A 68,674-nucleotide genomic window follows, 5' to 3' on the forward strand; every position below is an offset into this window, starting at 1 on the left:
ACTCACAACTACTTCCCTTTGAGTTTTGAGCATTTAATATGGTTGTTTTATGCAAATTATATATAAACACAGTTCTAGGCTTTAGCTAAACACCCTTCACTTTGTTTTGGTGTACATTAAGAATTATTATAGCCCGCCTGCCGTTGCATTGTTTGTTACCTGATCAACTTCAACAATTCAATAAAACAACTTCATAATATATAATTTATTTTGTTGATGAACTTAAACACATTTTTTATGTGTTAGCTAACCACCATTCACTAACTTCGTTTTGGTGTACATCAAGAATTATGGCCCCGCCTGTCGTCGGATTGCTTAAGTTAATTTTTTAGCTCAAGATATCGCTAAAAAAACATGACAAATGATAGCCACTTAATTTATATATTTTTCTGTTTTTAATGACGAGAAACGTTTGAAAAGTCTCAAAATCCATGCAAAAAAAAAAAGGTTTGTCTTATCTATCTGCTCTTCTTCTTAGATAAGGCCACATAAAATCCACCCATTAAAAATTTTGTACAACATCTTTAGAAATCACATAATTAGTGGAAAAAATCACAATGATTTAAATTTCAATTAAGACCAAGATCGCGACGTTGCTAATGAAATACCAAAAATACAATATCTCCACCATATAAAACCAAATTCGGAGGCAGACAAGAGTTTTGCCACTGAAGCACAGTCTCTCTGATCCAATAGGAAGATGCTTAAGAATATGCCTCCCACCCCCTCATGATTACCAGGCATCCGTCACGCTCTTTAAGGCCCGGGCCCATGGGCCCAATAATCCTATCCAAAGGTGCCCTTATATAAACACACCCTAATTTGCACTCCGGCTACTCCGAAAGATTCTTGCTTTTCTTATGAAAATGAAATACATACGGATTTCCCTCTCGAAAGCAACATGGCCTCACTGACCACGCCCCCCTCGCTTTTAGATTTTCTTCACGCTTTTCAGATTTCAGAACTCAAAACCGCTATAAGGCTCTGCCCTTAGTGACCCCGTTTTCTCTCGAAAAGAAGAGCCAGAAGAAATGGACTCTCCCTCTGCAGCACTCTCTCTATCAGACCAACAGCAAATGAAGGTGATAGAGAAACTAGAAGTTTTCAAGATCCAGGGCCGAGACAAGCTTGGCCGAAAGGTTCTTCGCATCGTCGGAAAGTCTCTTCCAGGTAACTGATCAATTACCGATTTGTTTGTTACTCTGTCTTCGTTTCTATAAATATTGATAATTGAGTTATAGTTATCTCCATAATCAGCTCGTAGTGTAAGCAAAGAGGCTCTGAATGAGTACTTGAAGGAGAAAATCTTCCCAAAATTAGAGGAAAAGCCGTTTTCAATCGTCTACGTGCACACTGATGTTAATCGCAGCGAAAACTTCCCCGGAATTTCTACCCTCCGATCTATCTACGAGGCTATTCCGGTGAACGTGAAGGATAATCTCGAAGCTGTCTACTTTGTCCACCCGGGCTTGCAGGCCAGACTCTTCCTCGCCACCTTTGGCCGTCTCCTCTTCACCGGAGGGTAAGTAAGAGAGAGTTAATTTTTTTTTAATGCTTGTTTGGCATTTTAATACTGACTACGTAACTGACACATCGTAATTAGTAACGCACGGTAATTAAGGGTTGGTTTGTGGCACACAGGTTGTACAGGAAGGTGAACTATGTGACGAGGCTGGAGTTTCTGTGGGATCACGTGAGGCGGAATGAAATGGAGATACCGGAGTTTGTGTACGATTACGACGAGGAGCTGGAGTACCGTCCGATGATGGACTATGGGATAGAGAGTGACCATCCTAGAGTGTATGGTGCACCACCTGCTATGGACTCGTCCGTATCCATCTACTCCATGCGCTGTATCGGATAGTTTACCAGAACCAAGGTCACTGAGTGGTTTTGGACTTTTGGTTATGCTTATGGTTGCACCTAGCTTGGAGGATAGAGTAGATCGATCAGAGCTTGTTGTTTTAGGACATGTCGTTCATATAATATTGTACAAAGACGGCTTGCTTGTTGGTTAGCTAATTACTAGTTTGAAAAAATGGCAAGGATTCAAACAAATTTCAATGCAAAACGGCAAACAGAAAACGTACTCAAATGAATTCCATTCATCGAATTTATTGAATATTAACAAGAAAAATACTCGCTGCAATAATGCTTTGGCTGAATAAAGATTGAAAACAGCATGATTTCAGAACCACTAGGTGTTCCAATAAAGAAAATATAGATAGACCTTGTGGGTGCACATCAGCTCACCCACAGATTCAGAGCCGCAGAAACCACATAATTAAAGCTGCATCAATATATTCCTATTGATTTTCTCGTGGCAGGTAAAAACATGGAAGAAAAAAGTAGTCAGGACTACAGGAATGGAATGTTGGTAAAAGCATTCCAATTAAAAATTTTGAAACTGTATTAGAAAAGGAAAAACTAGATGAAGCAGAAACCAAGACCTCTTAACATAGTAATCTCACCATGCCCCTTGAAGGTATTAGAACTATTTAAACAGAAACAGAAATGCAAAGTGCAAACTCAGCTTGATGTTAACCAATCGGCTCCTGTTAATTGATGAACTTGAACAGTTAACCTATTCCAACTATTCAAAATCGTGCATGCTATTCATTCCATCCGATAAAAACTCAGTTTGACCCGAGATCTATATCTTGCTGCACTAAATAAAGAGAACTTGGACACCTAATCTTTTTATAAGCATCGAAACTGTTGACTGATTATCAATGGGATAGGACTAAACTCTTATCAGGTAAGAGTAGCATGATTAAGAACTTTGTTCAAACAAACCTCAATGAGGATGTGGCATCAGACTACGAGAATTCTTTTACCAACATGAGCTTGTATAGAACACGATGCAAATTAAGTTCAAGAAACTCAAGGAATCAATCTCAAAGTATCTGGTAGCAAGGTTTGTATAGAACAGAACGTACATGATGCAGTCATTACCATACACCACCATATAACGTTTTTATTTGATCTAGTTAAATGCAGTTTTATTCTACGTCATAAGACATCCCCAAATACAATGGCTTATTGGAGATTTATTTCATGAAACAGCGTGCATTTACAGATTGTCTATGAGCAAGTACATGAAACAGAGAATTTACTGCATACAAAATATTGCATAACACTAGAACCACCAGAAATTATTGAATTCAATTTCAATCAACAATATCATATATCTACACAGCAGCTCCACATATTTTATTATACAGCGGATACAGCATGGACAATTGTGATTACTTACATTCAAGATCCTGAATTAGCATGGATTGGGGATAACCCAAAGCGGTAGAGAGCCGGGAGGCCAATGTACCTGGTAATTTGAATTCCTTGGATAAGGGGGCAATTCCTGAATCGTTCCATCCCATAATCTGAAAATGCCAGAATCATATCCCCCAACTCCACTTTCATAGTTCAACTCGGAGTAATCATCCGTAAAATAGATACAATTCCCCACACATCCTGGAAAATCAGATGCCGACAATGAAAATGACGAGTTTTCCCCAATAAACAGCATCCTATCACCCAAGTTCTCAACCTTCTCCCACCTCGGCCCCATCCAATTCATCCTAAAAACATCGAATCCCACAGTTCTGTAATTCACATTTGCATCATCGTTCACAATATCATGATCAACATCCAAATACCTGCTAAGCAACAACAAATCAGCCCCTGAATTCACCAAATACCTCATATCTGCATCATCCAATCTCGGCGTTTGGATGATCCTAACAACAGGGGACGGACCTTTCACATCGCACTCTGCAACAATGCCATGATTATCAACCGCGTAAAACAAGCCATTGAAAGAAATGGCATCCTCTGAATAACATCTTGCTTCATCTATGAAACTCCAATTCTCGTCCCCCTCCCTACAAAACGCCAAGTCACCGGTCTGATTCACAATCGTCAGGGCAATAAAACCGTTTTCTTCCATTGGACTCAAAGACAGCACCAGCTTCTTCACAAAGGAATCACGCATTTGGATCAAGCTGCGCGTGTAGAGCTCGCCGGACAGGGACCGAAGCACATATTCCCGCCCAATTTGGGAGTAATCGAAACTAACAACATTAGGGAAGGTGGACAGCGGAGGGAGGTGGCGCTTGCCACGTGTCAGGGGGTTTACAAGGAGGACGGAGGGGGTTTCGTCGAGGATCACAAGCCAGCCGTGGGAGGAGCCGCAGCGGCGCTTGCGGTGAGAAGCTTCTGGAAGGTGGAGGAAGTGGACTCTGCTGTTGGAGAGGTTGTAAAAGGCGCGGTGTGATTGGTTGGGTTGGGATTGGGGGAGCATAAGCCATGGGAGCTGAGGAGGTAGGTGGTTTGGAGTTTTGGGAACAGAGGCTTGCCAGCTGTGACAGACGACTCGGAATCGGAGATAGTCTGCATAGATTTTGAGCTTTTTGGAGATTGATTCTACCAGTTCCGGTGGGAGCTGGGTCCAATCAGTGGCCATTTTCGCTGGTAGACCTCCCAACCTCAGGAATGGAGGTTGGATTTTCTGCTTTAAACAACTAAATCGGTTAATTCAACGCCCAATAAAGTTGATTTCAAGAGTAAGCTGAAAGTTGATGACTTTGACTATGGAGCTGAAATTGGGCTTTATATTTTGGGCTCTCACACAATTATTTACAGGCCCATCAGCTCTACTGGTTCAAGGAGTTGCAAATAATTTTAGGGTTTTTGTTCATTTACCCCATTTCTAGATATTTTTTTCCCACTTACCTCATTAAGTTTTTTTAATTCATTCTTACCCAAAACACTCTAAGGAGGTCTTCCCTAATATCCCATTAAGATTTTTTTTTTTTTTTTTTTTTAATACCATTTTACCCTTACCCATTTGTTACTTAGAGAGAAAGAAACCATGTGAGACTTCGTCGGAGCCGGTCACCGGCCTCCGGATTCCTGCCAACTTTCACCGGATTCTGGTCACCTGTCGCCGCCCCCCGGAGGTCCCAAAAGAGGTCGCCGGAAATGTTTATTGCCCCAATAGACGTCTATTGCCCCCCAATGGAGGAGCAATAGAGGTCTATTGCCCCCCAATAGACATTTAATAGACCTCTATTGCCCCAATAGAACTTTTTTTCTTCTTCTTTTTTTTTGTTTCATTTTTCTTTCCTTATGGACTTTCTTCCCCCATTTTACCAAAAAATAAATAAAAAAATCCAAGCACCCAGAAATTTATATGGATAGAGAGATGAAAAGCGAGAAAGTGCTTTTTTAAAAATCAAAAGTAAATAAGCAGTTTGGGAAGAAGAGAGGAGAAAAAGAAAACAGCCCCGAAACCAGTGGCCGGAGCAACAATCCCAGTCGCAATCCAACTCCACCACTCTTCTTCTTCTTCTTCTTCTTCTTCTTCCTCCTGACGCAACAATCCCAGTCACTGCTTCACTCAGTGTTATACACACAACACAAGTCAATCCACACAGCTCCGGTGAGCCACTGGCTCACACAGCCAAGCCAACCACGCAGATTGCGAAATCAAAACGTAGCGTTTCAAGCATCAAATCACTTGGTTCGCAATGACGAACGAACCAGAAAAAAATGAAAGCAGCAAAACAAATCCAACTCGAAGCGTACTCGGCTTTCTGGTCGTCCTTCTCGTCCTTACTCGGATCGGGGCTCCGGCTCCGATCGGACTCTGTATAAAAAACAGAGTGACGTCGCAAAAGAAGGAGTGAGAGAGAGGCTTTCTGATCGTCCATCTAGAGATTCGAGCTGATGATTTTGATTCCGGCAGAAAAGGAACCTTCTCTGTTGGATTCATCTCTCCGCCGTCAACGACCGTGGAAGAAGCACCTGCCGCCGGTTCATCTCGCTCCGGTGTCTTCTTCGATTTCGGAGAAGCCTTAGGGTTCTTCTTCCGCGGCGTCACCATTGAAATTCTCTCTCTGAAATTACAGAGAGGAATTTGAGAGAGAGAGAGAGACAGATCTGCGGAGGGATGAGAGAGATAGAGAGTGGCCTGATGTAATTCTTTAATTGGGTTTAGGGTAAAATGGTCATTTGTTGTTAAATTGTGTATGTAAGAACAAAAATCTGTTGCCGGGGTAAGTGAGATAATTTTTGCTCATTTTGGTGCTTTGGGTCAAGGACCCTTGCAATAAGCTTTGAAATTCTAGTGTGGTACATAAAACATTTTAGGAGAAGAATTACAATGCAGCTCCACAAAAACCACTAAATTGTGAAGGAAAATGGAATACATTTTTTCCTATAAGAGGTGAAAGGTTGGGTATGCTAATAGTCAGGTCACTCAGTTGTAATACTGAAGAAAGATAAAAGCGTACATGGAAGAAATCTGATTGTCTCCGAAAGAAGTTACTGGGCGACATTGGAGATATCAGCCTTGCTGGTGTCTCCATTGTTGTCAGCAGTAGCGATATACGCAGTCTTTCCATTGCTGGTATCCCCATTGTTGTCAGCAGTGGCGATATACGCAGTCTTTCCATTGCTGGTATCCCCATTGTTGTCAGCAGTGGCGATATACGCAGTCTTTCCATTGCTGGTATCCCCATTGTTGTCAGCACTGGAGATATCGGCGGTCTTTCTGTTGCTGGTGTCTCCATTGTTGTCAGCACTGGAGATATTGGCAGTCTTTCCGTTGCTGGTGTCTCCATTGTTGTCAGCACTGGCGATATATGCAGTCTTTCCGTTGCTGGTATCCCCATTGTTGTCAGCACTGGAGATATCAGCAGTCCTTTCGATGCTGGTGTCTCCATTGTTGTCAGCACCTAAATCCGGATAATTGCGGTGGTTAAGAGAGTGCAACCAGAGACCCACAACACCTTCTTTATGCTCAGTGGCTCCAATATGAGTGTAAATATGCTTCATTTTGAAAGCTTCTGCCTCTGCTTCATAGTCTTTCATCGACACTTCTTCATGAGTGTCTCCCCATTTCTGGTTATATGATGAGAAGAAGCACTCATCCAAGTACAAACCAACCTCAGGAGCCGTAGGCACATTGACGTTAACATCCCTACAATTCACATAAATTTCAGTTAGAACTTGCATACTATCATCTCAAACAAAAGTATAAGAGTAATAGCAAATATGGAAGTACTTACTTTTGCAAAGCTCTTTCTAACAACGACTCAGGAGCACAGTTCCTCATGATTGCCACTGCCAGCCCAATTAACTTCCTAATCTGATGAAGCATGAAGCTCTGCCCCACGACCTCACACTTCACAAATTCAATACCCTCAACTGTAACCGTGGTATTTGCAGTGAACGAAATAATGTATCTCGTTGCAGCAGGGTCTTCAGCCTTAGTTCTAGTGGTGAAGTTGTGGAAGTTGTGAGTACCCTGGTAACAACTCAAGATTCTATTAAACCTTTCCTTCTCCTTCTCACCATAACAAAACCCACTTCCCTTCACGACCTGCTTCTCTTCTCCACTGACCTCAGAGTTCATATCCGCATTGGCAACCACCTCAACTTCAACTTCAGAAACCCCAATATCATTGGCAATGTCGTTTTTCATATGAGAATCATCATTTGTGCTAATTCCTCCATTTACAGATTCCGAATTCGAACTATCACCTCTCAATTCATAAGTGCGCTTACCCATCAATCCACCGACTTTCCGCCCCCTATCGGAGCACTCCAAGCACTTCACAAACTCCTCATCAGACCCCAAACTCGCCTTAACACTCTCTCTATCCCTATGGGCACTAGGATCAAGAGCAAACACAGGAATAAGATAAACATACCTTCTCCGATCACAGAACTTCTTCGCATTAAACGACGCCGTCACGCGCTTGTACCCGAAAATCCGAATTTGCGGGCAGAGGTTCGAATTGAGGCAGTCCACGAACCCCGGCGGGTCGACATAGAACCGGCCCGATACGACCTGGCCCACGGCGCTGACGCCCTTGTCGGTACGGGCCGAGCGGGCCCAGTCATAACGCTTAGGGTTGTTGCGGTCCTGCTCGGGGACCGCGCCGGAGAGGTAGAGGGCTTCTTCGAGGTCGCCTTCGATGGTCTTGGCGCCGGGGTTCTTTTGCATTCCTTGGTATCCGACGCCGCAGTAGGCGAAGAAGATTGCGACCTTGCGGCGTTTGATGCGTTGCTTTTGGGCGGTGGTGGTGGTTTCTTCGTCGTCGGTGGTGGTGGTGGACATTTTGAGCTTCTTGGGGTCTGGTTGTTGCGGCGGCGGAGGTGGTGGTGATCTTGTGGCTTTTGTGTTGTCTGGGTTTTCCATTTTCAGTGATCGGGGGAGTTTTGGATGTTGGTTAAGTACTTCATTAGAACTGTTTCTCAGGCTGAATGGCCATTTCGGATTGGCGGTTCGCTTTGTACCTGATAAAACCCTAGAGCGATTATCAGTGTTAATTGAAAATTTGGAAAGCGTTATTTAATTTTTAGAGACGCTTAAAAAAACACTACAAATTAGGATGAATTTCATCTTAAATATGTTTAATTTTTTTTATATTTTTGTATAAGTTACAGATTAGAATTTCTAGTATATTTTGACCCTTATAGGTCGAATAAAGTAGGATTCCTAACTAAACGATGAACGCCAAAATTCACTAATAAGTGTTTTCAAAGAAAAAAAAAAGTCACTAATAAGTCTACTATGACTATGAGAGTGTATGACCAGTGTTTGCAAAGGCATCCGTCGAAAAGTTTACTCTAAATACACGATGAATAGAGCTTCAAAGTAATTGATAATTTGCTTAATGTCTTGAATAATCGTCTTGAGCCTCCAAGGAATGCAATCAATAACAAGTTTGGAACCTCTTTCAACTGTGATCTTCTTAATTTGCTTCTCTTTAGCTCTAACCAATCATTCTCTTTAGGTAAGGGCTTCTGCAATCAGGACACTAGTTTTTCAAACTCCTTTGAAACCTGTAAATATAGGCACTTCATTTTGATCTCTAATAATGAAACCAGTAGCGGAAGAGATTGAATTGATCTATTGTTCATCTGGTTAATAATTGATCAAGAAAATTATGTTTAGTCACCGTTGAAAGTAAACTCATAGTGAAAAATAAAACAACTCAATTTACAAATAATTATTTACACAGTCAGATAATTTTTTAATCACTTACTGATTTTTTTTTTCTAGGGAAATAGAATCAGGTTCCAATATATTACGATGTCACAGCGTCAAGTTAGAGGGTTTCAAGAAATCACTCATAGTACAAGTATAAGCACAATACAGACTGCGCAAAGCAGACACATAACAAACTGCCCAAAGCAGAAGCAAATAAAAAACTTCCCTAACCCTACCCTATCTGAAGATGGAACCACTGTCTTGAGCATCTTGACGCCTAAGACCCAAATGGTGTACGTCGCAACACAACAACACAGAGCACGGTAACATCCAGAAGACAGAAATAAGGATAGAAAAAACTGACTACCTCCACAAAAGCCCAATCCAACCCAACTAAGGCTTAGTTTGGGATTGATGTGCTATGAGGGGAAGCAGTCTAGGGCTGTCAATGGGTCATGTCGGGTTGGGTTCGTGTCGGGTCAAGGTATTTGTCGTGTCGCAAGATATAAACCCAAACCCAACCCATTTAATAATCGTGTCAAAAATTTAAACCCAAACCCAACCTGTTTATTAAACGGGTTACCCGTTTTCAACCCGCTTAACCCATTTAATAAATAAGTCGTGTCTTGTTAGACAAAATGACCCATTTAAGCTTTAACAATTAGACCCATTTAACTTAAAAAATGCATAAATTAATTAAATTCACTAAAAACTCCACAAAACGAATAATATAAATAATTATATATAATTCATAAATAATTAAATCCAATAATTAAAAAGCGAAATATTTCAAATTGTCTAATATTATGATCAAATACTCCGAACGTCCAAAATTTTAAGAAGAAACATAGCACAATCGGGTTAGACGGGTTCACTTCGTGTTGGCAGGTTGACCCGTGGCCGACCCATTTATTAAATGGGTCATGGCGGGTTGACCCACCGCCGACCCGCTTTTTAATCGTGCGGGTTCAACCCGCTTTATTTCGTGCGGGTTTCGAGTCGTGTTATCGGGTTGTGTCAGAATTGACAGCCCTAGGAAGCACTTTTGATTTTGCTGTGAGAGGAAACACTTCTTATTTTGCTGTGAGGGAAAGTAGTTGAGTGTTTGGTAAACCATTTTCAAAAGTGCTGTGAGAATAAAAAGTAAATTTAAATGTTTGGTAAGTTGTAAACAAATAATATTGTGACTTGGTGTAATTACGAAAATGGTCATAAATGTTAAAACATGTAAAAATGTAAAATCAATAATTTTTTTTTTTGCATTTTTTTTTTCAACCATTTCAGTGAATCACTTTAGACCATTGGATCTTGCACCACTCGATCTTACCCGTCAACTTTATCTTTTAACTTGGGGTATAAATAACTTGGTACATATGTCGTCCAACCCAGAAGCTTCCATCACCTTCGCCCGATCTCCAACCTGTTTACCTTCATGAACGACCCGACGGTAACTCTGCCTTCGGATAACCTCTCGACATCGGATTAGAGGCGAAATCCTAGTCTTGACAGCGCGAAGCGGGACTCGGACTTCCTTGAGTTAAACGTTGAACTATGACAACGGTTCGAAGCCGGAAAGCTTCGAGATTCCGGTGGTTTTCTTTATTTTTTCTGTAACCCCAGTCACTGATGATGATGAATAGGTATGAAAAATGATCTTCTTGTTGAAGAATATATACTTTGAATTTTGGTTTCTGTTACAATTTTGAGGAGTTGGGTATTGATTTCCTCTGGTCCATTTCCTATCTTAACGCATGTCTATTAATATACGTTGTGGTTAAATTCCAGATTTTATGAACCTGGAAGAGAATTGAACTATTGGGTCATCTTGGTTGATTAGAGCAAAGAGCTGTCTTGTTACAGCAGCAACACCAAGCTCTGTTCAGAGAAGAATCCAATAGTTTTAGAGGATGGGACATTTGATGTAAATTTTAGAGGACATGAAGGATAGTTTTGGACTTAAGTAAAGTTTCATTTAATCTTCCGCGTCTTCAATTTGGTTTCCGCAGAAGCGGAAATGAGAAGCTGCTCATAGTGGCTTTTGATTTCCTGCTGTTGGCAGCAGCGCTTCTGCCCAAAAGCAGAAATTTTGGAGTTTACCAAACACCCTCCAGTTTGACCAGAAGCGCTTTTGGACTAAAGCAGGTTCCAAAAGCAATGTCAAACTAAGCCTAAGTGAGAAGGAAGAGGAGAATTGGGCCAACAAGGCCCAAGTCACTAGGCTACAACCACAACCCAGTAAGGTAGAGGCCTAAGCCCACTACCAAAATCCAACTTCCTCACACTAGCAGGACCAGACCAGACCAGCCCTCCCGGAAGGCAGCCCCGCCGTTCAACGTTCCGACGGCCTCTGTCTCTCCTCCACCATCATTGGGACGCCTAGAGACCGGCCCAAAAGCCAACGATCAACAGAGCCTGCTGGTACCTTCGCCGCCTGCACCCTCTCTCGAAGCCGCTCGAGCTCGCACCCTTAACTGCCGCTGTCACCGCCGTGATCGGAGCCTCAACAAACTGAACCATTGAGCCCTACACCGGAACACACCACGATCGACTACTCAGATCCTGATTTGCCCCAACCCAGAGACCCTCGATTGGAATAAACCTGGAACCAATCCGCCGCCGCCGAACCAAAGCTTGGAACGAGCCCAGAAGCCGCACGATCCAAACAAAAATCCGCACCGACGCCGCACACCACCAGAGAGCGCGATGCAGCTTTGCCTGGTCCAGGGAGCGAAGCTTCACCGCCGCCAGCAACTTTCGTAAACCGAGGTCGCTCCAAGAAAACCGGAGGCCTCCAATTTGTGTTAAACTTTTAATCCCTTACTGATTAAGTAAACATTATTAATAAGTAATTTAATAAGGTCGGCCGTTGTTGCCCGACCCGAATGCTTAGTTGCTTACTGTCCTCCATTGGGCTGTTGAGATCTTATTGGACAGATAAAAATCCCAAAAAGAAGAAGAAAAGATAAGACCCCTGATCGCATTATCACCGTCCACCACTCCCCATCAGACGTCACTTTGGGACCTACCTACCCGCGCAATTGGCACTTGTCAGTTGCTTAAAAGGCAAGATGTCATTGAATATGAACATTCCCTCCAAATGCAGAGAGGGCAACGATAAGTCTCTCAGATCCCCATTCAGAAACCAACACGTTCCTTTCCATTTCCCATCGCTTCTTTCGAATTTCGAAATTCCCTTCCCTCTTTTCGTTTCATTATCGAATCACAGTGTCACACTTTCTTCTTCTTCATCCAACCAATTTCTCTGGTCGACCTCACCTTTTCTACTTATGTTTTATACGCGTGAACCCATTCCGAATTTTTAACCTTTTCTCTCTGCTGTATCTATATTTATAGCCCAACAACGCTTCAACCTCAAACCCACGCTGCGATCGCAACCTTAGCTTTGGTACTCTATCTATTGTCATATATTCACTTCTTTTTGTGGCAAGGACGAAGAGTTCTGTGATTTATTGCTGGGTTTTGTTACCTTCTATAAATATGATTATTATTTATAGGCTATGTATCAATCATTTGCTATTAAAACGAAGTCGGTCCAGATAGTTTCTCAAAATTTGATTTTTTGACTTGCCTATACATAATCTTGTCTGCTTCCAAGTCTCTATGAATAGCGAGTGTAAAAGTTTTTGGCATGAATTTAATCTGTTTAACTTGATTATTGAAAAAAGAATAGTAGAGAGACGCTAAGGAAACGTTTAGGGGCCATTATCAGCATGAAGTTAATATTTTCTCTCATTTTTTTGTATTAGCAAATGCAAAATATTATAGCCTTTTTTCTCAAGTTTGCTCATCCATGTAGGACAATTGTTGGCGCCTTACCTCTGGAATCTCTGGAATCTGGTGTTGGGAAACTACATTCTGAATGGCAATGGGTAACCTTAGCACTGTATGCACGCCTCACCAATCTCTCTCTCTCTCTCTCTCTCTCTCTCTCTCTCTCTCTCTAATAGGATTGGAATAATTTTAAATTTTTAGTTTTTTTTTTTTTTTTTATTCATATGGGAAGATTCGAAACCATTATGATCTCCTTGGAATTGTAACGGTCAAACTGTATGTTGCATGTTTTTCACTAATCTCCTAATTTGTTGAAATGCAGGATTATCAAGAACAGAATCAGCAGACTGATATTGGTATGTTTCTTTCACCTGACATTAATCTTAGAAACAAATCAAGGATCTAAATGGGCAAGGTTTGTATTAAAGCAGATATTTGTTTGTCTAAACGAATTTGGAATTTCCAAGAACATCCGGACCTTAACTTTACCTGTTTGAGTAGGCATAGATTAGGCTCTGCAGTTGTTCATCTCCTTTCCATATAATTTACATGCTTTCCCGACCTACGGGACACAAGAACTATTTGTGTGTACAATTAGGCAAAAATTGATGCATAATAAGTTCAGCAAATATTTTTATCCAATGTCCAGTTCATAAAAGAAAACTGGAGATACAAGGAGCTATTATTGTTCCATATCTCCTAGTTTCAACGCACCTGATATCACAATGAAAAACATGTTCAAGGGATAGGTCATGCTCTGATATTGGGGCAATTGATGTGGAGGATAATTTTGTTTCTTCCTATTATTGATGCTAAAATATGCTTTTGGATACATATGCAGGTGCTTCAATACGTAATGGAAGAGAAATTCTTTTACAGGTAAATTTGACAATCTCCATAGAACCTAAAAATTGAACCTTGATGCATAAAAAGTTAAAATTTATATGTCTTCAATACAAAATGAGCAAAGTGAATCAATTGTTGTTGAAGTGGTTGGATAAGTGTTTTGTTATTTTTTTTGGGATAAGTTTGGCTGTATGAAACTCTAGCATATCTCGGATTACTGACCATCTTTAGCTAGTGAAGAACATTTAAGCACATTTTTTGACAGAATTCTTCAACAGGCCTTTAACTGGGAATCTCATAAACATGACTGGTGGAAAAATTTAGAAAGTAAAGTTCCAGATATTGCAAAATCTGGATTTACATCAGCATGGTTGCCACCATCAACTCATTCCTTTGCCCCGGAAGGTTGGTGCATGAAATTCATCAACTTGGTTTTTATTCTTTCTGCATATAGATGACCGGATCATTGTGTCCGCTATGCTTTCCTCATATTGTAGGTTACCTCCCTCAGAACATATATTCTCTCAATTCTAAATATGGATCTGAGCACCAATTAAAAGGCTTACTTCAAAAAATGAAGCAATGTAAAATTAGACCAATGGCTGACATAGTTATCAATCATCGTGTTGGGACTACCCAAGGGCATGGTGGAATGTACAATCGTTATGATGGAATTCCTTTGTCATGGGATGAACATGCCGTCACATCTTGTACTGGTGGACTGGTAATGAATTTTGTTTTAGTTTAGTAACTGGAATGACTGTTTGATCCATGATTCAATAGTAACCTCATTTACAAACCAGGGGAATCGAAGCACTGGGGACAATTTCAATGGGGTTCCAAATATTGATCATAGTCAACCTTTTGTTAGAAAGGATATTACTACATGGCTACAGTGGCTTCGCAATACTGTTGGTTTTCAGGATTTTCGATTTGATTTCGCAAGGGGGTAAGAGTTATACTGACTAAAAGTTCATTTGTGTTTTTTCAATTGGTTTATTTCACTTCTTGCTTCATTTCCTTTTGTATATTATATTAAATTGGGTTTATTTACAGCTTACTCTGTTTTGTGTTTCCAAATATTCAATTAGTTATGCAGCTAAATATGTGAAAGAGTATATTGAAGGAGCAAAACCAATTTTTTCCGTTGGGGAGTATTGGGATTCTTGCAACTACAATGGTCATGGTTTGGACCACAACCAAGGTATAATATATTGATGTTCATTGAGCACCAATTCAACTAATCAGATCGACGAACCACAGTTAATTCAGTTATTCTTTAATGAATAAAGTTATATAGTTATAGGCATGAATGAGGCTCTAGTCTGAAGTGTTAATGAAAATACCTCAAGGTTGATAGTATTAGTTAATATAGAAAGGCTAGCTTGGATTTAGCTCTCTCTCTCTCTCTCTCTCTCTCTCAAGTGTACTGTTTTACCTTTATTAGAAGTGCTTATGTTGTTTACATGGACTCCACTTGCAGATAGCCACAGACAGCAGATAATAAGTTGGATTGATGGCACTGGACAGCTATCAACTGCATTTGACTTCACAACCAAGGGAATTCTTCAGGTTTCATCCTTTTCAGTTGGACTGAGATGTTCAACTCCCACCTGATTGCTACACCCATTACATGCACACATAAAAATCTTTCTCTTGAGTGGACATCTGCATTCGTTCTTGTTTTGACCATTGGATATGAGTCCTGGCCATTATAACCATTAGTATCCAGTAATTTATGCCAACTTTCCAAACATTTTTGTTATGAACCTGTTTATTTCTATATAAGAAACTAAAACAGGCAACTATTACATCAAAATATCTTCTCATCTAAGCACATGAGTACCCCAAGTATGCTTGGTCATGTTATATTAGTTCATTTCTGCAAGACTGGCATCTTAATTGAGATTTCATTTTTTTTTTTTAACAGAATTGAGATTTCTTTTTAATATTTTATGTTTGTTTTCCCCCTATTTTGGTGATAATCATGCATGCTTATGTGTAGGAAGCTGTCAATGGACAATTATGGCGATTACGTGATCCCCAAGGGAAGCCACCAGGTTTAATGGGATGGTGGCCTTCAAGATCTGTCACATTCCTAGATAACCATGATACAGGCTCAACACAGGTAGGATATACTTTTCTATCCTGCAGAATGCCTTCTAAGAACTTTTGAAGTTATTTATGCTTCAGATGCACATATTGCATGCGAGTAGAGAATTTGGGATTGTATATTTCTGCTATCACTCTTTTCATGACGTACTTGCATGGGAGTTTCATATCTCAGCGATATCTGAAAAAGAAGAATTTCAGTTTCTTTTCGAAAATTCTATTAGTTCATGCAAATTGAAGGTAGAGTTTAGCCTACCTTTTTTTGGGCTGAGTTAGTCAGGTTTGGCCTGTTGTTGGGGCCCAACACAGCCTGAATTTGTGCATTTGCTTTGCATGAATTGTCACATTTGTGATACTTGGTGCCTATCTTTTCAGATGTTGAGCTTTTGGTCCCAGAATGAAAGTTAATCCACTCACTTCATAATCATTTTATCTGCAGGCTCACTGGCCATTCCCTTCAAATCATATTATGGAGGTAAGAAAATGTTGTTCTGGTTGTTGGCTTGTTGTGGTGATATTATTGTGTTCTTGCCCTGGCTGCTGTTATAATCCACTGGTCTAGTTCTTCATAAAATTGAGTTAAATAAGCCTTGCAACTTCAAGCAATGTGATAGTTATCTAGACATAAATGTACTAAAAGCACTAGCAAATATAACTTCATTCTACGTGCATATTCCCTGCAGGGTTATGCATATATACTCACGCACCCTGGAATACCTTCCGTTTTCTATGACCACTTCTATGATTCGGGTGATTCCATTCATGATCAGATTGTGAAACTGGTACGCAGTACAGCTAGCTAGTTCCTTTATTGACTTGTGTCTAGTAGAAATTATTCCTTCATTAAGCATTTGGACTTGTCTGCAGATCCACATTAGGAAGCAAAAAGACATTCACAGCCGATCATCTGTAAGGATCCTGGAGGCCCAGCCAAACCTCTACTCTGCTATAATTGGGGAGAAAGTGTGCATGAAAATTGGGGATGGTTCATGGTGCCCAGACGTGAGGGAGTGGAAGCTGGCAACCTCTGGCCACAGATATGCGGTTTGGCACAAGTAAATTAGAAGGTTCCATCCTCATTATTGTTCATAAGCAAAATAATATTGCTATTTCTCATTGTTGAGATGCACTGGGGAGATGACAGCCAACTGGCAATTCGATGCTACACATGGCTGATGCTGCTATGTATTATATGAATAATAATTCTCGCTAACTCAGCACTCTTTTTATGTTTCGTTACATTTTACTTTCCTTTTGCCTGAAAATTTAACTCACACCTATTGCCTCCATCCATGCATATATAGAGATTAGGCCAGTTTTTTGTACTGGGAAACATTGTAGAAACTTTTATGACTGGAAGCATTTGAGACTTCACTTTCTATTATCAGGCCATTGCTGTGCCCTACAGAATTGTCATATTGAGTTATCCTTTATGCACAGTTTCTCTGTATGAAGGAGAAGTCTATCCTGTTGCTTTTTCTGTCATGAGTTCATGAAGTGGGCTTGAACATTATTCCCCACAGCGCACTAGTGAGTCTAATTGACAGGTGTGCGTGTGTGTTTGATTCTTTCCAGTTCCAAAGTGGTAAATGTGAATAGCAAATATCCAATTTGGTTTCTTTACATATAATTTGCAATTTAACTCAAAAAGTAGCTGTTATTTTACATTACTGTAATTTCAATAAGCACAACACCTTGCCAACTGAGCAAAGATTGGTATCATAAAAGATTAGCAACTATAATATATATAAAGTATGAGAGAATTTTAGGCCGCGCTACAGCTCAAGTAGCCCTTCAAGAGGATGTAGAAGTAGCAGCAGTAGCCCTTCAACCAAAATACACTGCAAAAAGCCATGGCAATATTAGATCCATGTTAAAATCATTTCAAGCAGCAATAAAAAATTCACAATGGATCCAGCAAACTGGTTAAAAATCTACTCGAACGTACAATATAATCTCTCACTGATCGTACCATTAGTTGATTTAGTTCATTTACCAAACACAATCCATTGAAACAGCAATAACAGATAATTAAGACCATGATGCATGATACAGAAACAAATTCTGCTGATGGAGCAAAGATAGATCAACAAAAAGATCCGGCAAAGATTTTTAACGGAATCAATGTGAAACACCAAGAATACAAGCATAATGCCCCAGCAGTATAAGTAATCGATTTTGACTACAAAAAAGATAAGGCAAGGCAAAAACGAATGTCAGAAAAGATCAAATAGATACTGATATATATATATATCATATATAGTTATATACGTACCCTGTCCACTGAATCATCAGATCTCGATTGAATCAGGACCTGATGAAGCTGAAGGGTTTGGAGTTGTCCCTGCCTAGGTGAGAAAGACTATAAAAAAAAACGTACTAGCCATACACTTAAAAGCTCGTAACTTCATTGTTAATGCATATGCAGCTGGGCAGGTGAGGTGCATAATAAATTGGGTTGTTGGCGATTGATGTCTTAAAGTTAATGCAAGTGATCATTAATTAGCATTTTTGAATTGAGCTAATCTGCAGCTTCCTTCATGCATATGAACTATGAAGCTATAGTTACATACAAACCAAGATTGAAATCAAATTACCTGCGATCAAGTTAACGATCAGTACGTTTTTAATTTATAACATATGGGTAATTTTATTATTTCACGTATTTACTTAATGAAAATTAGTTTTAAGTTTTAACAAATAAAGAAGCTAGAATAACCTTATCATCGGAGGTGAGAAATCCTAGCAATCTGAAGAAAAATGGAATGTTAATTAAGAATGGTTTAACCCTTAACCTAGCCTAATTCTCCACTTCCTCTACAAGGGCTAATCCGGTTTAACAAAAATAATTTAATAAAAAAGTTGATATCCACGCATATTCATATATACTTATAAAAGGTTAGAAATCAATAAAAGAGACCAAGGACGTTCAATCATGCTAGCCTAATCACCCTTAGCTTAATTGCCCTGCCCTGGCCTAGCCTAGCCACACATGAGTACTTACGTCCCATGCATGCATATATATACTAGGAGCTACTTTAATCTCGCCTTCCTGAAATCGTGTACACACATACAGTCAAAGACTAAGAGTTTCTCTGAAAATGGTCCATTTATCGCTTATAATTTTTAGTAATTATTCTGTAATTCCAAAATACAATTTGATTACCTGAGCATCCCAAACGCATACGATATGTCGTCACAGTTCTCATCATTCACTGCGTTGAAAACTGCTCGGACATATCTTTTCGATCCCAGAAATACCTGGCTAGCTAGAGCTCCTTTTTAATCTTCTTCGGAGTTTTTTTTCAACGGTTGCATGATCATTATCACAACCAAAACAAAATACGGCATTGCGCTCTCCATCACGTGACAAACACAATGTCGTATGTGGGATCGATTCTGATCGATAAATACAAAACCCCACCATTTGGAGGGGGCAATCATGAAACGGAGTGGATCCATTTCATTCCATGCATCGAGCTCTGCAACTTATATCTCGGTTTCGCGTTTCCTTTTGGGCCTGCCTTGCTTTCCTTTTTTTTTTTTTTTTTTTCTTTTTATTGGGGCCTGCCTTGCTTTTTTGGCTATATTATTGAACGACTAGTCAACCACATTAATATTTGACCTTTTACCCTATGGCTAGGCCGCTAGGGTTTAAATTTCTAAAAATTTTCTATAGCTTGGACTCGTCGACATTTAAATAATATCAAAAAATATTTTGAGTTTTGTCAATATTTTGATTGATACAAAAATTTTCATTAAATTTTGAAACAAAAATTTTAAGTACCGGAATTAATCTCAAAACAAAAATTTCAAACTTTAATCATACACGTCATACACTGTTGAACATTTTTATTATGTACGAGTAGATAACCTAATTTAAGATAAGACTACGTCTTTGTTATGTTATATACATAAAAGTAAAACGTCTCTAATTTGCCAATAGAGAATGTGAGCCCCCGAAAATTTTGTTTAATTTTTATAAGGTAATTTTTTGCCAATAATTTTTTTTTTCACAAGGTGATTTAAGTGAAGGAAGTAACTTCAGAGATTAATTTGGTGTCAAGACTACCAATTGGGCTATTCGAACTCAATTTGGGCCTAGATTCTTTCATTTGGGCCTAGAAGGTCATAGAAGTTTATTGAGGCAATAGCTTGCATGTTGAAGTTTCGAAAACGATAAATTGAGTTGTAGCAAAGTCTTGGACTTTAGGCTTTTACGAAATCGAGTTTTGGACTTAAGGCAAAGTCGAGAATTTTAAAAAAGGTATTTTCAGCGAAAAACAATCGAAGATTACAAACCCGAAAACCCGAACGAGTTCCGCTAAGAGAAGTTGCGAGCTCAAAACCGAAAGCAATTAGCTAAAGGAGTTTTGTAATTCGTCGCAAGGGCAAAATGGGTATTTCACGGACATAAGTATAAATAGAAAGTTAACAAGGAAAAAAACCCTAGAATCCCATTCTCTTCCTCTCTCCTTTCTCGGCCGCGTCCCACTCTCCCTCTCTCCCCCGACCTCTCTCTCTCTCTTCTTCCCTCTGCCACCACCGGAGACTCCAGCTCCGGCCACCATCTCACCACACCGCCTCCACCAATCGACGCAGCACCAAAACCCGACCAAAGCCCAAGCCTCACCACCGACATGCACCGCCGGCAACCTCCATATGCGACAACCCTGTTTGGCTCCAATTTTGTTGCAGCTGGTCAACAGTCTCTTTTCTGCGCGGGCGTGCCAGCACCGTTCGGGTGCGGTCGTCGGGGGTGTCCCTTGACCTGACTTCTATCAAGCGATTGTAGACGAGGAGAGCACCAACCTCGTCGTGGGATTCTTTATGTCTCGTGGCGAGGACTTTTACTAAGCTTCTTCAAAATAACAATCGATACTCGATGTTGTAGATCGAGCAGAGCGAGAACCACTGGGAAGTAGAGAGAACTTGCTAAAGCGTGACTTTAGCTTGGCTAGTTTGCGAGGGCGTTACCCTTGTTTGGCTGGTTCCGTAACCGTTGTGGTCGTGGTACTACAATCGGCTCTCGAGGAGACTAGGACCGAAGTACGTTGACAGAGTGTTTGGTGGCACTGAAAGTCGGCTTCTGATAAGACTAGGACTAGGAGTGTGATCACCGGTAAGAGAAAGAGAAGGAGAGGAGTTGCTCTTAGAGAGGTTGCTCTAGAGAGAACTTAGATCATCTTAGAGATGTTTGTTGAATTGTGTTGGTTTTGTTGTCTTGTTACTTGTTGTAGCCTCTATATATAGGCTACCAAGCAACACTATTTGGCCTTAAACAAATCATGATGGGTTAGGTTTGAGCACTTAAACACTAATGGAATGTTAGGTTTGAGCACTTAAACACTAATGGAATGTTAGGTTTAAGCACTTACTACTCCAATTTTGCTGCAGCTATATCTCCAACAAGAACTCAAAATGGACCTTCGACTTCTGCATATCAAATGATCCACAATGAGTGTAGATCATTGTGGAAATTTTTCAGAGCTTTCTTCCATGTGGTTGGGCCGGAATGCTGCTGGACCTCTTACAGGTCCAGTTTTCCAGTTTTGCTTATGCAGAAAATTGGACTGATTGTTTGAAGGCCTTCCACTCAAAACTAGCTCTGGAACTCTTCATAAGAAATAATTCTTGGGCTGTCTAGAATGTATCTGCAGAGTTTCAGCTCATTTCGAGTTCATTTGATCAGTCTTCCACCCCTCCTTCCTTGTTTAGCTCGGTTTCTCCTAGCCGAAGTAGGAAAATGTGCTAAAGTTGACTTTTCATTTCCATGCTTCCATCATTTCCTTTTCTTGCAGCTCGCATAATCTTCCATAGTAGGCTTTATTTAGCCTCTAAATAATATATTTCGAACTTGTCGACAATATATAGCTTGAGCCACTGACTTTGGCTCAATTTCTCCAAGACACGCCTTGTCATGCCAAAATGCTCATTTTGGGTCCAAATAAACCCAAGGGTGCGACACCACTGTTCCTCGACCCTCGCCGGTTTCCAGCGATTTCCTCGCCCTTCCGCCACAGTCATTCTACTCAACAAGCAAAGCGGAGCAAAACCTAGAGAGTCCTTTTCGCCACTGATGCCTAACGAAGCCATTCGAGCATCGCCGGAGGTCTCAACTCTTCATGCCTTCGATCTCCGGTTTCCAGCTCAAATTGAGCTCAACGACCTCCCTAATCGGAATTAGAGCCTTGTCAACCACCAAAACCCCATAGTTTCGATCTCTGGTTCGGACCAGAGACGCCGCACGCACCGCTGCTGTTGCGTGGACCGCCATAGCTCCGCCGCTCAAGGTCACTGGATCGTCTCTGTTAGGTCATTTACGTCATCCTAGTCTGGGTTGAAGCCTCCATTCGATTTAGACTGAAAGTCTCTAATTCCTGTTGTTTATTTTGAAATGAGCGAGGTTTATGGAGTCTACGATTTTTGGTGATTTTGAAGGGAGAAGGCACAGGTTCAGTCCGACTAATATAGACGGGTGGTAAGAATCTCGACCTCTGTTTGGATGAAATATTGGTTGAGGGTTGTTCATTGATGGTGTATTGTCTGCTAGGAATTTAGTTGGTTAATGGTTGTGGATTTCTGCATTTTTGGAGTGTTGGAGAAGAGAGAAACTGTTGTTCAACCCCAAATGATTTTGGAAATTGGTAAGGATTCCCGAACTCTATTTTGGTTATGAAGGATTGATTGAGGGATTAATTTTAATCACATTATGCTACTAGGGATTTGAAAGGCCAGTGGTGGTGGAATAGCCGATTTGCAGCAGTAAAAACTAGATTCGACCTTGTTGGAAAAGAAGAATGGTAAGGGTCTGGGTGTTTGGATCTGTTTTGCCGTGTGCTGTTCATACTTAGTGGAATTCTGGTTTTATGGATAATTGGAAAAGATATTGTTATGTGTTGGAAACTTGTCATGGTAGTGAACAAAGATGAAAGTGGTTGAATGGTTGAATGTATGGAGAGAATTGGGTTGTCAATTAAATTGGTTTGTCTGTTGTTAACTCTGGAAAAAAATGGTTTTGCAAGAATGGATAAAGAGAGAGACCAATTTTACGATTTTTGACAAGTTAACTAAAATTATGTATGATGTTAAAGGGAGTGAGTAATTACCGATTTTGGAAGGGAGTTGATAATGAGAATGGTGGATCTTAATCGAGTAGGTTAAATTAAAATTTTAATTAAAGTTTTGAAACAGTTACAAGTGAAGTACTTTAAAGCTACCATATCTCAAAATCATAATCCATCGGGAATGGTAATTGTGATTTATTTTCTTAAAGTAAAAGTGCTAAACAAATGAAGGTGAAAAGGCCAAGTATAATCGCCATATCCCGAGTGATTCAAATGCTGCATCGATCATTTGGATTATTTGGGAATGGATAATAGGTTTTATCTATTAAATAGCATTTGGATTATTTGAGAATGGATAATAGGTTTTATCTATTAAAGGAAGATCTCTACAAACATAAGTTAGAGATCATTGTTTGATTAAAGAATAATTTGATGGGCTTTAAGGGAATTAAGTGAATGCTTTAAGTGCTCGGTTAATTAAGTTAATGACGTCCAGTTACTCATTGGTTAATTTGATTATAAAGGACTCGTGCGTGTGCATTTGGAACTGGACGAAGTATTGAAAGTCGAGAACAAATCTAACTGTGGACGAGCACTCCATATCCAGGTGGTGAGTTTTCCCTTCCTTGTTAGAGACTTTTCGATATACGTGGAATGCTCTAGTATAATAGTGTGTTGCCTGCAAGTACGTTTTTTGTTGTTCATTAGTCGATGCCTCGTGATACCTGTGTTTTCATAACTGATAATTGCTGATTGCGAAAACCGAGGCTAGACTTGCATGTTGAGATACTGTACCCATTGTATGTTTGTACTTGTGACCTGAAAGTGAATGGGACCTAGACGCGTTGATTCTTAGGGATCTCACGGTGTCGATAACCGTGAACATCCTGAGGGGCTTGTGCTCCTATGTTCGTCGAGGGGGAAATGTGAGTACTGACAGTGAACTAGTCATAGGACACTCAGGGCCGTGAAATGGACACTTTCGCTACTTGTAGTCACAAACACTACAGAGTAGTTGGCCGGTTCTCGAAGGATGACGAACCAGACCGGTCACCGATTGTTTTAGAATAGCCGGCATGTAAGTATCTCGGAGCTCCAAGTTGTGTGAAGCATGCTTCATATGTTTTATAAAAGAGAACAAATGTTTGTGGTTGCCTATTTTTAAAGTATTTTCAATAAACGTGCACAATATTATGTAGTAAATATTTTCAAGTATATTATTTTTCAAACCTAGCATGGTTGGCTCGGCCCTTACTGGGCATGCGAGGATGAAAGCTCACCCTTACAACAGTGTGCAGGTTTCGAGCATGTGGTCGGGGAGCGTATAGGGGAGGCACATGGCCCGACTTGACGTATTTCTCTTTGACTTTAGTAAATTAAGATCTTAGTTCCTTTATCGGATTTTGAAGTAACTTATTTATTTACTTTTTATTTAATTATTTGTTTTCTACTCGCTTATTTACAAAGTTTCGGGAGACCCGTAGCCCTGGGGTGCGTCTCTCATACTTGTATTTACTTAGTGATTTGTTATTTCCAAATTGAGCTTTTATTGTAAGCCCAAATCTTTTAGCCCATTTCAAATTCTGCTTTTGAAAATATGCTGTTCGGTTGCTAGAATGATTTGTCCAAGAAAATGTTTTGTAAACCAACAACCTAAACCCACAAGGCCTTGCGGTTTCGGGTTGATGAGTTATCGGGATATCATTCGTGATATGTCGGTTTCTCATTGGCTCGAGATCGTGGCGCTGTGGGACCCCTCTCTTGGGTCACCACAGAGAAAATCTGAAAATTAACCCCACCCCATTCCCCAATTCCCCACACTGCCCATTAGCTAATTGACTAATTCATATACTTTTGCCAACAGAAAAGAGAAGAAGTATGGAAAATAAAGTCTTATATACTTTTGGTTGCATAAAAGTGCAGGGAGCAAAGCGCATGAACTTTTTTCGAAGTCATTCAAACCCAACTCAACAAGCAAAAAGTAAATACTATTTACCGCTCTTCAACTTTTTTTCTTTTTGGGTAAATAATTAAATACTGGTTTGCTTTAATCTGTTCAACGCTATGATCAGTATGATCTAGGGTTATTCACTCTGACCGGATAGAACTGTACTGCGTAGCATTAGCGACCTCTAGTTTTCAAGGTGTGTTTGAACCCTAGCTAGCTCATGGTAACTAGGTTGCGTTCATGGATAGCTTTAAGTTGCTTGGTGGAGGAGGAAATGCAATTAATTCAATATACACGAATACTCGGTCGTACATTTACTCTTCCCTCCCCGGATCACATTTAACGAATTATAATCTAAATTAATTTGCATGACTGACAATATATGAATTGGAAATTGGGATGAGATTAAAGCAAGTAAGTGGTGCATGTGTCCATTAATAAGTATTCTTTGTCCCAATGATTCAATCATGACTTATCTCTGACACCACAATTTCGATCAGCAAGACAACTCGTATGTAATGGCTCTCTCTCTCTCTCTCTCACACACACACAGCCGAACAGAAGAGACTAATGGGACGACGACGTAGACAGCTCACCAGATCCGCACACGAACATAAAAACTACCCCTGTAGTTTTCTGGTGCTCAAGTTTGAAACTGAACTGTAAAAAATTGAATGGGGTGGATCGTATGTAGGGTTTGTACGGTTGGGAGTAAATTTGCAACAATTAATATATAGTACGTAAGAATTCGAAGCAAGCAAGCTAGCAAGCAGTAGATACTTGATAAGTTGTGTTGGTCTAATAAATGCATGCACATAATTGTTGCTATTTACTGGTTTGGGAGCTGTGAAAGTAGTTTCTGTTCTTAAAAATTTGCAGAAAGCTAGCTTAATTTGCTGGGATTGTTACGTTAGGAAAGAAGGTCGTGGGGGTCGTGAGTAGGACGTATCGATCGACAAAGGAGAAGATTTCTTGTCTCAGTCTCTCTCTTTCTGAGACTCAGACTATGGAAGAAGATCGATAAGCTAATAAGCTAATTAATTATGCACTTGTTAAAATAAAGAAAAAGATAAATAAATAAAAAAAACCTAAAAGCCAGCACATGGAGACACAATGAATGAAAAGGAAGGAGTATTACTGTATTACTATATGTAGTGGAAGTCTGGAAGATAAAAGTGTAAATTGCTACATGGCATGGTGTGATAATTGGAGAGAAAGCATTGACCTAAGTTTTACCTTTTGTGTTGTTAATGCTTGTTATATAGGTCAAAATTGAATTTGTTTGTGGAGGTACCTAGGATTCCACACTTAGTGGTTTAGTAGGACCCCAAAACCATCATCTAAAGACTTAGCCGGGTTTGTTCTTTTGCCACTTCAATTCTCACTGAGGTTTTGTTGAAGAATGCTTACAGCTTATACGCCTGTACAGTTCTTAACTGTAGATACTGATGCTATAATGCTATGTAATGATATATATATATATATATATATATATTCATGAACTGATTTTCATATAAGATTTACATGGTCTGAACTTAAATCATGATCAGTATACACCAGTAGAGTCATCAAAACTAATTTACAAATTAATTGTAATATGACGTCATTTAAATGAAGCTGGCTAGCCGAGTTAGGGTTGATAATGATTTTAGTCGTGATATAACCTCAGACCCACCTAACATCTGCTAAATAAATATTTGACAAAAAAGGAAGAAGAGAGGAAATTTCTGCTAATTACATAAGTGGACTTAATTACATCACTTTAGCCAGGGAAGGATGTAGATGGTCCAGATGGTCATCCTCCCTCCAGTCAAGTATTTTGCCTTGCCAAACTAACCGAAGATTTACCAGCAGCGTACAAATTGAAAGATGCTTAATTAGTTTGTTCTAATCTGAAACTGATTTGTTTGTAATTATTTGGTGAGTAGACCCAGTAGTGTTTTATTGTTAGGCAGCAGAAACGAGGAGGTGCAGGCCTGGTGAAGTAAAAGGTGTTGAGCTTGCAAGAAAAACGAGAGAGAGAGAGAGAGAGAGAGAGAGAGAGAGATGGGTTTAATTTCATCAAAAACGAGGAGGCAGAGAAGGAAGGAAAGGAAGGAAGAATAAACCATGATGATCATCTATGAGATCTATGTCTTTATGTCTATGAAGTCTATGATTTGATTAATCCTTTCTTCCTTCTCTTTCTTGTGAAAATGCTTCTTCTCTAGCTAGGTTGAATAGGAACGAACCATCCAATCTCCCATGACTTTTCTATTGAGTCTTCTCTGAATTAAAAGTTGAATCCCCACCTTTTCCTTCCTCCTTCAATCACTTTCTCTCTTCTCAATATTAATTACTCCATTACACCCACACCCACATCCCAGCCAACTCCTCCCTCGTCTCATTTATTACGTCCCCTCCCTCCCTTAAATAGAACCAAAATCCATCTCCTCTCCCCCTCACCTTAATAATCATCATCCTCCTTCCTTCCATATCTGTTTGTTAGTTTTGATATGTTGATTAGTATGCAAACAACAGTTTGTGAGAAATTCTATGATCAAGATCTTCATGTATGGTTTAACAAAGGGTTTCTTACAGAGTTCTTTGGCATTCTGTCCACCTCCTATCAATCTCGATCGAGATTTCTGTGTTTATATGGAGATATATGGAGGTGGGCATACTGCCAACTGAGCTCTGCTGGTCTCTCTTTGTAAAACCCTCGTGATATAAATTTACCAGCTTTGCCCCAATATGCGACGTTTTATGTATGCTGAATCGCTGATCTCTTTTTTCTAGCTACTACTTAGCTCCTATGATAAATACGAAGGTAAGAAGAATATGTATGCCATATATTCTTGCTTGAATCTGCTTTATCAATTTTTCAATAACAGTAGACAAATTCAAAAGTTAAATCTCTTTCCTAATTTCGTTTTCTTTTTTGTTCTTTTTGTTACAGCTTAGTCTGTGGGTGCGTCTAACAGATCAGTGGAAGTTGTGGAGCCACAAGCTTATATGAATCCTTCGTAACTCGGTTGTTTCTGAAAGCATGCTGTTTCATCTTCTTATATTTTTACTTATTGAAAGTGTGGAACCCTAGTTTTCATTTGTGATCTGGGTCTCCTTTGTTATCCTTTTTTTTTTTTGGTTAACCTCCTTTGTTATCCTTTAATTTGACATATTCTTTACTTACCCTCATCATCAAATAGGTGCTAGTTTTTTCTATCTTTGTTCATCTCAGTTCACAGTAATTACTTGTGATCTTGTACGGCTGATTATTGGATTACATTCCCATTTGTATATGTTTGCTAGGGCAAGTTCATATAGTTCTTTACTTTCTTCTATTGGGTCAAAAGGGGTCAAGAAATGTACCATTCCCCAGATTCAGAGCTGACAAAAATGATGGATATTTCCATACATCAGAGCTACTGGATCTAAATTTGATAAATAATCCTGTTTACTATAAAATTGAGTAATAGTGTATACCAATTTGTAACTGGGATATGATTGGGATTGTTCATTATAAATTTGGTAGGTCTGCAAGTTGTTTCAATGGGATCAGTCTAGTCTAGGGCAGCCTTAACCAGTACCACTAGCTCAAAGAAAGCTCTCGAGAGAAGAACAAAAGTCGTTTCTACTCCATATGCGAAGGGTCGAAGGCTCATGATTGAAAGCCTGACAAAGGCCATTAGATATTTTCCCAAACATTATCCCCACGCCCCTTAATGGCGCGTTAAATTTCTGGACTCTGGAGGATGCATGGTTTGAATCATGGTGTATTAAGAATGGACAACATCGTTTTACAGCTTTAAGAGAAAAGGGCAAAAGGCTAATATAACTTTGAGACAAAATAAGCATGCATGATTTAGTCTTGCTCTAACTTGCTCAAAGCTAGCGCTTTATGTTGAAGCACGAGGTCGCTTTCCGCTCTCACTGTGATGGCCACAATCCTTTTGCTGCTGTCCCTCGCTCCATCTTCACAGGTCAAGTCAATGCAGCACTTTGATCTTAGTCAATCAGTAATCTCTTTTTCTTTGACCAGAAGCTCAAAGACTGTTCCTTTGCGTCCCCACAGTTTTTGAAAGGCTATGAGACAGAGGGAGAGTGACAGATATCAAACTAGCTAGCTGACAATGTCCATGTTTGGTAGCTGCAAGTAGAATAAGGATAAGAATGTGAACATTTTACTCTGCAAGAAAGGCAAGGGAATCAACAGAAAGGAAATCAAGTCCATGTATATAATTATTCGTTTTCGTGATTGATGGATGGGATGGAGGCATGTTTTGAAACTCTGCATCTCTTCTAGGAAAGCATTGGAACAATGAAAAAGAGGTTAAATTTTTTTTTATAAGATAATTAAGTGTCCCCAAGAACTGCTGATTAAGTACCACCCACAGAGCCAAATGATTAAACTTGAAGCTTTCTCCACACAGCTGCTAGTATCCAATCCGGGACAGAGATTAGTATTATTTGCTTACACTAAAAGTAAGTGAGAGCACTGCATGGTATGCATGCCTAATAATGGATTCTAGTTTACCAAGAATTTGAAATATAAAGTCATCATAGCTTAAACTCTCGAAGTGAGGATTTGTTGATGGTTTTATAATACCATTGGTGGTTGTTTTTTTTTTTTTTTTTTTTTTTTGAATCAAACCCAAACCCAAAGGGCGGGTGTCAATATATTCATCTAAAGCCAGAATATGCCGTTACATACTTTTTTGTTGCCATCTACAGACAGACAAGAATGTAGTGGTAGTATCCACAGCGGTACATAGAAATAGATCTACCCATTAGATATTCATGAACGTAGATATAGCAGATAATCAGATATCCTCCTTTGAGGTTGTAAAACAAAAAATATCTCGTTAGGCCTGTTTATGCATTTGCTGTTGGGTTTGGTATTTAAGATTTGGTCCAGAAATTGTAGTGCATTTGATCCCATACAGAAATCCCAACCATATTCATGTAGTGCAGTAATAACCCGGCCCAAAGTGTAGGGGCCCAAATTTTAGCTACCCCTCTTTTGATCACTACATCCTTCCCTCCCTCCCTCCTTCTCTCCCTCCGGCCCAATGCATGTTCTTGGATGAAAGATGGAATAATAGAGTTTATAACACCTGGATATTTGGCTATGTTCTTGGATTATACAGTAGAAAGAGTGAAAGACTACAACATTTATATCTACTAACATCAACTTACTGCATCAGGTTAACCAAATCATCTTTCTTTTTTCAAGGTAATAAGCTTCCCATATACCTTTATTGCATCAACATCAGAAAGTAAAATTTTCTAACTTCTCATGCAGCAAGTCATTTAAATTACTGTCGTTTGTAGACTGATGCCTTCTTCCGCCAGGGCTTCTCGCTATCTGAAAGGGAGGATCATCCATTGCCGGTATTGTAGTTGAAGGGCCACAAGAGTTGTGTTGAATTGAGAAAGGACTCCTCAACAGCCTCTTCTGTTTTGGCAAGGCGGCACCAAACCTTCTTTGCTCATATAGAGACATCGACATTGCAGCTGCACGTTGCCTGCTGGCATCGTCTACGTATAGAAGATCATCAATCCTTGCCATTATGTTGAAGGCTAAGCTTTCCATGACCCTGGAATAGCTCTCAAGGAGTGAGTGCCCCACATCCTGCACCATATATATAGAGGAAACTGAATTAGTGTTACTATTTGCTAATAAACAAGAGACTACTTTGAGACCCTCAAATCCGAGCCTAAATGTAGAGATGTATCACTGCCAAATGTTGGATGTTCTTCAGTACAAAATGAGAGTAACAAATGTGCTTGCAGTTTTTATGTTCTATTTTGTTACTGCCAAAAAATCTTTCGGCACTATACCTTGTTATACTGAATCTTGCTCATGTCCAGAGCCGTCTGTGGGAGGCCAGGGAACTGTATCCTTAGATTCTGTAAGATGGTATCGGCTCGGGAGGCTAGAAGCTTACATTTATCCATGTCACCAACCAATCCCTTGACCTTTCCACCCCAGGATGACTTACCAGATTTCGCAGGCTTCAGATGGCGTTTGAGGTGTTTCTGTCTCCAAATGTGTGCAGCAACCTCAATCCTGTTAGCTATTTCAAGAGTGGTGTACTCTGATGAGAGGTCCAGGTAGTCAAGAAGACACTCTGGGGAGAACCGATCAGCAGTTATAAAACGGTAAATGATTTCGCCTAGACAAGCTTTCCCACTCTGAAAACATTGGTAGAATGGTGTCAAAAAAATATATTAGTACTCTATCAAATAAACATGAAAACAGAATGAATCAAAATTTAGCCTATGCAGCGCATAAGCCCCTAATTTGCAAGATTTACCAAAACCAAAAGCTCAGTCATTTTGTAACAGCGAAATGAGACGAATACCAAGAAGTAAGATCAGTAACTCATAAAATCTTTTGTTTCCCTATAGAACAATGATTGAAAACACTAACAAAATATATTTTTTTCATATGCATATGCATCTATATCCCTACACAATTGATCCTGCAAAGGAATAGATGTTATCATAGGAAGGAACTGTTTCCCAATACAATACCTTGGGCAAGCTCTCTAAATAAGCATCTGGGATTTCCATTTCAGCCAGCACATTACTATTGATGGCCATGGAGGCCTTAAGGATCTGATGTGCGCATTCCCTACAGTGCTGCAATGCCTTCCTCACATTTTCAGACAGACCATTTTGGGGTACTTTAGGGAATGGGAGCCACCACTTCTCTTCTTGCCTAATTGAAGGTCTACCCGAAGAGGAAGATCGGGAAAATGTTTTGGTATCATCAGTATCAGCAACAATTATCCCTCGGTCAACATAATAAAACTCGGAATCACTAAATCCATCCAGAAGGCTAAGCAGCATTGCATCCAGTTTCTTGAGGGCAGGTAGGCTCACATATAGATCCGAGCGGGGACGAGTGACCATAACCTCAAAAGTCCCACCACCAGGGAATTCTTGAGTTGATGGTATGAGCTCAACAATAGAATCACTCACACACAAAAGCCATTCCATTTCTCGGCACCACATTGCCTTCTTCTGGGGTGCCAATGGCTCCAACTTCCATAACTCTCCAAACACAGTAGCTGCACTTATTATTCGTGTCAATTCAAACAATTTAGAAGAAGTGTTTTGGGGAAAATTACAGAGAAACAAAAACAAGCAATAGAAAGGACAGCAAGACGAGAATTTGTGCAAACCAGAAAGATTTGTGATGGCATTGGAAATAGCAAGAGCAGTGCAGACTCCATTGCCTCCACCTGACATATCTTCTCCAAGCAGAAGCTTTGCAAATCTCTCCTTCATCAATTCAACCTCTGTAAATCACACGACTATTCAATTCAAATCGCAGTAGTATATGGATATCAATTTACACACTCTTAAGTAACAGAAACATATTCAATGGCTACCAAAACTTCGTTTGTTTGTCCTGATTGGAAAGAAAAAACTATATAACATATATACAAGTTGTGATCCAGCCTTGAAACTCAAAATATCACATTGATTATTGGCCTAAATTAACATGTTCATCGATTTCGATTATCCACATGAATCAGTATAAAGAATTGTCAAATTCTGCACTGTAATTACTATGCTTTCTCACAATGAATTTTGAACCACAAACTGCATACATTTCCAAAATAACAACACACTAACCAGACAAGTCAGCCTCAGTCTTCTCCGTCATCGCCGGAACTACAACATTACGTCCACCACCGAAGGCCGGCAACATGACCGGCAGCGCCGTCTTGCGGTAAAAAATGTCAGCGAAGTCCGGTCCGGAGGGCGGCGAGGAAGTCATGGAAGTAGAAGCATGAGCTTCGTTTTTCCGACAGGAAAAGCTAGTACTAGTTGAGCTTTCCGACTCGCTAACGTCAGCACTCAAGCTATAGCTCTCGAACCGCTCGCTCAAGTCCTCCACGTCTTCATCTTCCGACGAGAACGAGACGTTGACGCTCTCCATTGATCAAGGTCTTCGAGATCAAAGTGATCGAGTTCAGAAAAGGAAAGTGAAAGAGGAGAGAGGAAGGATTACCGCTAAAACTGTGCTACTAATCTTGACGTTCACTTTCTCTATATATTTACCGTTGGCTTTGTAAATGTAACACCCGGCCCTACCAAGGAGGCACAGCCGGTTCTCTTTATTAATTGGGTGGATTGGAAAATGAATATGGCCACGTGTTTCTTTTAGAGGTTTGGTTGCATGCGCTGAGATAAGTGACGATTTTTTTTGGATCTGAGATTATGAGGTATAAAATTGGCCGTTTGGCTTTGGTCGGGGTCGTAAATCCAGTGTACGGAATACAACTGGTTCTAGGTGCGTTCATCAATAGTTAAGAAACACTTGCATAGCCTTTGAGAAACGAGAAGTTTAAAACTAAACTGTCCTTGGTAAAAATGTGAAAACTAAACTAGCTCTTTGAACAGTCCTGTGCTTGTAGAACATCGGTACTGTGATGAAGGATTGAAGCCCTATTTTCAATCTAGCATAGGGCCTCCAAAACTTTTGAGACGGCTCTGGTTTGACAACGTTTTGTGTTTAATGGACCCTTTAGCTTATATAATATCTTAACAACTTTGTATGAACATTCTATTCAGGTCATAATCGGTTCTTTATTGTTGAAGAGTGAATCTCATGGCTCGGAAAGTGTAGAGACATGTCCTCACCAAGTACCTCGGTAGGAAGATAAACTTGGCAGCACCTACGGTACCGAACTTCAGACCTGCCCAATTAAGCAAGTACCGACTAGGCTAGTTTTATCTACCATAACCTAACCTGATTCAATGCCCGCAGTCAAACAGAACAAAGGAATAAGAGATTGAGAATTTTCTGATGTGATTTACCTTCTCCAAGAACGGAGTATATATACAAGATACATCAAGACCTATTAGGAAACTAATTACAAGACCTATTAGGAAACTAATTACAACAGAATAATCCTAATAATACACAATATTCACAATCTTAATTACATGACATGACTCACGCCAACACTCCCCCTCAAGTTGATGCATACAGATCACGGATGCCCAACTTGTCAAGTGAGTCATAGAAGACTTTACTTAAGAGAGCCTTTGTAAGAATATCTGCCAACTGTTCTTCAGTAGGAACGAAGGGAAACATAATGATCTGTCCATCCAGCTTCTCTTTAATGAAGTGTCAATCTACCTCCACATGTTTCGTGCGATCATGCTGAACAGGATTGTGAGCAATTTCAATTGCAGCCTTATTATCACAATAAAGCGGCATAGCCTTTTCCTGCCTGAACCCCAAATCCCTCAACAAATTTCTCAACCACAACAACTCACAAAGTCCTCGGGCCATTCCTCTATACTCTGCTTCTGCACTAGAACGAGCCACCACCTTTTGTTTCTTGCTCTTCCAAGTAACCAAGTTACCACCCACAAATGTGAAGTAGCCCGAAGTAGACTTGCGATCTGTAATATTACCTGCCCAGTCCACGTCTGTGTACCCGGAAACATCCAAGTGAATGTGTTTTGAAAAGAGTAATCCCTTCCCTGGAGCAGACTTTAAATACCGCAAAATACGAAATACAGCATCCATATGAGTCTTACTTGGATTATGCATAAACTGACTCACCACACTAACAGCATAGGCTAAATCTGGTCTAGTGTGGGATAAATAAATCAACCGGTCAACTAACCTCTGGTATCTTGCTTTATTCGTAGGTACTTGATCCAAGTACTCTGCTAACCGATGGTTTTGCTCAATAGGAGTATTAACAGGTTGACAGTCAAGCATACCTGTTTCTGCTAGCAAGTCGAGAACATACTTCCTCTGACTCAACACAATACAATCCTTCCCACGAGCAACTTCAATTCCCAAGAAATATTTCAAATTACCCAAATCTTTCATCTCAAATTCTAAAGATAACTGACCTTGTAACCTTTGAATCGTCATCACCTATCACAACCATGTCATCAACATAAATAATCAAAGCAGTCACTTTACCACACTGATGTTTAAGGAACAAGGTGTGATCTGAATTGGTTTGCCGGTAGCCAATTTTCTTCATGAACTTGGTCAACCTGCCAAACCATAAAGAGATTTTTTCAATCTGCACACCACCTGCTCTCCAGTAGAAGTACCATATCCAGGAGGCAAATCCATATAAACCTCTTCATGCAAATCACCATGCAAGAATGCATTCTTAACATCAAACTGTTGTAAAGACCAATCAAGATTAGCAGCTAACGAAAGAAGTACCCGAATTGTGTTAATTTTGGCCACTGGTGCAAATGTCTCATCATAATCCACTCCATACTTCTGAGTATAGCCTTTAGCCACTAGTCTTGCCTTGTACCTGTCCACCGATCCATCTGAATTGTGTTTCACAGTATACACCCACCGACAACCAACTGTCTTCTTCCCGGGTGGTAATGATACTAGCTCCCACGTACAATTCTTCTCAAGAGCATCCATTTCGACTGTCATTGCTTGCATCCACTTCTCATCCCTCATTGCATCCTGCACTTTACTAGGGAGAGACACAGAAGATAATTGATTCACAAAGGCTACATACGGTTTAGACAGCCTATGGGTCGACACATAATTAGCAACGGGGTATTTAGATTTGGCATTTAGAGTAGGTTCATAGTGCTTCGAGGGTTGACCACGGGTGGAACGACTAGGCAGAGTTTTGGTGGGCACAATATCTGACACAGAAGAAGGAACACTAGTTGACACAGAAGGAGTATTAGATAAAGAAGGATTAGAACATACCTCGGGTGATGATTGAGCAGGCGAGACCACTGAAGGAGAGGGAGAGACAGAAGTGTAATACCCCGAAAATTCAAGTTAATTTCCGATGAAATTTTGGAAATGATTTTGTGGTCATGGGAGAAAGTACGAAGCTCGGAGGAGTGGTGGAATTAGTTCAAACAAGTTTTATTCGAAAACGAACGTAATTTAGGGGCTCGTGAAAAGTTGACTTTTTATGCTTACGGAATTTGGGAAAACTTCCTTCATGAAAGTTGTAGAGTTCGTCGATACGATCTTGTGCATAAGTAGAACACATTATTCGGAGCTCATATGAATTTATTATGAAATTTGGAAGAAATTTCCATGTTAGTATAAAGTTTCCATTTTTGGAAATTTCCAAAATTATTATTCACCCTTCCATTTTCGGAAAGCCGGTTTTCTCTCTTCTCTCTCCTCAAACCCCGACATTTTCCTCCTCCGCCTGGGCGTTGTTCCGCCGCTTGCAGCACCGCTGTCCGTCGATGCCAAGCAACCACTGAGCCACCACAGCTTCGCCTCGACCTCCCCTTGTTGTCGGACGCCACCTTTTCCACCGGGCCGGCCTAAAATCCGGCGAAACAGAGTTGCAAAGTTTGAAACCGAAAACGGTCAACGCCGGTTTTCTCCAAGCTCCGGCCACCAAAACTCACGATCCGTAGCTCCCTGAACTCACCTCAACATGCTGATCATCATCCTAGAAGGATCGCACCTGGAGTGACCGGATTCACGTTCGTCGGAGCTCGGCCGACTTTACTTCGAAAACCACCTTCGAATCCTATTATCTCGAGTTATAGACCACCTTTTCTTGTGATTCTTGTCCTGGTGAGTTCACCTTGAGATTCTTAACAACTCTCCAGAAGGGATCGAAGCCTGAGGTTAAATTTTTTACGTCGGAATTCAAGCTCGCCAGATTCTGGAAAATTTTCCGGCCACCGACGCTTTCGATCAAGATATCTCAAGTTGTAGAGCTTAGTTTTGAGTGATTCTTGAACCACTGTGTTCGCCTTGAAGTTCTGAACAACTCTCTAGAAGGAACCGAAGCCTGAAATTGAATTTTTGACGTCGAAATCAAGCCTTGCCGGATTCTGCAAATTTTCGCCGGATTCTGGAAATTTTCCGGCCACCTCGACTGTTTTAGGTAATTTCAACCACTTCCGGTCATTTTCAGCTTACATGGTAGTTATGAAAGTTGATAAGCATGATGAGAGGAAGAAGAGCAGCCTGGCCCCGACACCATTGGTGGTGGTCGGCGGCGGCTCTGCCACTAACTCCGGCGGCCCTTTCCGGCCACCTCCGGGGATCAAAAATATGGTTTCTGTACATTTTCAGATTCTATATTTCAATACGATCATTTTGATATATTATACGCAATTTTTGGATATCGTATGATTAAGTTATGAATTCTTAAATTTCGATCGATTTCGATCGTTAGATTTGTGATCTGTGAAGTTAGGACCGTCAGATGGACTTGTAGTTTTGATATGATGATCTTATGACTGTCCCAGTGGCTTGTGTGGTCATGGGCGAAGATCCGACCGTTGGATCTTCGTATAAATGCAAAACAGTGATTAGGGAGGCGATTCGTGAGAATCCGTCCGTCGGATTTTCGTATAAATTTGTGAAGATGTTAGTACGGAGGATTCAAGAAGATCTGACCGTTGGATCTTCTTGATAATTTTGGAGGATGATCCTAAGGGCGATCCGTGAGGATCCGACCGTTGGATCATCATATAATTTTGATCTGACCGTTGGATCATCATTAAATTAGAATCCGACCGTTGGATCATCATTAATTTAGAATCCGACCGTTGGATTTCCGTATATGTGTAGTTTATGAATGATTGCTAAGTTAAGGTCATGTTTGATTAGGTGATTGACGGTCTTCCTTGGGTGAGCGGTTTCGGTGTGTATTGTGTTAAATTGAAGACGCAGCTGGAATATCGAGGTGAGTAAACCTCACGTGGTTCATATTACGAACCGAATAAATTTAATTACTTTATTTTGTCGTAATTGTGTGAAAATATTTATGAAATAAATATTTGTTTTAAATCATACGGGGTTGATCAACTACGGTCCATAGGTAAGTAAAATGATTTAATTATACAAAATGAATTTCACGATTTTTATGCTTGAACTATAGTTGATATTAGTGATTATCCCTGAGCGGATAATTACGTATATATATATTTACGTGGTTATATATGGATTGGTGTGACATGGAGATGTGTGATTTTATAATGATTTAAGTGATGTGAAATCGAAAACGTGATTTACCATATTCATTTATGATGATAGTGATTGGTGAAATTATATTGGAAATTTATGGATGACATGGTATTGAGTGATGATATGATTGAGTATGGATTGGTGATTTTTGGAGTTGTATTTTGAGTACATATATATACACAATAATAGTACGTATCATGGTATTATTGATCCTATTGTGTGAAAGAATATTATTGTACTCGATTTTGGTTTTAGGGTCAACATAGTGACCAGTATGGGGGAATCAGATGCTCTAATACTAGGTGGATGATGGGCTACGATTGGTTGAGTTTAGGGTCAACATAGTGACCAGTATGGGGGAATCGGATGCTCTAATACTAGGTGGATGATGGGCTATGATTGGTCGAGTGTAAGAGACGCCCCAACCCTTATTGGGTGATGGGCTAAGTTGAGTATGTGTATCGGATGTTCTAACCTAAGTTGATGAACTACGATATTGATAATCATGTCGGATGCCATAACCTAGGCCAGGTGATGGGCTACGATTCAGTTAGAGCTCTAGTCTGTCAGTCACCGTATTTGTATAAATACGCTTTCGGGGTTTTGAGAAGAAAGATGTGAGTTTAGATCCCGTATTAATCTTTGGTGATTTAGAGTGGTGATTTTAGTGACTGATTTTGGGGATTGTGGATTGCTTTGTGGTTGTTGTGATTGTTGGTTGTTTTGCTTGAGTTAAAAGAAATATGATTTAATAAATCAACCGTTCATTTCTTGTTTACTCATACGAGCTGTCAAAAGCTTACCGGGTTTGGTGTTGTTGCAATCCCGGTACACTATTCAAATTGTGTAGCGGGTAATCCTGCAGGTCAGGAGAATCAGGGCGGTGATCGTGCGGGTTAGAGTATTTGTTATAGTTTTACAACAATTGTAATAGTGAGGTGAGTTAAGCTCATTTGAGCCTCACAATTTGATTTGGTGAGAGTGTGCTGTAATAAATAACTTGAGAATTTGGTTTATTGTATTATTGAGAGGTGTGAAGTGTGGTTGTTTGTGAGAAAAAAATTCAGGACGTTTATTTGTAATTGTTATTATTCATGTTTCGGACTTTGAATTGATTATTCAAAATTCGGGGCGTGACAAGAAGAACTGTTCAAAACGGCATTGGTGACATCGGGAATTTCATCGGAAACAGAATCAGACACTTCCTCTTCAATCGACCGGTCAGACTGATCCGGTAAACTGGTCAGTAGCTGACTCCCCAAATTCTCTTCTCCATTCGGTGGGCTGCTGTCCTCTTTTTCAAGTTCCGTTCCAAAACACTCCAGCCTTGAGAACTCGGATGCTAGTCTCCCATCTTGCCCACTAAACAAATCTTCATAATAACAAGACTTCTCCCCCTGACGAGGAGTCACAGGAGGCAAAAAATAACATGCATCTTCACTGAACGTAACATCCATGGTGACATAAAACTTCTGGGATTGAGGATGATAACATTTGTAACCTTTCTGATGAGAACCATACCCCACAAACACACACTTAAGGGCTCTAGCATCCAACTTTGACCTCTAATTCTTATATAGATGAACATAAGCAATACAACCAAAGACACGAGCAGGAAGAGTATTAGAAGATGGAATAGAAACATAGTTAGACAGGACCTCAAGTGGGACACGACCTTGAAGAGGGACAGACGGAAGACGATTGATTAGATGAGAAGCACACAATACGGCCTCTCCCCAAAGATACTTGGGCATGTTAGCACTAAGTAGAAGAGACCGAGCCATGTCCAGAAGATGACGATTTTTCCGTTCAGACACCCCATTTTGCTCAGGTGTCTGTGGGCATGAAGTTTGATGTATGATGCCATGGTGTTGGAAATATTCATGAAACGAATGATTGACAAACTCACCCCCATTATCGAAACGAAAGACCTTAACATGAGCATCATATTGAGTACGAACAAGCTTATGGAATGCTGTAAAAGCAGAGAAAACATAATCTTTGGACTTAAGTAAAACCACCCAGGATAATCGAGTAAAGTCATCAATGAATAACACAAAATATCGCATTCCATAAAGGGTAGAATGTTTAGAAGGACCCTATACATCTGAATGAATTAACTCAAAAGGCATAGTACTAGAATGAAAACTCGAAGGATAACTAGACCTATGACTCTTAGCCAAAGCACAAGTTTCACAATGCAGGCTAGACTCACTAACTCCCAGAAACAATGAAGGCATGGACTTCTTCATAACTCCAAAAGATGGATGACCCAAACGCCTATGCCACAACCATAGCTCACTTAATCTGTCAGAATTCAATGTCAGGGCTAAAGGCTGTTCTGGTGCTTGTGTTGGCTTTGCGTACATGCAATCCAAGTGAAACAGTCTCCCCCTCAGGTCTCCCTTGCCCCTGATCACCCTGGTGCACAGATTCTGAAAAATAACATACATTGGATAAAAAGTTACAGAGCATTTATTTTGTGACCCCAACTGGGATACAGACAAAAGATGATGAGACAATGAGGGTACATAAAGCACATCATGCAATACAATGGATGGTGTAACCTGAACAGACCTAATACCTAAGACTGGAAAAGACGCACCATTTGCATTAGAAACATGGGATATAGAAGGGGATTACATAGACATAAAGAAGGACTTATCATAGGTCATATGGTCAGACGCATCAGAATCAATTATCCATGTATCACTACCAGTAAAGTCAGAAACATGTAAAGCAACACCAATTTTACCTTGAGTTCCCTTAGTCAAGGAAACATTACCCTGTGAGGGATCTTGCCCTGCAATGCCGTAGAAGTCAGGTTCTGGCACCAATTGGACTGCCGCTTTGCCTCTTTGACCACCACCACGTCCTCCACGTCCTCCAGTATTATTGTTTCCTCTCCAACCAGAGTTGTTGTAATTAAACCTTCGCAGCTTAGGACATTGATTCTTAAAATGGCCAACTTCCTTGCAATAGTTGCAAGCCATTTGATTATAATTCTGGTTCTGCTGATATCCCTGATTCCGTGGCTGATACTGACTCTGAGATGGAACTAGGGTAGAATTCCCAATCTGAGGTTGAGGTGGAGGTGTAGCATGGATTGCTAAACCAGAAATTTCAGTATGAAGGTTCTGAGCGGCAGCCTTATTACCTTCATCTCTTCGGATATAGGCAAAAGCTTGTTCCAATGTAGGTGGAGTTGCAAGACGCAATAACTCATTCTTTGCCCCTTCAAAGTGAGGGTCCAGGCCAGCAAGAAAAATATGGACATGCATCTTGTCCTGCTCAGTCCGATAGGAATTAATATCAACTTCACAAGTCATAGGATTAGGGTTTCTCTGATCAAGCTCCTGCCAAATTGTCTTCAAATTCGCATAAAAGGTTGCAACAGGCTGTCCACTCTGAGTTATTTTGAAAGCTTTGACATTCAATTCATGAACACGAGCAAAGTCACTCCCATCATAATATGTAGCAGCAACAGAATCCCAAATGGCTTTGGGAGAATCATAGTTAGCAAATAATCTCATTACCTCCGGAGTTATAGCCCTGAGAAGAATTCCCATCACATTAGTATTTGCCGTATCCCATTCATCGGCTTTTGGTCCTGCAGCAGGTCTTGCTGCACTACCGGTAACATAACTCCACTTTCCAATCCCCTGAATATGGATCTTCATAAGCCTCTGCTATAACTGAGAATTGGTGCCATCGAGTTTTACACCAAAACTTGAATTATCTGTCACATTCTGAACAATCACAACCTCACGGGCCACAGAGTTCACCCCTCCATTCTGAGATCCTCCAGTATTCCCGTCGGTAAGAGTCAAATCCACCATCTTTTTTTTTTTTTTTGTTTTTTTCAAACCCTACAAATTGTAACAAAAAGAATACCAAAGAACCAGGATGGATATGGACGGACACAAGAACAAAAAGGATGAACTGATGGACAAAGGATGAAATCAACTTGTAGAAGCAAAAGAACCAATTCACGACTTGCAGAAGCAAAGGAACCAATTCGACAAAAAGAACCAAGGCAAGAGAATCAACCGACCAAAAGAACCAATTCAACCAAATCAAAAAGGACCGAATCAAAAGAACCCTATATTCGCAGCGGAAAGAACAAACCGAGTCCGAATGGATCTCGGCTTTGATACCAAGTCAAACAGAACAAAGGAATAAGAGATTGAGAATTTTCTGATGTGATTTACCTTATCCAAGAACGGAGTATATATACAAGATACATCAAGACCTATTAGGAAACTAATTACAACAGAATAATCCTAATAATACACAATATTCACAATCCTAATTACATGGCATGACTCACGCCAACACCCGCTGCATTTGTTCCACCATTACCTACCAAATTCGTTCTACGAATTCGATACCAATCACTTATAGTTAATAATCGATTTCGATTTTGTCAATGACAGAAGGTGATCACGCATATTCTCCACATCCAATAGAGATGTCAAAGTACATTGTCCACATCTACGTCACATCCGAAAAGTGTGTGGGGGGGGGGGGGTATTTTCCACACGCATAGTGACATGTTCTAATCTTGAGACTCCACATTGGGTAAAGGCACACTCAAGACAACCTCTTGTAGATACTTGCCTCATATGACTAGAACTAAGACCTCGTTTGGTTCGCGGAATTGAAATGAACAACTTTCCTGCATGAATGAAAAATTTTGGGGGGGGGGGGGGGGGGGCATGGGATTCATTTTCCCTCATACTTCCCCCATGAGATTAATTGCACATTAATTACCTACTCTAAAGATTATTTTAATGGTTGTTATTACCAAATTATCCAAGAAACTTTTGAATCTTGAATTGTTTATGTTTTGATAATAAGGATATTATTGAAAAATTGATGTTACCTACTTTCCTATTTATGCACAAGTCAAACATCAGAAAAGAAAGTAAAATACATTTTGCGATTACTTTCCGGAGTTTCCAAACATTGGTAGGGAAACTAGTAGGAAATTTACTTTCCCATGCTCATGGGAAAGACTAAGGAACCAATTTCCTTTCCGGCAATCAAACGAGGCCTAAGACTATCCATTGTGGTATACTTGATTTGCTTAAATCATCTTCTGACTAACTTGAGCGACGAAAAGTTATCCATGGGTGTACCACTCTCTTTACCTCTTTCATGCAATCGGGAGATCCATAGATACATACCGACCCACTCAGTTTTAACTCGACCAGAAGAAATAAGCATCATGTTAGAGTTTTATTTGAGAATGTTAAACTGGGAATGCCAAAATCATGACAAACAGGGCAGATAATGTTTAGGGGGGTGTTGGGCCTTCAGAAGGCTTGTTGGGCCTAGAGTGGTTCGTCCAAACTGATTCATTTCAAAGATAACAAAGCATGTCTCTTGAGTAAACCCAAAGATTTTGGGTAAGAAAAAAGACCCAGAGTCAAAGACCCATAGTGCTAACAATGACCAAAAAAAAAAAAAAAGGAAAAATAAGATGGATATATATATATATATATATATATATATATATATATATATATATATATATATAGTCCTTCTATGCTAAGGAAGTCCTTAACTTAGCTTACGGTACGGATTTCTATATTTTAACCACTTTTCGATCACATATTCACATGTTAACCGTTCAGGTTTTAGGTCCTAATGTATAGATCATCTCTGCAAATTTTCAGCCAAATTGATGATCATTAAGGCATCCAAAATTGCAATTTACACGAACGGTTCAGGTTGGACAGATTCGGTTCGTTTACGTAAATTGCAGTTTTTGATGCCTTAACGATCATCCATTTGGCTAAAAATTTGCAGAACTGATCTACTCATATATACCTAAAAACTGAACGGTTAAGATGTGAATATGCGATTGAAAAGTGGTCAAAATATGAAAATCCGTACTGTAAGCTAAGTTAAGGACATCCTTAGTAGAGAAGGCTTGTATATATATATAGGGCCCTTCAAGTAAGAGATAATTTTCTTTCTTTTTTTGGTCATTTTAAGGGATTCCTTGTGGGACCTACTTTTTGATTACATTTCGGCATCTCGATCGTTCAGTTTTTAGGTTCTAAAGTATAGATCACTCATGTAAATTTTCATCTAAATTGATGATCGTTAATGTATCGAGCTAGACTAACCAATGGATGAACTGAATTTGTCCAACCTGAATAACTCATGTTTATAATTGTAAATTGCAGTTATGAATGCTTTAATGATTATCAATTTGGCTAAAAATTTACAGAAGTAAGTTATTTATATATATCTAAAAATTAAATGATTGATATGTGAATATGTGATGGAAAAGTATACTAGAAATGCATTGTATATATATAATTTCTTTTAATCACAATTGTCATATTTCATCTCATTGAATCATAAAGTAAAGCTATAAGTAGGGAAGCAATACAATCTAAAGCCATAACTTGATCCAAAGTTCTGAATTTATCTTCAACAACGGAGGAAAAAACAGCAACTACAGCTTCTCATGTACACCATGAGACGTCAGTGATGACTACTAATCCGAAGAAGTGCTGATAATTAGAAAGAAAGCGCTCACATCCACCACAAAAACTAGTGTTCCAACTTCCAACCGAGTTATGGCTCAGAAGTGCTAAGAGTGAATATGGAATATGGAATATGGAATATGGATTCCATATTTAGTGTTGTGGGCTCTGGGTACAATATGATGACATTCCATTCCAAATGAGGACATTAGTCATTATCCCCCTCTTTTTCATCGTAACGAAAAGCCTTAAAGCCCTTGAACGTGTCGAAAGGGTATAGCTTGTGTGCGCGCGAGAGTACCGGAGTGTTGTCATAGACTCGTCATTATCCCAAACTCTCCCCACTCCTTTTTCTCTATTTACCCCGCTGCCCAGAGCATCCCACCGCCTCAAATCGTCCCCGCCATCTCTCTGCAATGCTCGTCATCAGGTAAACGCCGTCGTTTTGTTTATCGATTTAAGCCTTTGAATTGAATCTGCGTTTGAATTTATTAGGGCAAAGATGAAATCTAATCTCTCTCATTTTGCTCGTGAATCGCTATGTGTTGCAGTGCGTCGTCCCAATTTTGATTGTGCTTTTCGCCGGAGAAGACCGTTCATCTTCTCCAATTGTTCACGGTGGTTATTTACTCCGCCGCAGTCAACGCCGGTCAAATCGACTCGCTCTTTCTCCTCCGTCGTCGTTTCATCCTCAAATCCTAGAATGGGATCCCTCGGTGCCCTAGACCTACGTTTGAAGTACCCTAGCGTCCGCCGAGACGAGTCCGTCGTCGATGACTACCACGGCGTCAAGGTTGCCGATCCTTATAGATGGTAAACGGTCCGAAACCCTAACACTTCCAATTAATTCAAGCATTTTAGGGTTTCGTTGAATTTGATTTTGTGTTTTTGGTAATCTGTTGAGGCTTGAAGATCCTGATTCTCGGTTAATTTAAGCATTTTAGGGTTTCGTTGAGTTTGATTTTCTATTTTGGATGATTTATTAAGGCTTGAAGATCCTGATTCGGAAGAGACGAAGGAATTTGTACAGAAACAAGTGGAATTGACGCAGTCGGTGCTGAAGGAATGCGATGATGTCAGAGGGAAGCTATCTGATAAAATCACCAAGCTGTTTGATCACCCACGCTATGATCCACCTTTTCGGCGAGGGGGCAAGTACTTCTACTCCCATAACACCGGGCTTCAAGCTCAAAACGTGCTCTATGTGCAGGTTGGTGTTTAGGTTAGAACTGGTTTTATTGAAATGCTTATAGATTCATTACTTGCTCTGTATTGAACTGTGTTTTATTGTTGTTTTAGGATAGTTTAGATGGAGAACCGGAGGTTTTGCTTGATCCTAATACGCTTAGTGAAGATGGGACAGTAGCTTTGAGTACATATTCAGTAAGTGAGGATGCCAAGTACTTGGCCTATGCCCTTAGTACAAGTGGCAGTGATTGGGTAACAATTAAAGTGATGCGCGTTGAGGATAAGAAGGTGGAGCCAGAAACTTTATCTTGGGTAAGCTCTGGAGTTTATATATGAACTGATACAAGTAGAAATGAGGATCCATATGAGAGAAACTAATTATTGTTTTGCCTTTTCAGGTCAAGTTTTCTGGAATTAGTTGGACACATGATAACAAAGGGTTTTTCTATAGCCGCTATCCAGCTCCAAAGTAAGTGGCAAACAGCAATCCTGCTTTATTACATTCAGCATAATGTTATATGTTTCTCTAATTAGAATAGCTGTAGCTTGTGACTTGGTTGTGACAAATCTAATCAGAAGAAGAAAATTTGGAGATTTAAATACTGTGCTTATTATTGTTCTAGCTGGGAAATATTTCAAAGTTAAAAATGGTTCAAGGCTCTGCTCTGGTTATTTTTGGTTTCAAATTGAGCAATCTGAATACAATAGCTAAGTGGTAAAGAAAGGAATAACTTTATTTTTTTTTAGGATAATTATGTATTATTGGGGCCAGGAATAGCTTTCATCCTTTATTGTAAGGCTGATTGCAAAATATGAAATTGAATGTATAACAATGGTTGTTATGTGCTGTAGAGAAGGAGAGGACATTGATGCTGGCACAGAGACCAACGCAAATCTTCATCATGAGTTATACTACCATTTTGTGGGTACGGATCAATCAAAAGACATATTATGCTGGAAAGATTCTGAAAATCCCAAATACTTGTTTGGAGCCAGTGTTACTGATGATGGGAAGGTAAATAGTCTTTTTCTGTTATCTTCCTGGATGTTTGGTGCGAGTTATTTTTGTTTTTGTCTCGTACTATAGTGTTGCAGTAGTAATATGAATTGCTTTAAAAAAGAAGCCTTAAAATCAAGTCATGTCACTTGTTCTTTCCATTCATCTCATGTCACTTGTTCTTTCCATTCATGTTGTGAATCCTATTCGAAGTATGGGCCCCCTATAGTTGGACAAATGGTCCCTCTGTGTATTAGAGAGTTGGAACCAATATGGATCTATGTGAAGCAGGCTCCTATAGGTGGAGAAATGGGTCCTTGTCTGTAAGAGGGTTGCTAGAATTTAATTGGGGTTTTAGTATTTTTATTTCAATTCAATTAAGAGAACTAACAGTAAGTAATTGCTGGATCACAAAGTATCCATTGCTTCGAATTCAAATTTGATCCAATCAATATTAATTCGATTGAATGAGTAATTGGCTTTTACTTAATATACCTTTTATACCTTACATACTATACCTTTTTTCTTTTTTCGTTAACCCCTAGTCAAGAACAGAACATAATAAGGCGTCCTCCGATTGTTTCATAGAGACAATAAGGGACGGTAAGGATTAGATCAAAACAAAATGGGAAAGAAATAGGATATGGGTTGGGTAGTGATCTACCTTTCTTCTATTTTTTTAGACTTTTTACTTAATGAAGGACAACAAAAGAAAGAATAGATTTTTAGTATTTCTACATATTAGTAGCATTTTGTTTTTCAAGTGACTTCATGAGCGATAGGCTGGAATGTGTTGGGTCGTAGCTTTCGCAGTAGCTTCCGCAAATTACGTTGTATCCCTACGAAAGAATGTTGAAATCAAAAAACCACCTAATTATTTGAGTCTTTACTTTTGAATATACAAATTATATTATTGTCAAACAACCAAGCAATATAGATCTGTCAAACAAATATGTGCTGTTGGACGTTCACTATCTAATCTAGTTGGGTGTCTAAGTCTGATCCTTCTTTATATCATGTCATACACTTGTACGCCTTTAAGTTGCTTTATTGTTTATAGAATTGAATGTGCGAAAGGCATACTATAATATGCACCTTGTGATATAACTGTCTTTATGTTTTCATGGAAAAATATTGGCTATAATAGACTAATAGTTCTGATATGGGTTTTCTACTCGTTTTACCGCATTCTGAAATGGCTGTTATGGATTGATGTTTTTGTAAAGTATACAAGGAGTAGTAGCATGTGTGTGATTATTTGACCTAACTATTCTGTACTGTTGTGTAATCTGCAGTATGCTCTTATATATATTGATGAGGGTTGTGACCCAGTCAACAAATTTTACTACTGCGACATGTCTGCACTTCCTAATGGGCTTGAAGGTCTGAGGGCGAAAAATGAGCTGCTTCCGGTTGTTAAGCTTGTTGATACATTTGAGGCACAGTATCATGTGATTGCAAATGATGACACTGTCTTTACTTTGCTGACAAATAAAGATGCTCCGAAATATAAGTTGGTCCGAGTTGATCTGAAGGAACCAACTGTTTGGACTGACGTGATTAAAGAATCTGAAAAAGACGTACTTGAATCGGCATCTGCTGTAAATGGTACCCAAATGATTGTTAGTTACTTGAGTGATGTGAAGTATGTTCTACAGATCAGGGATTTGAAATCGGGTAGCTTGGTGCATCAATTGCCTATTGACATTGGCTCAGTTACTGGAATTTCTGCAAGACGTGAAGATAGTACAATTTTTTTTGGCTTTACAAGCTTTGTTACACCGGGAGTAATATATCAGTGTAATTTAGACAATGAAGTTCCAGATATGAAGGTATTTCGCGAAATTACAGTTCCTGGGTTTGAGCGCTCAGACTTCCATGTTGATCAGGTAATTATTGTTTTGGCCGACATTGAATGACTCTTTACTTTATCACATTCTTTCTAATTTAGTTTCAATTAGTTAACACATTGTTCCGGTTCTGATTTTAATACTATTAATACTATTGGAGTAGCCGTTTCTCCTCTAGTGCTGAAACCAGCAAATGCTGTTTCCTTAACAGGCTTTTCAATTCTCCAGGTATTCATACCCAGTAAGGATGGCACTCAGATACCTATATTTGTTGTGGCCAGAAAGAACATTATTTTGGATGGATCACACCCTTGTTTGTTATACGGATATGGTGGATTTAACATTAGTCTTACGCCATCATTCAGCGTTAGTCGCATGGTACTTACAAGACATTTAGGTGTTGTTTACTGCCTAGCAAATATCCGTGGGGGTGGAGAGTATGGAGAGGAATGGCATAAGGCAGGATCCCTATCAAAAAAGCAAAATTGCTTTGATGACTTCATTTCTGCTGGTGAATACCTTGTATCTGCTGGTTACACCCAACCTAGCAAGTTGTGCATAGAAGGTGGAAGTAATGGGGGGCTTCTTATCGGGGCTTGCATAAATCAGGTGTGGTTTTTTTACTTTTAGAAAATGTTTACCATCTTAAACTGCAGTGAGTGTTGCATAGATGAAATTTAAAAAAAATGTGCTTTGTTGCAGAGGCCTGATCTTTTTGGTTGTGCACTTGCTCATGTTGGTGTAATGGACATGCTGAGGTTCCACAAGTTTACCATAGGTTAGTTTCTTTCTTTGGGCCCACCCTGAGTTTTCTCTTCAGAAAAAAAAAAAAAGGCAGATGTGTGATTTCTAAGAGCTCTGCAGGTCATGCATGGACTTCTGATTATGGATGTTCTGACAAGGAGGAAGAATTCCATTGGCTAATTAAGTAAGTGTTGTTTTAATTTTAATTACCTTGCATTTCAAGATCTGATTGGAACATCTCATTGTGGTTATGCCAATGTTTAAACCTTTGTACTAGTCTTTCCCTATCTTGGTATGCCCTTCATCTTGTGCTTAGATATATGGCATAGCTCTGACCCCAAATCTTCTTAGAACTCCATAACACGTATTCTCTCCTAATGTGGGTTGCGTATTGCCTCTTAATCTTTTCAATGTTCAACATAAGGGTGGATTGCATATTGTCACACCCTTCTCTGCATTTCTTTGGGATGCAAGCTTCTATGGTTCTTTTTGCTTATTGCTCTTCCTTCCCGTTACTTTCAGGTACTCGCCTCTACACAACGTCAGGAGACCATGGGAACAACATCCAAACCAATGTCAGCAGTACCCACCTACCATGCTATTGACTGCAGATCATGATGACCGAGTTGTCCCATTACACTCATTGAAGTTATTGGCGGTTAGTCTCTTATTTGCATGGAAGTCATAAGACAACTGAATCATTTTCTTGCTGTGTCGTATCATTTGTGAACCATGCAGCCTAAGAAGGCTTGATCGTCATTTTTGTGTCTTTTCTTCTTTCTTTCTTTCTTTCTTTCTTTTTTCGATACAGCATCATTTCGTAGTGATTAATGAGCTATTTTTATTTTCAGACATTGCAATATGTGTTAATTACAAGTTTGGAGAAAAGTCCACAGATCAATCCAATTATTGGACGCATTGAATGCAAGGCAGGGCATGGAGCTGGACGTCCGACACAGAAAATGGTGAATATTTATTATGTTTGTATTAAATATGAATGTCATTTTATTAATACCTGGGTTTTTTTTACTGCAGATTGATGAAGCTGCTGACCGGTTTAGTTTCATGGCTAAGATGTTGGGTGCATCATGGATAGAATAAAGAGGTGGAGTATATGGATATGGTCAATTTTCATGGTTATTAACTTAATATAATGGGTTGGGTAACCCGGCAGTCCAAGGTATCCTGGTTAGCTCAGTCCTCAGTGCAGGCCATTTTTTGCTTTATAGCTGGGCACAGTTTGCGAGCCTTTTATTCTCTCTTTTTTTTTTGGTACAATGGGACATTTTGCAAGCCCCTTGTGGCTGCCTTTTTCCTTTTTTCCTCCAGTTTTGTTAAATTATAAGTGTTAAGTTTGTACTAAAAAAAAATATATATATAAGTGTTAAACTGAGCTTGAAGGGTCAGTCGAAAAGCTGAAAGCAAAATAAACTTTACAGAATCATGCCTGATATGTGTAGCCGTGGAACTTAAACTAAGCCCAGATTACACTGTTCCATGAAAAATCCTGTGTTAGCCCGTTAACTGAAGATGTGGGTTTGAAGCCCGTTAACGTAGAATTGAGGCCCATTAAATAAATTTGTAGGCTTCAGGCCTGTCAAATATAGAGTAAGCTTATAGCCCGTTATCTAAAGAGTCTGCTTGAGGCCAGTTAAATATAAGTGGGCCTGATGCTTGTAAAGCCTGTTAACTAAAAACTTGGGCATGAGGCCTATAAAGCCCGAGAACTAAAAACGTGGCCCGCTGCGCATGTGGCCCGTTAATGAAATGTGGGTAAGGTAGCGGGCCCTGAGAATTAATACTTGGGCCTGAAGCCCAATTACACTGAACCAAACAGTTGGCCTACAGCTCGTTATGTCCTCGAACTTACAACATGGGTCCGAGCCTGAGGCCCGTAATGTCCTTAAACAAAACCATGGGTTCGAAGCCCGTTAAATCCATGAAATAAAACCTTGGCATCGAGGCCCGTTAATATTCAAACGTGAGAATTAGGCCCGTTTATCAAATTAAAATACTGTGTCTGAGGACCCAAGTTAACCAAAACCTGCGCCTGATGCCTGTTAACTACAAAACTAAAAGCCTGGGCTTCAGGGCCGTTTATTTAAAACCTGGGCTTCAGGCCCGTTAACCAAAACCTTGACAAAAATACTAGAGGCTTTAGTGACGTCTTTTTGCCATGCATCGAGTTAAAAGATTGTTTCAGCCTCACCAGCAAAAGAAACACAAAAAAATTGTTTCAGCCTAAGTTATACATGGAAGTCAACCAAAAACATGTCGACATTTCCCTTATAAGCCGAGAATGATATCCTCTGACCTAAAGTTCCACTGATTCATGTGTCCTAAAGCTCCAGCTTCAGCAGTGCTTTCACTAAGAACGATTCCTGCAAGGGCAAAACTCAGTTTTCAAGCTGTACAACTAAAAAAAATTAAATATAATATATGACAAATAATACAGGGGAAGCTATAAACCTCATTCAGTGAGAAAACAATCCATTTTAACATCCGTTACGTCAAGTCGCAGTATCTCTGCTCTAGTACCAAGAATTGATCCAAAGCTGCAAAAGACAGCCTCATCAAATTCACTATAAATGCAGTCAACGTGTGAATATTCTACTCTAGCTTTCGATGAATCCCCCCATGAACATTCGTAACTGACTCATAATAAACTCGCTTTACAAACTTTTTGCAGATTGATTCTTTCAGCAAGAGAAAAACTTCAATGAGACTTCTATAAGCCATAGGGGAGAGAGAAGACGTATGGAATACAGAACCACACCCTTGAAAATTTTCTCGAAGAAGGATCCATAGAGAATTAGACTAAGAACAAATGTTACATGGTTGCACATTTTGTACGAGACAGTAATCCAACCCCTCAAACTCAAGGTGACAAAAGAATTAAATTATACCTAGGTTGGGTGCGTCCAAGATCCCCATGAACAAATTCCTTGATATATGTTCCAGCCTGTATGCAGAGAGATGCAAAAGTTATTTTTTAATTCATCAAGAATTTCGGCACTTGATTTTCCATTTAAATTAGAGTGGTCTGTGTGGGGGCACCACTTTCCACTTTTAAAGCACAGAGTTAAATCATAGTAGTCGATTGCCGAAATTTCAAATACATAAATAAGTTGAATTCTGTTCAAAATATTCATAAATATGGTCCTCTAAATTATTCAACCTTACTTCAGGAAGCCGAATAAAAATGCTAACAGGCAGAAGAGTTAATATAAAAACCGTGAAAAACCGAATAGGAGGGTTTAATTGCAATTCCCTAAATCAACTTTTTGATATTTTAAAACAAAGCACTAAATATATTGAAAAATAGGAATGAAAGGATTCATTGCCTATGGGTTCTCTTCAAGACTTATTCCAAATTTAAGGTCAATCAAATTCATTGCTTCAAATTATATTATCATGATAATAAGCTGTAAAATTTACCTGGGTACATAGGTGCAGAAGAAAATATTGAGAACTTCCAACAATCCTCTCAATTCTCATCCTATATTGGACAGCAAAGAGATAAAACCCTAATTAATTTCCGATGACTGAGAGCGTCTAATAATTGTTGTTCCACAAAATTTGAATGATCCACTAACCAATGTATAATCTTTTCACGTTCCAATGGACTGCGGCGGTGAAGCACCCTGATTGGAGTCCTTTGCAGAATACGCTGAGCAATATAAATACATATCTCACAGTATTCGAATTAAGAAAAAGAAAGCCTCAGAAGAAAACTACTATTATTTGCAAAACAAGACTCCCTCAATCGTATATAGTAAGTAAAGTAAATATTAAAAACTGACCAAAATGTTAACATTTCCCAAGTGGTTAAGCATATGACAACTAAATTATTCTGATTTTTCTTTGTTTAGACTTTCATTTCCACTTAGTCCCATCATGAGGTCCGCTTGACTTGTGAGTCATGTGAAAGACAACAAGAAACTGCAAATATATCTTGGTTATTTCATGATGTCCAGTTATCCATTATTAGTTGACATAATGTGGAATTAGTTTCTGTGGCTCTTTTATACATCCATGTACGTACGCAAGGTCATCTAAACATATATGGTTTACATGCCAAGTATGAAGCTGATAAAAATTCTTAATCCATACAAAATGCAATCACTGACTTTCCACAAAATTTTATTGATGAAGACTGTCATGTCAAGCTCTCAAGTTTAAGATAACCAAATAGGAAAAGAAAACAACTATGAGGCTTATTCAACAGCTCACCATGTCCTTAATTGAAGATATAGACTGCAAGTCTTCATCCTTGAGAATGCGAGAAGTCCACACAAGTGCAGTGTATTGCTTCTGCATGAAAGTACAAAACAGTGGGACAATAGGCCATCAAATCATGGTCTGGTTTGAACAAGGCAATTCAGAGATCCATGCATATTAATCATGATACAGACCAAAAGATGAGAAATTTCATCACGACACAGAAGATAGGGGGAGTCAAGGTAAGTAAAAGAAAAGAAAAACCTGTTTCTCTGCTTCTCCTTCACGCATGAGATCCCATGATTGACTGCCCACCAGTTTCAGATTTTTCACACCAACCTGCTTCCATAATGTGCTCTTTTGTAATTGTTCATTGACAGCAAGAAACAACACTATAAAGTAGGCAGTGAGCTTACCAATTTATTTTGCAAATTATTTATCTTTGTTTGCAGATCTTTTACAGACTCCTGCGATGGGACATAGCGCGCATTTTGTACCTCAACCAGGAAAGGCCTTCCGGAACCCAACATCCGAACCTAAACAGATTGTTATATAATTTAGAATTTCATTTACTAAATCCAAAGCACAGTAAAGAAGATCTGCATTACATCAATATCTTCTCTGCCCGCAGCATGAAATTTGTACTTGTCACCACGACATATAGGAAGAATGTTGCTACCCATTATTTCCTACAAAGAATACCACAATCACTGTCAGAATTTCACCCCGTGTTTCCAGAAGAAAAAGCAAAAAATTGCTATGATTATAGCCAATATTCTGACTGGGAATTACCTCAACAGATGCTTCTCCCATTCTTTCATCATCAATAATCCAACAGCTTTGACTTACATTTCTCGAGTACTGAATCACAAAGAATTATTAGCTAGTCCACATGACAAGTTGAGCCAAACATTTCAAGTTCACATTTGAACAACCATTTTTCACACACAACCAAACAGACACTTCAGTTACTCCTTGATATGAAAGAGAGAGAAAGAACCCTTTGAACAAAATAATCTGAAAAATAATCCTTACATCTTCATGGCATCCCCAAATCAGTGAATATGGTTCATGCTCTCATGGAAAACCAAGAAAAACTTGAAAGGAACAAATATAATAAATATGAGATCTGGATTGCAAAGCTAAGGAGGTTCAAATCTCAACACCACTCTAAAGCTCACGTTTGAATATGCTTAAAAAAGTAACAACTAGTGGAAACGATTACAATTAGCTTACCTTTAGGTATCTCCCACCAAAGTATATTTGTGTCCGGTAACAGAGGAACTCCAAACAGCAAGGTTCATTGGTCTAGAAAGGATGAAAAGCTAAGTGGAATTAGAATCAACAACATAACAGATTCAGCAAGCAATCTTAAGGCACTTGCAACGAATTAAAAAGACAAGCATCAGTCAATTAGAACTACACAACAGATTTAGAAAACACTGCATATAAAACTTGAAGTACAAAAAGACAAGCATCAATCAATATGAACAACAATCTGCTGTGAAAAAGACAACACTTGATACTGAAAAGGGCAACTCATTACATGTATGCAAAGTATATCCAAACAAAAATGCTTAGCAATTTCATAGCTGAAGATAATAATGTTATCCCACAAATAAAGTTATTTATCATTATGCCTCCCACTCCCCACAATAGAAAATACAATAGTCATTGGATCATTGCAAAGAAAAGGTGAAATGAGACCAAAAGAAATTTCAACAAAATACCTGCTCCAGACATAACTTCAGACATTTCGACAATTCAATAGCTTGCAGACTCCCAGCTTCACTTGTTGAAAATCCAGAGCATTTAATGTCATCATCTCTTGTGTCCAAACCATTATGTGTGCCTGTAATATGTAACAGTTAATAAGGCACATCAACTATCAGGCTGTTTACAAGAATTTGGAATTGGATAGGGTTAAGGTTAACCACTAGGAGAGAGGGTAAATGTCAATGTGATACTGATATCAGTATGCAGGGATGGTGGACTGACAATATATGCACAGACGTGACAGCAAAAGAAGATTTGCCTCACTTGATTTTGGTGTAACAATTAGAATTTCAAAAGGGAGAGAATGATAACACATAAATAATGAGCTGTGGGGAATCCCACTATGTGATTATACCTTTTCTTACATTTACTTAAATGCAAAAGCTGTTATTACCAAGGTTCACTTAGGTAGTTAGGTTCTATTCTATACACTACGTATATCCCAAACTTGATATTAACCAAGATTCTTGCACTCAAATTGTACAAAGATGCAGAATGAGAAGGAGAGAGGGACCCTTAAAACATGCAATCTAGGGAATGCTATCCTAGCATATAGGTGTCAAACAGTACTTAAATTCTACTTCTTTAAAATAGTTAGAGACAGGAACACGTTGGTAGTATAACATGAACGTGCCTGTTTTTCTTCTTTTGCTGCCGTGGAACCCCTCAACAGAATTCTCAATTGTTTTTGATGATATAGGGTATGTGTACGTCAAACGAATGCGGAAAGTGCCTATGCTTGATTTGCAATCCTGCAAAACTTCAATTTATAGTAGATCAGTGACATGTTTAAAATTGACATACAGATGAATCATATGTACTTAATCGTTCTCAATGAAATTCTTATTTATATAATTATCTCATATAGATGATACCGCAAATCAAATCAGGAAGGAGAATCACTGCATACCAGCTTTGTTTCTAGGGTTTCAGTAAGAGAAATTTTCAAAGCATCTTTTGCAGAAATGCATTCAGGCAGTGACCTTTCTTGAAACCAATGTTCAGATTCATACTTTGTTTTCATATGATCCCTAAACAAGAAATGCAAAATTAAAACAACCACAATACAAAATTTGTACACCAGCTCAAAGAAACGTAAATTTCAACTGAACAGAAAACTAGCTTTACTTAGAATGTAATTATAGAAATGCTTTATCATATAGCATAAAATGCAATCCTTACCAAACAATGCGTTCGTTTTCCAGGATAACCGGTGGTATAGACACTTCAAGAGAAAAACCGTCAATCTCAAATCCCTGTTCCCTAATCAGGTCAGAAATGTAACCAGCCAACCCATCCGCACTCTCCTTTCTCACCACCTTCTTATCCTTATCCTCACAATAAGTAAACTGCAAGATTCCTAAACAAAGCCTACAAACCACCGGCTCTCTTAAACTATTGTGGTTGTCCAAATCGGTTGAATACGAAAAAACTGAGCTCAGCATGGACGGTGATAGTGGAGACCGATAATGCACGCTCTCTCTGACCCCAAACAACCGCAAAATGCATCTGGTGCATACCTACGAGAAAATAATACTCAAAATTTCAAGCACATTTAAACAATCCATCCACATCTACTATCAATACTAGCCTCCGCAATATGGATGTAGTAGGATTAAGATTATCCAGTACGATCTAGACAGTAAAACCACTCCACTCTATAAACTTCATACATAGTGAAACCCTAACCCTAAGCGTTGATCTTAAAATAAACAAACCGAATTCGAATCCATTCCATAAATTTCAGATGTACTGAAACCCTAAGCGATGCTCGAATCAACAAAACCTAGATGAAGAAATAAGGCGAAACGCAAAAGGTGCGAGGTTAAAGAAGCTCACCCCTATTGAGAATAACTCAATCACGGCGTGGCTGGGCAGAGCCCGAACGACGTCGTAGAGTGACCTCACATCGTCGCCATTGACGGTCGCCGGAGAAGCCTTTGCGATTTCTGTTGCCATTTCGAGAAGTGCTGAGTTCAGTCAGTTTATGAGGATCGAGGAAGTCCTCGAGGTTTTTAGTTCCGTTTAAGGGTTTTATGGCTTTATGACTTTATACGGTGACTCCAAACGCTGCGTTTTAGTGTTTAAGCTTGGCATTTCGTAAAAAAAAAAAAACAATTTGGATGAAATTTTTGAGTTCGGTCACAAGTGTATAAAAATCATGATTTGAGGGTATTTTAGTGAAAAAACCAAAACATGAGATTTTCACAAAAAAAAACGTGTTTTTTTTTTTTTTTTTTTATATAAGGAAATAAAGTTACAACGAAGAACCCCTAAAATAACCTATTCCATGAAAATCAAAATTAAAGGCATGTAGTACAAAAAGAGGGAGGCCATGATTTTAGCAAGAGCATCTGCAACAAAGTTCGCCTCACGCCAAACGTGCTTGAATTTGATGTCCGAGAATTGAGACACCAATATTTTGATATTAAAAACCAGCATATGAATCTTCCAAGGAATTGTGATCTATTATTAATACAGTCGATCAAGGTCTTTGAATCGCCTTCAACTTTGATGTTTGACATGCCATGAATAACAACTGCTTGTAGACCTGCTCTGAGTGCCATAGCTTCAGCTACAAGGACATTAGAATGACCTAGCCTCTTAGAAGAGGCCAGGATAGGAATACCCTGATCATTTCGGATAATAAAACCTGCATCACCTTGTTTGTTATGTTGAAGATAGTCCACAATTTTTGGTGAAATTGTCAAAAAAAAAAAACTTTTAGTGAAAGTCCTGCGTTTTCCACATGATCAAGACATATTTTCATAGTGAAACTGCATGGTTGGACCTTCATAGGCTCGCTCACTTATGTTCTAAACTAATCTTGTCTCTCTTGCATAAACACTGTCAACCTCGCTTGCATGGGCACATTAAAATGAAATTTTAGCAGCCGACAAGAAAATTATCAGTCCCGCCTTTATTAAGAAAAGTTGTGACCTCATTAGACCTTGCCCAATCTTCATTGGGGAAAATAGATACCATACCTTATATAATGTACATAAAATTTTCTCCATCTATTTGCACTAGATTAACCGATTATTATACTCTATCTAATAAACTATACTCTATCTAAGAAACGATCCATTACAACTTGTATATTTCTTTTGAGAAGTGAAGACACTACTATTCAAACTAGCTATTCAAACTATTGTGAATTCTTCTATGCACCGGCAGTGCAAGTGAACCATCACTTATTAGGTAAAAAGTTCATGTCCCTGAATGTACAATACGCAATCTCATAGTTTACAGCAATACCAAATGAGAGGGAGGATTGTGTATTAGGATTTAGGAAATAGGAACTTAGATAAGAGTGGCCGACTAATAAAATACCAGGCGTGCTTATTTCTTTCCCTTTTTCATGTTTTCTTTTGTTCTTTTACAACCAATGCTTCATAGGCTTATTATTACAAATGGATAGAAACAAAGTGTTTTACACGGATGAAGATAAACCGTGGAGATCAACATAGCCAGACAGCACTGCCCGGCTTCGTTCTTTCACCTTTGTTTGATATATTACCCTGCAGATTTGAATGAAAGCTTTACTTCACCGTGCTTTTAAATAGATTAGTTCTGGCAATTGATGAGAAGCCAAATTACCTTGAGCCTTCGAGCCACATTTCAGTGACCAATGTTTCACCAGGGTAAACATGTAGAAGGAATCGGCCCAATATGCATTTCACCCTGTTTGAATTTCCTCGGCATATACATTTGATAATTGCCCTAACTGCAAATCCAAGTGTGCACAACCCATGGAGTATTGGCAGGGTGAATCTTTGAAAAGGCAACACGCAATAGTTAGAATACTTGAAAACCAAGTTTGTTTGGATGTCTCATGAAAATGGAAATCTATGGCATGAGATACAACCATGACTACAAAAATTAAGTAGAGAAACTAGGACAAGTAATATTCACAATTCCAAACATTTAACAGATGGGCTATTTCCAAAATGAAAAGTCTACTCTGATTCAAAACAACATAAAATGCAATGTATTTTTTCAAGGGACAAGTGATATCAAAGTCAACATCACATGGACTGAATAAAATGACACGAGAAGAATAGGAAATGACCAAAGAAAGAAATCATATAGTGCTTATTTGGCCACACTTTCTACATCTACATGTGAAAGAAGAGAACTACAACCTGAAGCGAAGTTGGCAGTAAAAAGTTAAAACATTCACATATGTAATAAGTGAGGTACTAACCCTGCAACTTTTGCAATCATGGGATCTGAATGCAGAGGATTATAGTCCCCAGATAGCCTATACAGTAATGCCTGCAAAAGAGCATAAAACATATAAAAAATTTCTACAGAATCTTAATGTACCCATAGTTTCATATGTAATTATCTTTTTATCTGAAAATAATGTATACAATATCCAAATTTTACACATATTTATCAGTTACATGCTTTCTGAGTTTATTTTTCTTTGGTAAAATACATACTTTTGGTAGTTCACGGCCACATACTGATTAAAGACATAAGTATCATACACCTGGTTGCAAGCAAAAGCCAAGAACAGCTGTCCATTGGTCCAGTCTTAGGAATACACGAAGTGAACATAATAAGCATCAATTCCCAAGTTGACAAAAGGGGGAGAACTAACGAAGAATGGGAATTTTTTATATGAATTTTCTTGTTTTCCTTCTTTGAAAAATTGTATTAAAAGATAGCGTCAAAAATTTTTAGTTCCGTTATCTCGAAAAGTGCTTAAAAATTAAGGTCTTGAATTTTTTTTTTTTTTTGGGGGGGTGGGGGGGGGGGGGGGGGAGTGGGACCACATCTTTTCACGACACTGAGCTTCCATAAAAGCTAATCACTGCTGATTATTTAGAAAAAATGTGGACCAAATGCCACTTGAAAAAGGAGCATGATCAAGGGATATACTAATGAAAAATAAAAGAGTAACCTCCTAACTCTCTACCACAGTGACTACTTCTTGCAATAACAAAATAAAAGTTACATGCCTGAGATGGTAGTGTACAATCTTCAAAAACTGCAAAAGGTTGACCTTTTGGAATTTTCACAGATGAACCCTTGTCCTTTGGATAGTTTGAATATGAAAACGGAGGAGATGATTTTGAGAAGCCACCAGCACCTCGCAGAAAGACAGTTGTCCTGTAGAGTAGTACCCCAGATGTGCAATTACATAGCAGTACTATGATTTTAGAGAATTACACAGAGTACTAGACCAGCTGTTTCAAATAGTACTTGACACTTACAGATTCATGCATAACAATGCACCAGAATCTTTATCATAACTTTTGGTTTCCATCTCAACAACAGCAGCTTTTCCTGCATGGAAATTAGGGAAGATAACTACTTATTAGAACATTACCATCTCTTTGAAGAAAATGGATGAATAGAACTATGAACAAGTACTCATGCGATATATACACATCCAACACATACCCCATGCAAATATGGGTATCACAGAACAATCGCGTGATGCAAATGACTTTATCACACTACAAAGAACCTTAAAGTCAAACTACCTCATATTAATATGGATATGATTCTGCTAGTTAAACAAATGCTTCTGATAATGGTTACAAACCTTTATCATGGAGTCCAGCAAGACTCACCGTATTGTTTAGCTGCATCAACAACAAAGCAACATAAACTTATTATCTCTTCAACGAAAAGCATGGTCGAAAAACAAAATCAAAACAAAATAGTTGTTAATTCCATATCTAGGCAATAAACTGCACATTCCGGCATAGCATGAACTAGATATCATATACAGCTTTTGATTAGAGGCCTTACAGAAGCACTTGTAGGAAGTGGCTTGTATATTTCTATGTATTGCTGTCCATGCAGCAAAAGACGCGGATCGTATCTGGTGGCAATACAAACCAGAAGTTCCGATCAGCTTCACATCAAGTCGAGAAGGCTTATAACAATACAAACAAGCACCGACATTTCACGAAGTTCATAAAGAAACTATTACTTAAGAGAGTGTATTCATGTAAGGGGCCCTTATACTTGATACTTACTCCAACCCTGGTACTTCAAACTTCAGACTTCCGAGCGAAAACAGAGCAGTGAATGTTGGCAACACCTAGCGAAAACAAACCACCATGCCCATACCATTAACTCAAATTATTCCAATCACTTGTAATTAACGAAAGCAAAAACAAGTAAAATTCAATTTACCACACCTGAATAGATTTCTGCCCATTCTCGTGGTAAACGTATTTAAGTTCATCAGCATCTACCGCATCCCTAGCGCAAGCTCCAACACCTAAAGCATACAGAGCCACATCTCTGCCAATTTGCAAACAGCACAGTTTAATAACATATCATATTCTTCTATCTAAGAATGCTTGAGCTTTAACAAACGGGGGGGTTTTACCTCTCGGAATATGTGTACGGCGTCTGAAGTCCCCAGTATCATATCAACATGTTCATCAAAATGAGATATGGAAAATATTAGGAGGTGAATCGTATTGTTACTGAATAACCATGGATTAATTCACAGAGCCGAGCGCTGTAGAAAGAGGGTGTGCACATACATACCTCAGGGTATTTGGGAGGAGAGAAGCGATCAGGATCGAAGTCCGATGACATCTTCACTGTTTTTCTCTTTCGAATTTGACACTCAAAGTTTGGATTTGGATTGGGGAAGAAGACTATTACTCGGGTCTGAGTTGAGGTGGGCACGACTCTAGCAATTTATTTTTTATTTTTTATTTTTTATTTTTTATTTTTTATTTTTTATTTTTTATTTTTTATTTTTTATTTTTTATTTTTTATTTTTTATAAAAGCTACGCAGCCTATTAGCCTACAACTAGTAGACACAACAAACTATTGTTCTGGTGGATTCGCATCCAAAAACAAGAAAAATTGCTGTGGTGGAGTGGACTATATTAAATTGCTTGCACTTCATTTTGAGTTTATTCGTCATGTCGTTTTTAGAGGTCGATTTTGTAGCCGATAAGTTTGTTAGTTTGGGACATGAGAATACAGATGTTTTAGTTTGGGTTTTATTATGTAATATTGCTTTTTGAATCAATTGACGGGGTTGTAGACTTGTAGGGGTTTTATTATGTAATATTGCTTTTTGATAAATAAAAAATAATATTATTGTTCTACTCTATTTGAATAAAGCTCACAAGGAGGTGTTTTTCAAAAGCAGATGATTGAACGTTGGACCTCTTTGAGTATGCAGTTCACATTCGCCTAACTTGCAAACCTAACCAAGTTTCCGCCAGACCAAACCCCTTGGGTCAATAACACTTTTTCTAACTTGTATTAATTGTTATTTTTACCTAAAACATTTTATTTTTATTTTTCCTTCAAAGAGAGAGGGTGACAGATGAGTCAAAAACACGAGACATTTACCAATTTTTTGTTAAACATATATGTCTCAACATTGGACTAAATGCTAGTTGACCCATCAGTTCATTTACCAATATGTTATGAACCTTGGCATGGTAAACTACTAAATAACCTAAAAACAAAAGTTGTATGCCAAGGTGGGAGAGGGCACAATTCAAATTACTAAATCCCCAATTTGGCAGGCATGTCTTCGAGAATCAGGCTTATAGAAAAAAAAAAAAAATATATATATATATATATACAGTGAGAGGGGGCAAATTCTAGTTTTTTTTTTTTTTTTCCTCAAAAATTTTATAGAGAGAAGAAAATATCCGCCATTACTGTTTTTTTCCAACCATCAAAACTCTTGATACAAAATCATAAAATAAGTCATCAGTTGCAATTAGACCACACCAAAACCTTTCTGCAAAATCTTAATCCCATCAAACTAAAACGTCAACATACACAATCATACATAAGTGCCGCGACAAGGGCATATGTCAAAACAGTTTGATAGCTACTGGAATATTGTTCTATCCAGCTTTTCACATTCTATTTTCTCTCTGTCGTGGTGCACATGTGATGATCTCATCAACTCTAAGAATCATCTCTGCGGCCTCTGTCGCAGAGAGCAAGACAGCCTGCTTAACTTTAAATGCTTCAGATATCCCTCGTTCTGCCATGTCTCCCACCTGCCAGAAGGAAAACAATGCCCGAAACCAAATTATTATGACAGTCCAGAACCAGATTCAAGAAGTTTCTGGATTAGATACAAAAAAAACTACACAATTTCTTAATATGCCAACATACATCCCCACCTCATTACACTATACTTATACTAATCAGAGACTCAACAAAACAAGCAGGACAGTTGATATATGAGTTTTCTTTAGAAGACCATAGACTCCCTCCATTAAAAAATCAGATGCATACACTTCATTACAAGGTAACAAATACTAAAATCCAATTAGTTAAAACTTGAAACAACCCCTATTAATATACCCAACAATATTTGTTATTATTAACATATGCAACAATATGCTTCACTTTGAATGTCAGGAATGCATGACGAATGCAGCCTTCCAAAGCAATCACTGTACATCAAAAGTTTCCTGTTTCTGTTTTTGTTATTTTTCTAAATATCAGTACTTACAGTTCCAGAGATGACGTCAATCCCAGCAGTGCATCCTTCCTTGTGGTGTTCAGCACGTAGCTTTGCAACCAACTCAGCACTGTCCAAACCAGCATTGTCAGCAATGATGGTTGGAATGGTCAAGAGTGCCCGTGCGAAGGCTTCAATAGCATGAGATTTCTTTCCAGGAGTCTTCTTGGCTAGCACATCAACTTCCTTGGCCATAATCATCTCAGGCCATCCACCTCCAAGCAAAACCCTGCTGTCATTGACTGTCTGAGACAGAACACACAAGGCATCGTGCAGAGACCTTTCAGCCTCGTCCAGCACATGATGGCTGCCAAAGGAGTACGAAAATGTCATATTGAGCATCCAACTCAATGGTATAAAAAACAAAAATACATAAAATATTTTTTTATAATGAGGGATTAGAGTAGACATCCACTACACAACAAGCTTCTCAAAGTCTATACATATAGTATACGTGTGGGTCTATATACAGGAAAAGCTAACATTTTTTAGGAACACTTAAAGACATACATCCAAATTTTTTTTTTTTTTTTTTTTTTTTTTGAAATAACATCCAAACTTATATGCACATGGATATCCATAGTTGAAAGACAGAAGAATAAAAACTGGCAGCCATGTTCTCTAGTCATAGCAAAATTACACCCACCACAAGTCACGATACTAATGCACGGTAAACATGGCTCTGGCATTCTAAAATGATAATGGCAGATATATGAACACCAGAAGCCACAAACCAAGTCAAAAATGCATCCAATCCAAGTACTGGTTCAGAACTACACTGGAAAAGGACAAAATGTAAAGCGAAGAAATACCTTGCGCCCCTCAATACTATTGTACAAGCCTGGCCCAGTTCAACACCAGAAAAGTGGATCAACTTGTCCTCACCAATCATGATTTCCTCAATGAGATCGCAGTGCCCAAGCTTAACTGACTCGGGATTATCAAACGTTGATGCAATTTCACCACCAGTTACCAAGGCCAAACGTTCAATGCCATCAAAATCAGCATGCTCAATTGCAAGTATTCCTGCATCTGCAAACAGCTCTTCTGGGAAATTGTAAATCAGCTGTCTGTTAACAAAGCAGTTAATCCCATGACCGATGATCTTCTTCACCTTTTCCCTCATTTTTTCTTTTTCGGCCACTTCAATTTCAGCAACCTTAGACATTGAATCAACACGAACACGAGCCCCATAAATCTTCACTTTGTCTGTGTCCATTGCTGTATTTGCAACCAAAATCTTGGCATTCTCTATACGTTTGGGCTGACCAAGACCTATTTTCTTGTCAAGAATAAATCTGGAAAGAAAGGAAACCAGAAGTCAAGAAGAGCCCTAAATACAAGAACCTTCACAGCATGTATTTAGGCAGTGCCAATAATTGAACGCACTGAAAAGAAAGATCTTCACAACTACATTGCAGAACCAAAATAATCAGATCTAGCAAACCCTAAGCATCATAACGTACATAAATTCAGTACAATCAGTGAAGAGATCATGAGCTCAAAATTCCATTTGTTTCCTTACCCTTCATCCAAAAAGGAATCCTTGAGTGATCCACCAGGTTTCTTTATAATTTGTATAGACTCTAAGTTGGTGCTTCCCTGCCATTTGCAACAGCCTTATTAAACAACATGGAAATACAAGACAAGGATATATATTTGTTTACGGAAAAAACGACTCATCAAAACAGAATTCTGTGAGAAGGGACGACGCGCACACTAATAATACACTAGCAATAGCATATCAACCCAATGTCAGCAGGGAGCGGACTTAACCACCCAACTAGAGCAAACATTTACAACATTAAGATTGAACTTCTTTAAGGTATTAACTACCCAATGTTAAGTTGATAATAACCACCTGCAGTCGCATCACAGCATCCACTGCTAGTTGCGCAAAATGCTCCTTATCCTGGGAAAGAATTTTGGAGCTCAAAGTAGTCTTTGCAATTTTCATCAAGTCTGACTTAAATCTCTCTGCACAATCGGATAATGTTATCCATCAGCTATAAGTAACATGGATAATGAAGGCCAGACCAAGCCAATCATAAGTGGCCATCTCAGAGTCCATGTGGATCCATCAAATTCATATAAACATTGAAGGGCTAGATACATAAAAGAAGCAGCAAGTACATTTAGAAAAGTAAGCAGCAGTACATACCAGAATCAGCCTTATTATCAACAACCTTCTTCAACAAAGCATCACGAGCACATTCAGCTGCCATTCGATAACCTACACAATCAAACAAGCAGCATTACAAACTCCGAAATACTTTCATATTTCAACAGTACAGTTAAAAAGGGGAAGTGTAATAGTATGCTTATGAGAGAGAGAAGAGAGAGAGAGAGAGAGAGAGAGAGAGAGAGAGAGAGAGAGAGAGAATGTTCAGGTAGAACCCACAACAAACCTGATATAATTGTCATTGGGTGAATCTTCGCTGCAACTAGCTTTTCTGCCTCCCTCAAGAGTTCTCCCGCCAGAACAACAACAGAAGTTGTCCCGTCACCAACTTCATCATCTTGAACTTTTGAAATATCTGACAGTTGTGTTAAGGATCATCATATATTGAGTGATAATATCTATTTCCACCACCCATTGTCAGTTTCAATATATAACTACTATAAGATCACAGATAACGTGCCATCAAAGGCTTTCAAAAAATTTAAGTATGTTAAAAATAACTCAACATAAAGAAAATTTCAGGAGTCTGTTACAATCATCACATATGTACATATGGATTGAAAAATGTAACTGCAATTTTTAGGATACCAACAAGGACTTTAGCAGCTGCATTGTCAATATGCAGCGACTTTAAGATGGTGGCTCCATCATTGGTAACAGTAACTTCATGTCCTCTTCCTGTTGATTGCAGTATTTTATCCTGTCCAGGTAGTTCAACAAGACCAGAACCAAAATATGGAGACAGTAAATTTAATTATAAATGTAAGTAGCATTTAGTCTGGAAACACAGTTAAGTAAAAGAAACTCACCATCCCCTTTGGCCCTAAGGTTGTCTTGACGAGGTCAGCAATTGCCATTGCACCCACAAATGAAGCCTACAAAATCATAGATAAGTTACAAGTATTAGTAATAGAAGCTTCAGAAGGGGAATTGACTAACAACCCCCCACCCACAAACACAGAGTAACCTATTACAATAAAAAAATTCAGGAGTCTGCCTCAGTTTTCTTCCCCATTCTAAGATTCAAGTTCGCAATTCTTCACTGTTTTCATTATATCCAAAACCATAAAATAAATTTCAAGCAATAGTACTAGTGTCATCCTGTCAAACCAATGACCTCCAGAGAGTCTGACCCAAGCTACGATTTTAGCCATCCTACCCCACAGATTTGCATCGTTACTAAATTCTAATCAATCACATCTTGCCTTGCAGTAAAGCAAAACATTCAAATCCAAGTACGTTGCTATATAGTCAGTCATTCTAAGACGCAACACATTCTGTTCAGCTATGTCTCTTGAACCAATACGGAAAATATGAAAAACATTAGTGCAAGTATACTTCCAATAAATAATGCAAACTTACCAATCGGGCACGCTCTCCTTTCTCCTCACTAGCTTCATCTTTGAAAATGTTATCGCCCTATCACATTCACCACTCAAATCAAATACAGCACACAGAATTGGACCATTTATTAAACAACTTTTTTTGGTAAGCAGTATAAATTAACATTTCCATACCGGCATCCTGTATATATCTTACAGACTCGAACCTGCAAGATTTATGAACTGAGGTTAAATAAAAAGCAAACCAAACAAACAAATCACAGCCTATAGTAACGACCTAAACCCTAAATGTTAAAGAAAGAACAAGTTCTTCGTCCATTTCCGTTTCCTTCCTACTCATTTTCCTCAAAACCAAAAGAACTATGCAAAGAAACTCAAGCAATGAAAAACTGAACTAAAACCCTAAACCTCCAAAAAGTTCAAAACCGAGTAACCCTAACTGTGAGAAAGCAACTTACCTGATCTGACGGAGAAATCAAAGTCGGAGACGACGGACGGAGAATCCGAGAGTCTGGATCTCCGGCTCGAAATCTAGTTACGGCGTCGCGAAGAGGGGTTTTCACTTGTTCTCTACACTTCTAGTAGCGGCAATGCTCGAAAAGGAGGGTGCAGTGTTAATTGGTTATATATAGTTCAAAGTGAACTCTATGTCTAACCTCCGCGACTGTAAAATGGGCCGGCCCATTCCTACGTATAGGCCAGCGAATGAAATAAGTGAGATCTAGGCCTGTTAGGGGTGTGCAATTTTTCGGGTTAAGTCTCCAACCCAACCAAACTACTTTGCCACACTAATTTTTTTTTTTTTTTTTTTAATAAATGTCAATTCATTAGTTGTTCAACCGGATTACGACATAGAAACCCGTCACTATGGGAAATGTCAAAAAGAGCTGCTACCTATATAATCCCTCCTTTTCTTACGGTTAGGATAAGCAAAATTTTGAAAAGTCTCTTCAAAATAAAAAACAAAATAAAAAATGTCATAGACCACTATTTCCCAATTTTGATCCCTCAACCCTCATTCGCTAGCTTTTGTTGCTTTGGAGGTTGGACTACATTAGCGAATTGTTATTAACCATGTAATTGAATAGTTGGATCACCACGAACAGTTGTGATTAAGTATTGACCCAAAACACTAAAATTGGCCAAAATTATCTTACTTACCCCAGTAACAGATTTTTATTCCTACTAATCCAATTTAGAGTATAATGATAAATCTATCCTCAACCTAATTAAACAATTACATCAAATGCCACACTCTCTCATCTCTCTGATCACACACACACACACACACTCTCTCTCTCACGATCTGGTCAGATCCTCGATCTCTCTCTCGACTCAGAAAGACAGTGTCTGAAGATTCAAATCAAACTAGAACGACTTCTTCTTGTTATCCGCCGCCAACTTCTATCTTCTTCTCCTGCTCGCTCACCACCGCGCCCAAATTCTCCAGCATGTATCCCTTAGACTCCGACCTCACCGGAGCCCACAACACTGGAGCAGAGTCGTTGTTGCGCACCGGAGGGGTCCAGACCACTTCATCACTAATCGAATGCTGCCGTACCAGACCATCTCTAAGGCGGCCTCCGCCCTCGACCGGAACCTCACCTTTGCCGAGACCTTATAATTGTCGCAACTGCAGCCTCCCTTTGGTGTC

At 39.1% G+C, this 68,674-nt stretch overlaps 9 protein-coding genes and 2 long non-coding RNA genes across 15 annotated transcripts; 5 read left to right on the forward strand and 6 right to left on the reverse strand.

Annotated features, from left to right (window-relative positions):
• The first annotated feature begins 832 nt into the window (after window positions 1-832).
• On the forward strand, window positions 833-2,058 carry LOC133739558 (uncharacterized). Its single transcript, XM_062167341.1, has 3 exons — window positions 833-1,170; window positions 1,258-1,522; window positions 1,642-2,058. Exons 1-3 carry the CDS (start codon window positions 1,032-1,034, stop codon window positions 1,862-1,864), a joined length of 627 nt encoding a protein of 208 aa, XP_062023325.1. The 5' UTR covers window positions 833-1,031; the 3' UTR covers window positions 1,865-2,058.
• Window positions 2,059-3,028: 970 nt separating this feature from the next.
• LOC133736771 (F-box protein SKIP23-like) lies at window positions 3,029-4,654 on the reverse strand. Its single transcript, XM_062164368.1, has one exon. The coding sequence runs from the start codon at window positions 4,463-4,465 to the stop codon at window positions 3,272-3,274; it is 1,194 nt and encodes a 397-aa protein (XP_062020352.1). The 5' UTR covers window positions 4,466-4,654; the 3' UTR covers window positions 3,029-3,271.
• Window positions 4,655-6,115: 1,461 nt separating this feature from the next.
• LOC133739108 (uncharacterized) lies at window positions 6,116-8,348 on the reverse strand. The gene is made up of 2 exons (XM_062166830.1): window positions 7,074-8,348; window positions 6,116-6,985 (listed from the first exon to the last, which is right to left on the reverse strand). The coding sequence occupies exons 1-2, from the start codon at window positions 8,207-8,209 to the stop codon at window positions 6,328-6,330; spliced, it is 1,794 nt and encodes a 597-aa protein (XP_062022814.1). The 5' UTR covers window positions 8,210-8,348; the 3' UTR covers window positions 6,116-6,327.
• A 3,792-nt stretch (window positions 8,349-12,140) lies between these two features.
• On the forward strand, window positions 12,141-16,995 carry LOC133738804 (probable alpha-amylase 2). Its single transcript, XM_062166454.1, has 13 exons — window positions 12,141-12,410; window positions 12,822-12,908; window positions 13,119-13,152; window positions 13,638-13,675; window positions 13,921-14,047; window positions 14,140-14,366; window positions 14,446-14,591; window positions 14,734-14,846; window positions 15,126-15,214; window positions 15,648-15,770; window positions 16,194-16,229; window positions 16,438-16,536; window positions 16,622-16,995. Exons 2-13 carry the CDS (start codon window positions 12,885-12,887, stop codon window positions 16,811-16,813), a joined length of 1,248 nt encoding a protein of 415 aa, XP_062022438.1. The 5' UTR covers window positions 12,141-12,410; window positions 12,822-12,884; the 3' UTR covers window positions 16,814-16,995.
• Window positions 16,996-26,458: 9,463 nt separating this feature from the next.
• Window positions 26,459-29,386, forward strand: LOC133739384 (uncharacterized). Its single transcript, XR_009860596.1, has 3 exons — window positions 26,459-27,578; window positions 27,708-28,731; window positions 28,824-29,386. It is a non-coding gene; the product is annotated as an uncharacterized LOC133739384 (long non-coding RNA).
• Window positions 29,387-29,835: 449 nt separating this feature from the next.
• LOC133739383 (rop guanine nucleotide exchange factor 1-like) lies at window positions 29,836-32,801 on the reverse strand. Its single transcript, XM_062167164.1, has 5 exons — window positions 32,399-32,801; window positions 31,942-32,058; window positions 31,289-31,827; window positions 30,593-30,946; window positions 29,836-30,383 (listed from the first exon to the last, which is right to left on the reverse strand). The coding sequence occupies exons 1-5, from the start codon at window positions 32,703-32,705 to the stop codon at window positions 30,021-30,023; spliced, it is 1,680 nt and encodes a 559-aa protein (XP_062023148.1). The 5' UTR covers window positions 32,706-32,801; the 3' UTR covers window positions 29,836-30,020.
• Window positions 32,802-36,428: 3,627 nt separating this feature from the next.
• On the forward strand, window positions 36,429-38,735 carry LOC133739385 (uncharacterized). Its single transcript, XR_009860597.1, has 3 exons — window positions 36,429-36,642; window positions 37,374-37,449; window positions 38,581-38,735. It is a non-coding gene; the product is annotated as an uncharacterized LOC133739385 (long non-coding RNA).
• A 5,771-nt stretch (window positions 38,736-44,506) lies between these two features.
• Window positions 44,507-50,405, forward strand: LOC133741148 (uncharacterized). The gene is made up of 13 exons (XM_062169094.1): window positions 44,507-44,663; window positions 44,785-45,046; window positions 45,221-45,443; window positions 45,533-45,733; window positions 45,820-45,890; window positions 46,274-46,436; window positions 47,714-48,307; window positions 48,497-48,877; window positions 48,971-49,046; window positions 49,133-49,196; window positions 49,535-49,670; window positions 49,864-49,977; window positions 50,048-50,405. The coding sequence occupies exons 2-13, from the start codon at window positions 44,937-44,939 to the stop codon at window positions 50,111-50,113; spliced, it is 2,199 nt and encodes a 732-aa protein (XP_062025078.1). The 5' UTR covers window positions 44,507-44,663; window positions 44,785-44,936; the 3' UTR covers window positions 50,114-50,405.
• A 547-nt stretch (window positions 50,406-50,952) lies between these two features.
• LOC133741150 (uncharacterized) lies at window positions 50,953-57,043 on the reverse strand. Of its 5 annotated transcripts, none has more exons than XM_062169095.1 (16): window positions 56,849-57,043; window positions 56,192-56,529; window positions 55,920-56,040; window positions 55,644-55,761; window positions 54,964-55,085; window positions 54,470-54,541; window positions 54,026-54,094; window positions 53,842-53,922; window positions 53,650-53,769; window positions 53,498-53,572; window positions 53,246-53,326; window positions 52,609-52,682; window positions 52,451-52,511; window positions 51,919-51,974; window positions 51,482-51,567; window positions 50,953-51,393 (listed from the first exon to the last, which is right to left on the reverse strand). In XM_062169095.1, the coding sequence occupies exons 1-15, from the start codon at window positions 56,966-56,968 to the stop codon at window positions 51,483-51,485; spliced, it is 1,593 nt and encodes a 530-aa protein (XP_062025079.1). In that variant the 5' UTR covers window positions 56,969-57,043; the 3' UTR covers window positions 50,953-51,393; window position 51,482. The 5 variants fall into 5 exon arrangements, 4 of the variants coding, with proteins under 4 accessions (XP_062025079.1, XP_062025080.1, XP_062025082.1 ...); XM_062169096.1 differs by having other exon boundaries at window positions 50,953-51,377; window positions 51,481-51,567; XM_062169097.1 differs by lacking the exons at window positions 50,953-51,393; window positions 51,482-51,567 and adding an exon at window positions 51,612-51,789.
• Window positions 57,044-58,271: 1,228 nt separating this feature from the next.
• Window positions 58,272-61,690, reverse strand: LOC133736958 (enoyl-CoA hydratase 2, peroxisomal). The gene is made up of 11 exons (XM_062164574.1): window positions 61,532-61,690; window positions 61,368-61,390; window positions 61,174-61,279; window positions 61,009-61,073; window positions 60,779-60,851; window positions 60,570-60,609; window positions 60,235-60,307; window positions 59,980-60,130; window positions 59,217-59,287; window positions 58,610-58,783; window positions 58,272-58,530 (listed from the first exon to the last, which is right to left on the reverse strand). Exons 1-11 carry the CDS (start codon window positions 61,580-61,582, stop codon window positions 58,443-58,445), a joined length of 915 nt encoding a protein of 304 aa, XP_062020558.1. The 5' UTR covers window positions 61,583-61,690; the 3' UTR covers window positions 58,272-58,442.
• A 1,021-nt stretch (window positions 61,691-62,711) lies between these two features.
• Window positions 62,712-67,626, reverse strand: LOC133739160 (T-complex protein 1 subunit beta). The gene is made up of 12 exons (XM_062166893.1): window positions 67,479-67,626; window positions 67,195-67,226; window positions 67,040-67,096; window positions 66,487-66,552; window positions 66,266-66,377; window positions 65,904-66,032; window positions 65,657-65,728; window positions 65,357-65,472; window positions 65,021-65,097; window positions 64,308-64,793; window positions 63,487-63,802; window positions 62,712-63,025 (listed from the first exon to the last, which is right to left on the reverse strand). Exons 2-12 carry the CDS (start codon window positions 67,198-67,200, stop codon window positions 62,879-62,881), a joined length of 1,584 nt encoding a protein of 527 aa, XP_062022877.1. The 5' UTR covers window positions 67,201-67,226; window positions 67,479-67,626; the 3' UTR covers window positions 62,712-62,878.
• Between the last annotated feature and the right edge of the window lie 1,048 nt (window positions 67,627-68,674).

This window comes from Rosa rugosa, chromosome 3, assembly GCF_958449725.1.
Source record: "Rosa rugosa chromosome 3, drRosRugo1.1, whole genome shotgun sequence".
Lineage (NCBI taxonomy): Eukaryota > Viridiplantae > Streptophyta > Magnoliopsida > Rosales > Rosaceae > Rosa > Rosa rugosa.

Coding starts and splice junctions, on each gene's coding strand:
- LOC133738804 (XM_062166454.1), top strand. CDS start 12,885: ATGGCAATGGGTAACCTTAGCACT. Junction 13,153..13,637: donor GAATCAGCAGACTGATATTG/GTATGTTTCTTT, acceptor ATACATATGCAG/GTGCTTCAATACGTAATGGA. Junction 16,230..16,437: donor CTTCAAATCATATTATGGAG/GTAAGAAAATGT, acceptor TATTCCCTGCAG/GGTTATGCATATATACTCAC.
- LOC133741148 (XM_062169094.1), top strand. CDS start 44,937: ATGGGATCCCTCGGTGCCCTAGACCTACGTTTGAAGTACCCTAGCGTC. Junction 48,878..48,970: donor TCGGGGCTTGCATAAATCAG/GTGTGGTTTTTT, acceptor GCTTTGTTGCAG/AGGCCTGATCTTTTTGGTTG. Junction 49,047..49,132: donor GTTCCACAAGTTTACCATAG/GTTAGTTTCTTT, acceptor AGAGCTCTGCAG/GTCATGCATGGACTTCTGAT.
- LOC133739558 (XM_062167341.1), top strand. CDS start 1,032: ATGGACTCTCCCTCTGCAGCACTCTCTCTATCAGACCAACAGCAAATG. Junction 1,171..1,257: donor CGTCGGAAAGTCTCTTCCAG/GTAACTGATCAA, acceptor CTCCATAATCAG/CTCGTAGTGTAAGCAAAGAG. Junction 1,523..1,641: donor CGTCTCCTCTTCACCGGAGG/GTAAGTAAGAGA, acceptor TGTGGCACACAG/GTTGTACAGGAAGGTGAACT.
- LOC133736958 (XM_062164574.1), bottom strand. CDS start 61,582: ATGTCATCGGACTTCGATCCTGATCGCTTCTCTCCTCCCAAATACCCT. Junction 60,610..60,778: donor CACTTCCTACAAGTGCTTCT/GTAAGGCCTCTA, acceptor TTGTTGATGCAG/CTAAACAATACGGTGAGTCT. Junction 60,308..60,569: donor TGCTGGACTCCATGATAAAG/GTTTGTAACCAT, acceptor ATTTCCATGCAG/GAAAAGCTGCTGTTGTTGAG.
- LOC133739108 (XM_062166830.1), bottom strand. CDS start 8,209: ATGGAAAACCCAGACAACACAAAAGCCACAAGATCACCACCACCTCCG. Junction 6,986..7,073: donor TTAGAAAGAGCTTTGCAAAA/GTAAGTACTTCC, acceptor TGTGAATTGTAG/GGATGTTAACGTCAATGTGC.
- LOC133739160 (XM_062166893.1), bottom strand. Junction 65,098..65,356: donor ATGCTGTGATGCGACTGCAG/GTGGTTATTATC, acceptor TGCAAATGGCAG/GGAAGCACCAACTTAGAGTC. Junction 63,803..64,307: donor ATAGTATTGAGGGGCGCAAG/GTATTTCTTCGC, acceptor CTCCTTTGGCAG/CCATCATGTGCTGGACGAGG.
- LOC133736771 (XM_062164368.1), bottom strand. CDS start 4,465: ATGGCCACTGATTGGACCCAGCTCCCACCGGAACTGGTAGAATCAATC.
- LOC133741150 (XM_062169095.1), bottom strand. CDS start 56,968: ATGGCAACAGAAATCGCAAAGGCTTCTCCGGCGACCGTCAATGGCGAC. Junction 53,770..53,841: donor CGGGCAGAGAAGATATTGAT/GTAATGCAGATC, acceptor CAATCTGTTTAG/GTTCGGATGTTGGGTTCCGG. Junction 52,683..53,245: donor TATCTTCAATTAAGGACATG/GTGAGCTGTTGA, acceptor TATATTGCTCAG/CGTATTCTGCAAAGGACTCC.
- LOC133739383 (XM_062167164.1), bottom strand. CDS start 32,705: ATGGAGAGCGTCAACGTCTCGTTCTCGTCGGAAGATGAAGACGTGGAG. Junction 32,059..32,398: donor GACTGAGGCTGACTTGTCTG/GTTAGTGTGTTG, acceptor TGTGATTTACAG/AGGTTGAATTGATGAAGGAG. Junction 31,828..31,941: donor TGCCATCACAAATCTTTCTG/GTTTGCACAAAT, acceptor TAATAAGTGCAG/CTACTGTGTTTGGAGAGTTA.